Source organism: Notolepis coatsorum, assembly GCF_963971535.1.
Source record: "Notolepis coatsorum genome assembly, chromosome: 16".
Taxonomy (NCBI): Eukaryota; Metazoa; Chordata; class Actinopteri; order Aulopiformes; family Paralepididae; genus Notolepis; species Notolepis coatsorum.
In genome coordinates this window covers 21,517,924-21,590,012 of record NC_140180.1, presented here as the reverse complement: position 1 = coordinate 21,590,012, position 72,089 = coordinate 21,517,924, and the positions used below count along the sequence as shown (strand labels likewise).

The 72,089-nt window shown below is 43.4% G+C and overlaps 2 protein-coding genes and 1 pseudogene across 5 annotated transcripts; all 3 read right to left on the bottom strand.

Annotated features, from left to right (window-relative positions):
• Positions 1-25,732: 25,732 nt before the first annotated feature.
• LOC311243192 (transforming growth factor beta activator LRRC33-like) lies at positions 25,733-28,101 on the bottom strand. The gene is made up of 2 exons (XM_084332322.1): positions 27,975-28,101; positions 25,733-27,837 (listed from the first exon to the last, which is right to left on the bottom strand). The coding sequence occupies exons 1-2, from the start codon at positions 28,050-28,052 to the stop codon at positions 25,948-25,950; spliced, it is 1,968 nt and encodes a 655-aa protein (XP_084188448.1). The 5' UTR covers positions 28,053-28,101; the 3' UTR covers positions 25,733-25,947.
• Positions 28,102-30,260: 2,159 nt separating this feature from the next.
• Positions 30,261-33,079, bottom strand: LOC311242922 (annotated as a pseudogene). The gene is made up of 4 exons: positions 33,037-33,079; positions 31,030-31,137; positions 30,632-30,668; positions 30,261-30,546 (listed from the first exon to the last, which is right to left on the bottom strand). The product of its transcript is annotated as an uncharacterized misc_RNA (transcript).
• On the bottom strand, positions 32,570-59,861 carry eda (ectodysplasin A). 3 transcript variants are annotated; one of them, XM_084332324.1, is made up of 8 exons: positions 59,367-59,861; positions 39,112-39,199; positions 36,522-36,560; positions 36,037-36,213; positions 34,600-34,634; positions 34,435-34,486; positions 33,758-33,888; positions 32,570-33,348 (listed from the first exon to the last, which is right to left on the bottom strand). In XM_084332324.1, exons 1-8 carry the CDS (start codon positions 59,715-59,717, stop codon positions 33,088-33,090), a joined length of 1,134 nt encoding a protein of 377 aa, XP_084188450.1. In that variant the 5' UTR covers positions 59,718-59,861; the 3' UTR covers positions 32,570-33,087. The 3 variants fall into 3 exon arrangements, with proteins under 3 accessions (XP_084188450.1, XP_084188451.1, XP_084188452.1); XM_084332325.1 differs by having other exon boundaries at positions 33,764-33,888; XM_084332326.1 differs by having other exon boundaries at positions 59,391-59,861.
• Positions 59,862-72,089: the final 12,228 nt, after the last annotated feature.

Below are 72,089 nucleotides of genomic sequence, written 5' to 3'. Positions count from 1 at the left end.
AAGCCTCAATTTTTACAAATGTGGTATAGAGATGGTTTGCTTTTCCTTTTTGCTTGCTTCTTTTTGTTTTGTTTTTGCTTGCTTATGGTGTGGATGATGGCATAGAGATGAACTGGAGGACCCCCCCCCCTCCATTGTCCCAATGTGTGTTTTTGTAATGTAAGTAACTGTACGTGAAAAATCTATATAAAAAAAAATATATATATCAAAAAAGAACTAAATTAGTTCATTTTTGAAACCATGAACTTTAGTTCAAAATTTTGAATTATGAACTATGAACTGAACTAGTTCATTTTAAAAATTGTGAACTGTGAACTGAACTAGTTCATGTAGAAAGTGAACTTTCCCAACACTGTATACACAGATATATAATCTACACAGATGTAAAAAGGTAGGTAGATACGATTAGTGTAATGCCGTTGTAGACAGTGAAAGAAGTAGGCACGTATAAATTGAGTATAGGCAACAACATTCAAAGTTCATTTTCACCACCTTCTGCAGTGCAGAATCTGAGGAGAGAGGTGGGCTTTCCTCAGTCTCCTCAGGAAGAAGAAACGCTGGTGAGCCTTCTTGACCAGTGACGATGTGTCAGTGTTGTAGTACCCGAGTCCAATGCCTCGACTTGGTCTTGAGCACGCCACTGATGACTCTGACTCGAGCATTGACTGCATTGGGACTTGAGCATTGACTGCATTCGGACTCGGAAGGTGCAGACAAGGACTCGGACTTGTTCATTGATAGTTTTATTTATTTTTGTAATAGGCCCTAATAATTTGGCATAAGATATTGATGGCTAGTGCATTTGTTTGGCTATTGTGTCACAAAGTAAATAAACTAATTTTGAAATGGTGACCGCTGTGTCATTAGTTTAACACTTTGAGTGCCGACGACGTGTTATGTCGGTATTTCATGCCCCCCGTTGAGTGCCGACGACGCGAATTGTCGTTTTATTTTTTTATTAGCGACCTGAATTCATCAACAGTCTCCCGTTGGTACAGCAGCCCCTCTAGGAGCTCCGATGGGAAAATACCGCCCCCTATCGTCTATCCCTGTGTAACTGCAGGCCATTCGATTATACTGGTGGATGTGTGGTGAATGTGTGTGGGGGGAGCCTACTGGTTCCACTATGCTGGCGAGCCGTCTGATCAAGAGGGAAGTGATCGCGAGATGGAAATATATATGGAATATATATTTACAGCAGCCAATAATCAATCAATAAACGTGATGGATATTTGGAATGGCGATCAGGAATTGGAATAATCTTTTTGGAGAACATCTGATCTAAGGTAAGGAATCTATGTTACCAGTCTTGGGGTAATCGGAGCTGTTTTGACCTATATCTCGTATGTGTGTGTGTGCGTGTGTGTGTGTGATGTTGAGGAAATGAGGTAATCGATTTCTCAGCTCGCTTCTATAGCGTGCATAAGTACACATATACTATCGATAATCTAGCGTTTATTTGAAAACGATTCATAAATAGGCCGACAAATGACAACGTGTCTAGTGTATTCGAGAATATTCCAATAAATGCCGTTTATGAGGGAATCTTTCTATTTTCCGGAAAATTTCTAGAAAAGATAGCTTTTCGAAATGCTATAAAAAGGATATGAACCGATTAAAAAACAATCCGTTTCGACAATGTTGACTGCAAACAAGTCATTGATAAGCGACTGGCAGATTAGACACATAGCCATAATTTAAAACATAAGATTATGCGTTTTTAACGCTAACATTGAAGTGGGTGGCGGCATTCAAGGGGGTAAAAAGGAAAACACGGCCGGCATTGAAAGTATTAATGTAGACCTTTTTTTATTTATATGTCAGCTCTTTGACTGCCAGAGTGGAGTGGACTAGGGTTGCACGGTATACCGGTATTAGTATAGTACCGCGGTACTAGAGTGTAGAGCCATATGGAATCCGCGATCACGGAATCGCGGACGGAATCGCGGAATTGAGCAATAAAAATGGAATCCACTATAAAAAAAAAATTAAAATTTTTTTTTTACTCTTTTTTTTATGTTGTGGAACTTGTACAGCACTTTGTTCAACTTTGTCAGTGCTGTAAAGTTTAAACCTTTTAAAATCTTAGACAAACAAAACACTTTGCTTTCATGAAATATTGTAAGCCGTCATTTGAGGCTTTATAAAAGCAGCACAATGAACACAAATCTGTCAGTGCCGAGTCCGTCATCTTAAATAACAAACAGCATTGCTTGTTGTAGTTAACAAAGAGAGGCAGAGTTGATTTTGCAAAAATATATATAATTTTTTTTTTTTTTTTTTTTAAATAATCAAATTTTATTTTCATATTCGAATCCCATGCCCATCGAACGAAGCTTCGAAGCTTCAAAGTATTTAAGACGGCCCTATTAAATGGACTGTTATATCTTATTAAATTGTGGACATTTATTAATTCCCACTTATTAGACACTATTTCTGATGGTAACATGAGCGTACAAAGCAAAATACAGAATTCTGAAATATTAAAACGGAAAAAACGGAATTTGGAAAAAAATAAAATGGAATTTGGAAAAAAATAAAACGGATTTCATATGGCTCTACTAGAGTGTTCAAAATGATACTATACTGAGTTCGGATTTTTTATTTTTATTTTTTTTATTCATTTATGCACATATATTTATGTGCTATCGGAGCACAGCGCTGCTGTCAGTGGTGACGTTGCGCTAGTTTACCGGAAGGGAGAGCTCTGATGGAGAGAGATTGAGATTTCTATTCTTGCGAACAGCACCGCGGACACCCTCCGGTGCTCGCACAAGGAACCGTAGTCACGAGAGCTGGCATCAGTGTGACGCCAGCCACCACAACCATCGGCGGTCGCAGCGGGGATCCCTGTTGATTAACGCCAGCCAGCCGGCTTTAACTAGAATTATAGTACGCTAGCTATAAGCTAACGTTAGCCGAGTTTATTCTGTGCAAGATGTGCTGGCTGGCCAACGTCGGTGGGGATCCCCGCTGCAACTGCCGATGGCATGGCATGACAACTGACGTTGCGCCAGTGCTACAGTAGCTCCTATCAGTACTGTATTCATGCCATTGATACAAACATTCGTTGGATGAGCTATGCCGGCTCTCGTTCGGTTCCTTATTTGGCCCCCTTCGTGGCTGCGGTCCGACCCCCGGCCGAACGCGTGAATGCGTGTTCGACCGGGGGCCGCATCGCGGTCACGGGGGGGCAAGTTCCCCATACGAGCACCGGAAAAGGTCCACAACACCACCCGCAAGAACAGAAAATAAATTGAAAAGCCTAATAATAAGCTACCGGTATACACAGCCTAAACTGCCGTGCTGAAAGCTAGTAAACACAGCATCCCCTGCTGCCTAGGGATGGGTACCTTTCACATTTGAACCGATACCGGTACCTGTGAATCGATACCGGTACCCAACGGTACCTTTTTTCGGTACTTTAGTCTCAAGAAATTTAATTTACCTACCTCAGTCGTAAAAAAAAATCCAAACTTCAAATAACTACAATTTCGACAGTTTTCGGCTTGTCATTGCTCCGACTGCTTTGTTGTTGAATCAAGTCAAATCCTAGGTAAGCATATATTGTGCGTGTGAACGTTGACATGAAAAGAAAAAAGTAAAAAAAAAAAAATTATAATTTTTTTTCGGTTTCTCACTTGATTCGATACTCTGTAGTACCGACGTGTTTCGGTTCGGTACCTCAAAAGTACCGAATTCGGTACCCATCCCTACTGCTGCCTACCCACAACAGAAATGAATTGATGCACACTGCATCTCTATAGCTTAGTCACAAACGTGATTTATACAGAGACATTTGACAATTGCCCATTTAATGGTTCATACATACTGTATAAAGACAACGGAAATCCATTTTATTTTTGTTAAACAGCCTACAATATGACATAACGTAGTTCTAGATTATGATAGGCTATATATATAATCAGTCACTCATCAAAATGTTTTCTAGGTTATTACATCTCAAACTAATTAGGCCCTCTGCTATGACAAATGTATAATAATAATAATACAACCACACTTTTTCTACCCCATGAATTTTTTTTAACTACAGAAGTCTGCTACATTTGGCTCACAGAGTGACTCCCCCCACTCAGAAGCAACCTAACCTCCCAGCTTTTTTTGAGCAGCATATTAAGTACACAAATTAGTCCAAAGATGATAAAAGGCTCAACAGGGCAGTCGCAGAGTTCATCTGTGTGGACCAATATATATACAGTTGAGAAAGCTGGGTTCAGAAACCTTGTACAGGAACTGTTTTGAGAAAGTATCGAAATTAATATTGGTATAGTATCGAAACTAAAATGTTGGTATCGTGACAACCCTAGAGTGGACTCAACCTTGATGACTTGGACTAGGGTAATTTAATGGGGACTCGACTCAGGCTCTTCTTTGGTGACTCAGACTCGAAGACTGGGGACTCGCCCTTGAGATTTAGTGACTCGCCTACTCGTTTAAAGAAGACGTGTCCGGCCCATGGGGACATTAATCAAATCAATTTGATTAATTCTCTCAAACATTAAAATACATACCATATTATTTTAAGCTCGTCTGAACAGTTGACCTAAGTGAATTATTTAGGCAGCAACCTTTCGTTAGGCTATCTTTTCTGCCCAAAGAAACAGCAGCACTCATCATATTTTCCATGGAAACAAGTGACAACATGGCAGCATAGACCCCATGAAGTGAAATGTTTTACATGAGGGCAATCTTTATATCCCAGGCAGCACTTTGGGTTTTTCCTCAAACTGAGCTACAGTAGTACTAAGTGATTATTGTTGCAGGTGACTTGCCACGCCAAACGCCCAATTAAAAAACGAGGACAGTAATGTAAGACATTTATGTCATTCGTTTAAAATAAAGTTGCAGAAGTGGCCCTTAAAAACTACTGGGTGTACCTACTGCTAATGTGGTCAAAGTGACACTGTATAACCCTGGCTGCATGAATGAATGAATGAATAAATTAATAAACTTTATTTAACAGATTGCAGAATGGGTACAATACAGTACGGCTCAATACACACAATTGTTAAGGGGATGCAGACCAGAGAAAGATGTTTGTCTTGTTTACATCAGGGTCCCTCATTTTCAATTCATAGTGACGACATACACAACATATATGACATCATGACATTTATGGCATAGGGACATACATGACATGCAGGTATCTAGTACTGTTACATTTGTGACATACTACGATATGCAAATATACAGTACTGCATTGCATTGCATGTTAACCCTGGACACTTACCGTTTGTTAACAGAGCCACAAGTGTGTCCACCGCATGGCACTTGGCGTCCAAACCCCTCGTGACCTGGTCCCAGTCCAGGGGGCTGCTGCTCGGAAGAGACGAGCTCAGGAAGCCCTGGACCTCTTCATTGGCCTGGTGGTGACGTTTTCCACAACAACCATTATAGGCCCAACTGGTGCCGACTGTCGAGTCAACTGATAACCATTTCTGCCAGCTACATTTAGTATCATGTTTAGATGGATTTAACTGTTACCGTTTGGTTGTATTAATTTGACGTACCTTGGCGGTGATGTTGCGCAGTCCCCTTTCTAGGGTGTTCCTAGCATGTTCCAGGACGAAGAGTTTATAGGTCAACAGGCATTTCTTTCCAACGTTGGACACATCTTCTCGGTGGCGTTGTTGTAGCTGCTGGTCCATGGCGAGTTTTGACGAGGAAGCACGTGGAGAGAAGAGGTCTGGGGAGGAGGAGGAGGAAAACTGTATTAACAGGCAGAATGGGTACAGTACAGTACAGCTCAATACACACAATTGTTAAGGGGATATGCAGACCAGAGAAAGACTTTCGTCTTGTTTACATCAGGGTCCCTCGTTTTCAATTCATCATAACATATGACATACAGATACAGTACTGTTACATCTAGACATTTGACATACCAGATTTACAAATACAGTACTGTTTGTGATACAAAAAGAGAGATATACATTTGAGGGGGAAGAAACTGTACATTGGAGGTTTGGGTTGGGGACAAACTGCACACTGGATGAAGAGATGTCGGACTGCACTTTCCACTTGACCCGCTTGATATTAGAAGTGCATGACGTTAACGTTAGACCTTTGCAACGTTGTCAAACAGCATGCAGCATTTACCATTTGTATCACAATTCCTTTGAAAGTTCTTGCACAAAACGTATATTTTAGTCAAATATCTCCACCTTTCCACGATATTCTTTGAACGCGACGACACACAGGACCACGGACCGCATGGAAAGCTTCCGTTGATGCGCCAGGTGTTTGGCTAAAGCCCACGCTGCCCCTGGGTACGTCATCACGCCACGTTGTACAGTACTATTGTATCGTGCGGCAAACGTGTTATTTTACAAGGTGTACTTTATTAATACAAATAGCCAGGGGTGTAAAAGTTACCCAGAAATTATACTCAAGTGAAAGTATGGGTACCGTCTCAAAATCTTACTCAAGTAAAAGTATTTGGCACAAAAAAACACACACTTGAGTAAACGTCAAAAAGTGTCTACTTTTAAATGTACTAAAAAGTAAAAGTAAACACTTTTTATTTATTTCGGCGCAATGAAATGTTCCGTTTCGTCCTCTTCATCACTCGTACTATCGTGTGTGGCCATCTTCTGTAGCTTGTCACTCTGACCGTCTATTCTTCTGATAGCAGGTGTTTAATCAAAGATCCCCCAAGGACCAATCAGCATGGGTATGTGCGGGTTCATTTTCCATTGATGGTGATTTGATAGGGTGTTTTTAAATAAAGCGCGGTCGCACGATTAATAACGCTAACGTTAGTTAGGCGGCGGCCAGAGAAACAAATATACTAATTAAAATGGTTGGACCTGCGAGATTTGTACTTTGTACTTTGTATGTCTGCATTTTAAATGTAAGGAGTAAAAAGTATGTTTTTTTTCTCTCTGAAATGTAATCAAGTAAAAGTACAAGTATACAAACCTAATAATACTGTCTCAAGTATATAAACTATTTACGTTTTCTGCTACAGTACCATATAAATTAAATATCTCATGACAGCCCCCAAGTACACTATTTGTAATACATACACATTGTATATAAGACTTGGGCTGTCATGAGATATTAAATTTACTGCGGGAGCTGAAAACACAAGTAATTTACATTGTTTGAATATGTAATATATGTACCTATTTGTAATACATACACATTGTACATAAGACTTTTGCAGATACGATATGTACAACATAGTGTGATTCAAAATTAAACTGGACTTGAATAAGTCTTTATTCATAGTAGCACACATTGCAATGTAGTCATGCAGCGACACACACATGCGATGGGCGACACATAGAAACACACACATGATTTTTTTGGAGTCGCAGATTCAATTTATTCTCTGTGCTTGACCCATCCCATCGTCCTTCCCCCCCAAGGGCAGCCGGGAGCAGACATGGGCTGGCCATCAGTATAGTAACTACTAAGAGTAGGTACAGTAAGGGATATGTACAGATATTATATATATATATAGTATCTACAGATATGTAAAAAGATTTATATGCAGGTATGTACAGACAGATGATAATGGATATAATACAGTAAAAATAAATACATATGGTATATGCAGCCTTACATGTTATACAGACTTATATGGGTTATATGCAGGTGTATACGTAGGTATATAGAAGGATTGTATTCAGGTATATTGCAGGAATATACCTGCTGATATTTACTGCATATATATATATATATGCAGTAAATATAAGCACTATTGTACATGCTATCATACAGAGTTATATGGGTAGACTATAGTTTAAACTTTAAGGTAGGTAGTTATGATTATTATGATTACAGGGTAGGGCAGTTGTAGACAGTGAGGTCGGTATAAATTAAGTATAGGCAGCAGAGTTCAAAGTTTGTACAGTATGGGTAACAGAGTCTCTAGTCTAGGGTATAGGCAATGGAGTTCAGAGTTTATGGTATGGGGGGGGGGGATGCTGTCATCGTGGCAGACAGAGTTCAGGGAGATGACAGCTGTTCCTGAGTCTGCTTGACTTGGATCAGAGGTTACTGGAGCATCTCCCGGAGGGGAGGAGGACTCAATTGCAGGGATTGATATATCGCTGATGCGTTGGGCGGTTTTCATCCACCCTCTGCAGGGCTTTCCATGCAGTCTGAGGCAGTGCAGTTGCCGACGTACCAGACTGGGATGCAGTTGGTGAGTATATGCTTTCTATAAAAATGCACCAGAATCTGAGGTGAGAGGTGAGCTTGCCTCAGTCTCCTCAGGAAGAAGAGGTGCTGGTGAGCCTTTTTTTTTTTTATAAACAAAGTTTTTTATTCAAAGATTACATTTACATTCATATCTTGCATACAGATGTCATGTCCTTTGTTCTTTCCTTACTGAATATCCCTCCCTCCCGCCCCACCCAGAAAAATAAAAAAGACAGTACAAAAGTAAATAAATACATACAAAATAAAATAAGACAAATACAAAATATGACATTAGGATCCACTTTAACAGCAATATGGTACTCTTAAAGGATAAGTATATTTGCTATGGATATAATGAAACATAAGTGCAACTCCAGGTCCGATACACAAGCCAGGTCGTATGACCCTAAATACGTGAGGTGGGAGATTAAATAAATACACGCCTACTGTCCCCAACAACCCCAATCAACAGGTAAGCCCACTCAGTGAAAACTGTCCCCCCCCTACATGGCACTCGACATAACTTCAGTCAGGAGGAAATGGATCTATTCTATCTACATATGAGATTAGCGGTTGCCAATGTGTGTAGAATTTATCCGCTGATCCTCGAATTGTAAATTTAATTTTTTCCAGTTTTAGGAATGACATCACATCATTCAGCCATAATCTGGATGATGGGGGAGGTTCTGCTTTCCAATGCAAGAGTATCCTCCTGCGGGCAATCAGTGAGGCAAAGGACACTACATTGTATTGTTTTTTGGTCAAGATCACATCCTCCTCGGGGATCCCAAAGATAGCAATTTGGGGGCAGGGCACTATAGTAATCTCCAGTACCTCCGAGATGGTATCAAAAAAGAACTTCCAGAATGTTATCAGTTTCGAGCAGGACCAGAACATGTGGGTTAGATCCCCTCTGGTGAGCCTTCTTGACCAGTGATGAGGTGTCGAGGGTCCTCAGAGATGTGATGCTCCACCTCCGGGGACGTGTGCGCTGGCTCCAGTTTTCATGTAGTCCACGGTGAGCTGCTTGCTTGTCTTAGTGTTGAGGGCCAGGTTGTTGTCGGCGCACCACGCCGCCCGGTGCTGGACCTCCTCCCTGTAGGCCGATTCATGGTTGTGTCGTCTGCAAACTTGATAATGGTGTTTGAGTCAGGTATAGGAGTGCAGTCGTGGGTGAAGATGGCGTAGAGAAGGGAGCTCAGCACGCACCCTTGCAGGACACCGGTGTTCAGGAGGAGGTGAGGTTGTCTAATCCTAACAATCTGGGGTCTGTTAGTTAGGAAGTCGAGTATCCAGTTGCAGACAGAGGGGTTAATGTCGAGGTCCTTGGTTTTCACAAGGTCACCAAGTTTAGAGATGAGTTTGGAGGGGACGATGGTGTTGAATGCTGAGCTGAAGTCGATGAACAGGAATGTAGCGCTGCAGAGATGGTGTCCTCTGTGCTCCTGTTCTCGCGATAGGTGTATTGGTGTCAGTCCAGTCCAGTGAGGGTGAAAGGCCAGATTTGAGGTGAGCCAGAACCAGCCTCTCGAAGCACTTCATGATAATGGGGGTGCGTGCAACAGGGGGCGGAAGTCATTGATGCTCGTGGCAGGAGTGTTTCAGTGCTGGCACGATGGACGTGGTTTTAAAGCACGCAGGGACAACTGACTGGGCTAGTGACAGCTGCTCAGTGCAGTTCCTGAGCACACCGCCGGGGATGCCACCAGGGCCAGCTGCCTTACATGCATTAGTCCTGCTCAGTGCGGCACACACTTTGGTGGGGGAGAGAGTAAGGGGTTGGAGGTTAGCAGGGAGGGCATCCTTGGTGGGCACCTCTTGGTTGCCCCTGTCAAACCGGGCATGAAAGTTATTGAGCTCATCAGGGAGGGAGAGGTCAGTGTTGGTGGGTTTATAGTCTGTGATGGCCTGGATGCCCTTGGTTCCCCTATTCACGTTAGCCCTGGCTGAACAGTAGGCCTGTGTGTCACTGTCACCAGATCTAAAAGCGGTGTCACATGCCTTTAGTAGTGTTTTGATTGATTGATTGATTGATTGAAAACTTTATTAACAGATTTCAGAATGGGTACAATACAGTACGGCTCCCTCTCTGTTCATTCACGGCTTCTGATTGATAGTTTAAGGGTGGTGACACTGTCAATACTGGAGTTGATGTGGTCAACAACAGAGGAGGTGTACAGTAGGAGTCAATGTCTGTAATGGGAGTCCAGGGTGGCCTGGGTGGCAGACGTACTCCAGTCTGTGTGTTTGTGTGATTGTCCCGGGTGGGGGAGGGGAACAGCTTTGTATGCATCCATTATGTTGGAGTAAACATGGTCTAATGTTTTGTCTCCTCTTGTGGGGCATAATTTGTGAAAACTGGGGAGACGCAGAGCCTCATGTTGTGCATGTGCTGCCATCTTGGGTCATTTTAACGGAAGTTTTCATGTGATTGATGCTGTTGTTTTTGCCAGAAGTTGTGAAATACATTTGGTAAGCTGTAGGAAATGTGGGAAACATAGCAATTGAGCTGTAATTAACACAACACAAGGATTCACCGTCAGCGATGACATAATGCAAACTCATTTACTCTTAATAACCATCAAACTAAATGAACATGTGCAAAACTGTTTAGAGTTTTTGGGACGTGTGTGAGATTATGTGCAAAATAAATCAACATTGTTTTTTTTGGCAAAGTGCCCTTTTAAAAAACAATTTAGCATCTGCTTTGGATAACTTTTATTAGAATTTCTGAAATTGATCAAATTGGATTTTCTGACATCCAGGATAAAATGTGTTCATCCGGAATGACTTTGCAGTGGATGATAGAATATCATTGGCCTCTCTGATCAAGGAACCAGATTTTGCTCACGACATGACAATATTGGTATCGTCAGCGAACAGAACAGACCTCAGAAATTTGTGAATTATATCAATGCTCTTCCTTCAGCTTCTTAAGGATGTGCGCCAGAAAGTTTAGTGCACTGCGTCGTTTCCAAGTCTCCCACCATGCACGTACCACAGAAAATCCATGTTTCCAAACTCCTCGATGGCATGACTAAACTACGAGAGGTGTTCGCATGCATGCGCACGTTTAATATTATTTAACATTGTGGATGCCAAGTATTGCCTCAACTTTGGCATCTGACTTAAGACATGTACTATGATGATAAAAGTGGACACATACCTTCATACTGAAAAGAATCATATTAAAAAGGAAAGTGAGCTGTCCTGTCCATGTATGAAATTCACCTTGTGCTTCATAAACGTCAAGCAAACTGTAACAATAGTGGATTTCTTGCCTTTTAACTTTGACCCAAATAATAACCGATGCAGTCTTCCCAAGGATACATCGTCCTAATCACAATAAGACATTTCGTAAGTGTACACTTCCTGTGGGGCTCTGGAAGGAGAAAACTTAGCCGGCCTTGCATATTTCCTCTTGGAGGGGGGCCACAGGCCCTGCTTACCTAATTCTCTCCTTCAATTTATTCACCTCCGCCAGGAGAGCCTTTGCCATGTTTGTGAGGGTTTCCGCCTTTGAACCTGCAGGCTCGAGAAGAGAGAGAAGGGGAGCGTGGCTGGGAGAGTATGCTAATGCCTGCCATGCGGGCTGCTGGAGGAGAGGCTCTCCGGACAAGGCAGTGCCAGGCTCTCTCCAGGCATCTGGAGGGCATCTATTTCAGGCAAGGGTGGTTGAGGCCTTTGCTGAGGTTAAGGGTATGTTTCTTAAACGAGATATACTTTTAGATGAAAATGACGATGTGGTCCATCCTTGCAGCTTGGCCAACAAGTGACAACGTGTGTGTCGATCCTGACTTGTGAGCCCTTTGACTCCCCCACCCCTTCGTCGGGTAGCAGGCGGAAATGCAGAAGGATGGAGGAAAACAATCCTACAAATGTTAGTTCCCCCATTGACTCTAACTTAATGGAGGCCTGTCACAGAAGGTTTAGAATGCCCATTTGTCCACCATGTTGGAAGAAACAACGGTTGCTATGGTTGTTGATATAATTAAAAATGTTACATTTTGTCATTTAGCTGACGCTTTTATCCAAAGCGACTTACAAGTTCAAGACAGCAGGAAGGGTACAACTCTTATCAGCTGAGTAACAATGTTCATCAAGGTGTTGAGACCTTGATATATGAGAAATATATACAAGACTGTATAGTCATTTGGTGTCTTAGCCTGTTACTGGATCTTGTAAACATGTCACAGTGAAACAATAATATCATGTTTTTCCATCTCAATTTGGCATTTTCTTTCAAAAGTGGTTACGGAGGGTTACAGGCAGCCATGTTGGAAGAAAGAACTACATAAACATTCCGTGCAAGGCCTCTATTATCAAAAAAAAGAAAATTGTGCATCCAGCCAACACCAGATTATAGCTCATATCCACAAGTCCCAGAAGACAAATCACAGAGCCATACTTTTTGTTTAGGTCAGTATAATTAATCACTGCTGTGGGCACAGTAGTTTTCCCTAAAATTACTGTATTACGTGACAGCGATAACCTCCAGACTGCCTGAACCGGATCATAGGCTATGTATCGCAGCTTACATTGAATTACTTGATATTTAATGTTTTATGACGTGTTTAATTGCAAGATGCTTTTTCTTCCAGTTGATATGGTGCCTTCAAATGGGGTAGTGTTTAGTGTTCACTAAAAGAGTCCATATGAACAACCCGCTGTTGTGATATTAACGACTTGGAGGTAAACATTTTCTCATAGATCAGACTTGTCACATGATAATGACTGTGATTTATAGACTCATACGAACATAATCCCTCTCAATCATCACTTAAGACCAACCACAAGTGTGGAGGTGTGTTTATATGCAGAGGCTCCTCCCTCTGCCTGTACTTTCTGCTGTGCTCTGGACTTTCTGGGCCTCCCCTTTCTGACAACATTTTTAGGGGTAAGTTTGATACGATATTGCTGGATCTTGAGTCATATTCAATCAGCAATGCCTAGTTTGACAGGCTGTTCAATCAGAACTATGTTTGATGGTAGATGTTTCTTATAAACACCACGTTGTTTTGGTGGTGCTTTAGTGACATCTAGTGGCTGAAACTACTCAAAGAATTGCTAGCCAAAACAATAGTTATTCCATAACTCTAGTTATATGATTGCTGGCAAAGTATCTTGCTTTGCCTATTGGGTTGCTCCTCGCGCCAACTGAAATAATTTTACTCAATGCGTCTATCATTGACCAGGGCGCACAGTACACCCACCTGCAACAAATAAGCAGATGCTTTGGTTCCTAGCTTCTTTCACATAAAAAGATAACTAGGGCCAACAGGGTGAAAAAAGCAAGATGCTTTGCTAGTGTGACTGATCGTATGTGACTCCTCTGCATTGTGTTAAGTTCCGAACCCGGGTCGGCCGCACCACGGGCGACCTCACAGACCGCTATACCAAGAGGTGAATTCACTGCTTGGTAACGTGTCTATGTGTCTAAGTTAGCCTGTTAAGCTGTAGCCCTATTTTCAGAAATTTTGCCTAAAGGTACATGCCTAAGTAAATGGAAGATTGCTCCACTTCTACAAGGTCAATTTGCATGTTCTTGGTATCTAGTAGGAACATCTAGGGACCTGGGGGTATGTATTCCCAGTGTCAGAAATATTGTGTCTGTTACTAGGCTTGAGTAAATTGCAATAAAAAAAAAGGAGAATATAAATTATGATTTTATTTTGCATCTGTGCCGGTGAATAACACCATGAAAACATTGAGGTTCTTTTGATTGCACTCCATCAGCTCATTCAGCACCTTCTTAATCTAAGCAAAGGAATAAAGGGAAGATGATTAAACAGAAGGATTTGTAGATACAGTAATAAATTATAATCCATTTTAATTATAAATTCATATTTAACCTTGCACTTGACCTTGACCTTATTATGGCCAAATCATACATCTATGGATAGGGAAAAGGCTCCTCTTTCCAATGGCAGTGTTAAATATGGATTTAGTAATTTCCTCTCGGTTTTACGATAAAAGAGATATAATTAGAATTTTTTCGATCAATTCTTATTTTCGGTAAATCGTATAAAACATTGGTAACATTTTTTATATACACTTTGACTGCTGTTTTGATAGGGTTAAGGTCTTTACTCTTGGATACATTTAAAAAGAAAAAAAAACATTAATAATCCTGAGTGCCACGCCCCTTCCGGGAAGTGACCACTTCCGTGCCGCCCATTAAACCCATGTAAAGTGTAAACGTAGTTGATTCATTTCCTGATGATGTATGATGGTGACCCCTCCTCATCCCAACTAGACTGTGTTGTTGTGACCTGTGTTCACGTGTGACTTTCAAATTATTGTAAACAAAACATAGTACTGTGATATTCTGATATATATCACATTCTGATATATATATTTAGTGTAAAATAAGTTTATTTTTTTAAATAAGCGGAGGTTCGAACCCATTAATTAAGATTTGAATGCCACCGTAACGAACGAAAGTCCGCACTGTTAACAGAATTGGCTATGGGGCGACAATAATATGTACAAGAGGCATGGTTTCTATCTTTGGCCTTGCTCTGCTGGCAGCGGTTTATTCATTCACATTGACTCATAACACAGCAGCTAATGTGATCTCCTCTCCGGGAGAGGCATGTGTGGGAAGAAGAAAGAGAAGGAGGGAACCAAGGCTTATATACTCCCAACCTGGCGTAGACAGTAGAAGCTCCGCCTATAGCGCCCTACAGTGGACACAGACATACATGCAGTCATGGGAGCAGTAGAGGACAGTTACAGTTAGTTACAACCATACATACAACCTCTAGATTCAACACGCACGTTCGAACGTTTGGGCTCAGCCCCAATACCCCCACACAGCCAGTGTGACAGTCACTGCTTAGACAGAGCCCCTTTAGCTGAGTCCCTGTGACACGGAAGTAGCTGTTGAGTGGACCTGAAACATTTTGTGTGTCCAAATAAATTGGCAGTGCCTCTGTCTCATCAGAGTGAGGAGGAGTGAGGATAAAAAACCTTAAGAACAATATCCCTGGATTGGAAACGGCTCCTAATGTGTTTGTGATTGAAGGCTGGATTAGGTCTCAGAATAGCACTGCTACCATTTCTATTGATAGTCGGGCAGTCTGGTTGAACCAATAAGGCACACAGCTAATTGTCAAAAATAATGGGTATGTTTCAAATGGCACATACATAATAAATTCACCGTAATCTTTACTCCATTTTTTTAAAAAGAACATTTTTATCCATTTATTTTTCAGTGCCGCAAAAAGTCGATCACAAAAGCCACGTGCCCACAGCTGACCTGTGCTTTTCACTCGTAAACAGATGTCATCAGTATCTGGTCCTAATCTAAATCAGACAGCTCCATCTATATGAACCTGAGTTGCAACATTTCTCCATGGTTTGGCTTGATGTGCCAGGGCCTGCTATTTGTGTTTGGATTTCAGCTAGTTATTTGGTAGACAATCCAGATAAAACAGGCTAGCAATGTTCAAAGTGGTTTCTAACGACAGCAACATACAGTACGTTTATAAACTGGATGCACATCAAGTATCCTGCGAGTATTGTGCTTTATTGTGCATTAGGAGGGAGGTGGAAGATGTGGAAATAATGCAAGCAGGGTGGACAAGTGTTAGAAGGAGGAGCATGAAGAGTGCTTACATTATGGGCTAATCAGAATCATAGCGCAGGGAGGGACAGTGTCCAAGAGGGATTAAGAAGGAAGAAGTTGCTGAAGTGAGCAGAGAAGAGTGTTATGCTAAAGCTTAACACATAAACCACTTGTAGAGAGGACCAACATTGACTATTAAACAAAATTGCTTGAAATAAAATTAACTATGGAAGGCAAGAGAAAGTCTGAGAGGACAGATATTTAAGATTTTGTGTTTTGTATAATAGTGGACTGCATGAACAAAATGGCAACTTTAGTTTAAAGGCAAAATAAAGCAAGATGCAAGTCATATCATCACAGAGGCATCATGCTTTTATGACAGTAGCTAACACTACATTCACTCGGTATTGTCGGAAACCCAGTTGCTTGCACTGGATTTCAATTCATCGTCAATTTCATTGCTGTGTTTCCTTTCTGTCTGGTGCTGCTGGGACGAAAACGCTCGCTTTGGTCACAGCTTTCATTACACAGTGGCGGGAGTTGGTTGGGCTTGATGTGACGAGACAGCTTATACACAACCCGAAACCTGTCTGGCCTCACGTGGTATGAGGCTGCAATCCATTACCTGGAAGACAATAGGTCAGGGGAGGGGACTAACAAACCAACTCCAAAACACCAGAAGCCAGAAATGGTGGAAGGTTGGGCTTGGGGGTCAGCGACCCCATCCTGTAAAACCCCATTGCTACAAAAACGTCAACAAAGAAAAACCAAGAATCTTCAGCCCTGAGAGAGGATGGACCTCAGGTAGGAAGTATGACCCAGTGTGGTGAAAGCCGGAAACATCCGGAAGCTACCCTGACGACCACCATTCTCTCAAGCAGGGCTATCACCACCATCGGAACATGGAATGTAAGGACCATGTATGAAGCCGGAAAGACTGTGCAGGTGGCTGCCGAGATGAGGAATTACAATCTGATGAATTGAAAATGGGGAACAAGACGAAAGTCTTTCTCTGGTCTGCATTCCCTTAACAATTGTGTGTATTGAGCTGTACTGTATTGTACCCATTCTGCAATCTGTTAATACAATTTTCAATCAATCAATCTTGCCATACATACATAATCACTGAATCAAGGTGGATTGGATCCGGCCAGAAGAGGCTCGCCACAGGTGAGATGACACTGTACTCAGGCCATGAAGAGGGCGATGCACACCATACCCAGGGAGTGGCCTTGATGCTGTCCAAGGCTGCCCAGAGAGCACTCATTGGATGGGAGGCACATGATCCTAGGATCATTGCAGCTTCCTTTAGAACTATGAAGGCAAAAATCAACATGAACATTACCCAGTGCTATGCCCCTACAAATGACAGCAATGAAGGGAGAAAAGAAGAATACTACAGCAGACTACAGGACATCATTCAGAAATACCCAGGAAGAGACATCAACATTGTAATGGGAGACTTCAACGCCAAGATAGGAAGTGACAACAGCGGCTACGAGGAGACAATGGGAAAGCAAGGTATAGGAGAGATGAATGACAACAGGGAGAGATTCACAAACCTATGCACGACTAACAACCTGGTCATCGGCGGAAGCATTTTCCCCCACAAAAGGATACACAAAGCTACTTGGGTCTCACCGGACCTCAACACCGAAAACCAGATAGACCATGTGTGCATTACGAAGAAGTTCAGGAGGTCCCTTCAAGATGTATGCGTTAGGAGAGGAGCTGATGTTGCCTCAGACCACCACCTCCTGGTTGCCCGGGTGAAGCTGAAATTAAAGAAAAACTGGACAGGGGAGAAGAATCGGAGACAAACATTCAACACAGCACTTCTGAGAGACCCAACCAAGCTAGAATAATACAAACTCACACTTAGGAACAAGTTTCAAGCCCTGCACGAGTTGATGGAAGAAGAGGAGGAAAACATCGACAAGAAGTGGAAGTCTGTGAAGGAAGCAGTAAGTACAACGTCCAAAGAAGTACTGGGCCCGAAGAAACACAACCATAAGGAGTGGATATCAGCAGAGTCATTGAGGAAGATAGAGGAGAGTAAGGCACTAATCAACAAGAGTCGCACAAGAGCAGAGAAACTCAAAGCACAAAACCAGTACACAGAAGCCACAAAAAGGGTTAAGAAAAGCATCAAGGCAGACAAGGACTATATAGAGAGTCTTGCGGCAGAGGCAGAAGAAGCAGCTAGACATGGACATTTGAAAGACTTATATAACACCACCAAGAAGCTGTCAGGAAAGTTTAGTAAACCAGAAAGACCAGTTAAGGACAAAGATGGACAGCCAATCATCGGAGAGGAAAGACAAAAGGAAAGATGGGTAGAACATTTAGAGGAACTGCTAAACAGACCAGCACCACAGGACCCACCAGACATCCAGCAAGCTGACAGGGATCTGCTGATAGACTGCAGCGTCCCAACAAAGGAAGAGATCCGCGAAGCCATCAAGAAGCTGAGGAACGGCAAGACTGCAGGACCCAACGGTATACCGGCAGAAGCACTGAAGGCCGATATAGAGACGATGGAAGAGATGCTCCATCCTCACTTCAAGAAGATATGGGAAGAAGAACACACCCCATCAGAATGGAAGGAGGGCTACCTCATCAAAATACCAAATAAAGGAGATATGAGCCAATGTGCAAACTATAGTCGACCCACAGCTACGAGACCACCAGGCGGGCTTCCGCGAAAACAGATCCTGCACAGACCAGATTGCAACACTGCGGATAATACTGGAGCAGTCATTAGAGTGGAATTCACCCCTATTCATTCATTTCATTGACTACGAAAAGGCTTTCGACAGCATGAATAGAGAGACCTCTTTATTTACAATTGTCCAGCACTGGCCTATATTTGATTTCATAGTTATATTATATTGTGCTTAACTTAGTTCATATTTCATTTTATTTTACTCCACCTCTTTATTGTATTATCTGTCTGTTAATGTCTGTCTGCTAATGTCGCACCGAAAACGACCAAAGCAAATTCCTTGTATGTGAAAACGACTTGGCAGCGGCGGCCGGGTGGCGCAGCGGTCTAAGCGTCTGCCCACCACCACAGAGACAGTGGGATCGAATCCAGCTGTGATGCTTCCGGGTTGGCCGACCGGCCATACTAACACAATTGGCAGTGTTAGAGGGAGGGAAAACCCGGCGAGGGTGGGTCCTGGTAAAACAGCGACTCCTACAGATCGGTCGGGGCGCCTGCACAGCGAGGTCGGATCCTGGGGGAGGTAGTGTCCTCCACACGTTACACTCCCCCAGTGAGAGTCCGTGCTGCCAGGTGAAAAGAAGTGGGGATTGGCTACACATGTGTCGGAGGAAGCATGTGATAGTCTCCGCCCTCCCAGACCGACGGTAGGGGGCAGAGCATGCAACGACCAGGTAGGGGATTGGGAATTGGCATAATGACTAACATTGGAATGGGAGGGGGGAAAAAACGGACAAAAGAAAGGGGGAAAAAGAGAAAGTAAAAAAAATATTAAAAAAAATTAAAAGAAACTTGGCAATAAAGACCTTTCTGATTCTGATAAATTTCTCCATCACCACAAATCTGCCCCTCAATTAATATCGCCGGAGGGGGGGGGGGGGGGCATAATCCCACAGGACAATGTATTGGGAACTTGTGTCCCACGAGGAGACCACCTTGTAGTGACGGATTAAGTCCATTCACTTTAGCAAATATGCAAGACAAATATGCTAGCCTTGTTATCCAGTCGGGATCGGAAAGGTGGGCAGCGAGCTGGGACGCATTCTCCGTCAGAAACAAGTGCGCCTCATCCTGCAGCTCAAACAGGTGTTGCACACGCCGTAGCTATGATGTGCATTATGTAGGAAATCCATAGGCTGAATATGATTTATCAGCATTTTAGGTCTATTATTTTACATTTCAAAAACATTTCTTTTACCAATTTAATGTATTTTAATTGTTTTTAATTATAGGCCTATTTCACACATTCTATGAAATCAATACATTCTTAAATCATCTCGCAACCCTCCCGCGGCTGCTCGTCGCGACCCCCACTTTGGGAACCACTGCTCTAGTGGACCGGAGGTGGTGGTACAGGACTAAGGGGAACGTGCTAATCCTAATAGCTCCACTGGTCACTACGTCTAACGCCTAGATGACGGGGTTGTCTTCTTAATATGCCACAATGGGCCACTCTGGTACACAACAAACAAACGCTCACAAGAACTAAGCTAATGCTACGTCAGCAAGTCAGGCCTGCACAGATACTCTAGTCTGCGATTCTTACTGTACAACATGCAGAGAAAGATGACACTTGCTCAGTGGACCGCCTAGGATAGGGGAAACACCCCCACTGCAGAGGACATCCCCTTAATCCACACTATTGGATAGCCTTGGGCGTCCACACTACAGGGTGGACAAGGGGAAACACAAGAGGGGAAGCTAATATTTCCTCCTTGGCAGTACAACCTAATGTCAGAAACAACAATGGGAATGGGGAAGGTACAAACAGGGGAGATGGATCTAAAATGGGGAAAGGGGAATAGAGTTTTAAAACACAGGCTTCGCTAACCTTGGTCAGTAAAACACAGCCTGAAGGCTTAGCCACAGCTAGCCCAACATACTGGCTGCTGGCTTACTACCATACTGTCATTATACCTGTATCACTGTACATATTATATTACAATTCTGTACATTTATCATGTATGTGTAGTACTAATTTATATATTTAATACCCAGTTTAACTCATTGACTGCCACGCTCTTTTCCCATCTTTACTCAATGGCGCCAGCGGTATCGACCATTTTAGCGATGTTTGCAGACCCATCGTGTGTTCTGTATTATAGTATGGCTCATTTGACAGGCATTGTTCATAGTCCATCACTGACTAACCAGTTAATTTCTACATACTGTAGTTTGTGCACTATTACACGCGAAACATCGCCCCTTTCCAAAATAAGTATTTTTTCATAGATTGCAAGATATGATGCGTTATATCTTATGCAATATGCCCAAATCGTTTGGGTCCGGTAAAATACGACACTCTGATCGATACAAAAACATGTTTCAGGTTTGGTAAAATAGACATAGAATAGACCTTACCTTAGCCAGAAGGTACTCCAAAAAGAATAATCCCCAGTGATCCCATTGCCATCGCGATTACTTGTGTATACGGGAAATAGGTTTGAGGCGATAAAATCTCTAAGCGATCGCTCTGTCTATCTGTCCTCTGAGGGGGAGGAGTTCTTGCAGACAAAAAGAAATGTGTCCCACACTAAATTATCCCAGTTCAAAAGGTAGGCGCTACTGGGCGGTCAGGTGGCCTAGCGGAGATTGCGCTCGTCACCAATGCAAGAGGCTGCGGTCTCGACTCCCGGAGTCAGCATTGCCTTGGCTTGGGCTGATCGCTATACTAACTCGTTTGGCTGGGTTAGGGGGAGGGAAGCCGTGGGTGGGAAACTGCCGTTGTGGACAGCGACGCTTACAGGTCAGGTCTGGGCGCTTGCTCAGCGGAGGCAGGACTTGAGGAAGGCAGCGTGACCTCCCACGCATTACACTTCACCAATGAGAGCCCTCAGGGTTCCCTTGTACTGACCAGTAGGAGAACACATGCGCACAACAACCAGGTAGGGGGGGGGGGGGGGGGGGGAATTGGCACAACGACTAAATTTGGACGGGGAGAAAACAGAGAAAAATCAGAGAAAGAGAGATACAAAAAATAAATAAAAAAAATGTAGGCGCTACTGCCACCTGGCAGGATTCGATCGTCATTGCAATTGTAACGTAGGCAGATGTGCCAGGGAGACACAGGGAGCTCCGGCCGAGTGTCTAGAACAGAATATAGTCGGGTTTGGCGCTCAACCATTGGCAACGAAACACAACTATAGTCGGGTTTGGCTCAGAAAGAGTTAATCACCTGTGCATTGTATATTACTATTGCACTTTACTGTTACATTTGCACTCTGGTTGGATGCCAAACTTATTTTCATTGTACTGTACTTGTGCTGTATAATGACAATACATTTGAAATTAACTTAAACTAATAGCGGGCTTATTGGCTGTGTATTATTGGGTGTATTATTTTGTGCCTGCCCGTCTTCCATCCTTCTGCTACCTCTCTAAATGCTCCTACAGGAGGATGGTGACATCACCAGCTTCAGCCTTGGGAATAAAACCAGGGAGGAGATAGTGAATGGCAGAATGGTTCCTGTGGGAGGTCTTGTCTCTACACATCACCTGCATCGGTCTTGAAAGCTTCTACAACGCCAATCCAGCCTTCTCCAACCCTACCACCACCCAGCAGAACCAGCTAAATGGCTTGAACCCTCTCCACTTCATCACGCCCAAGTTAAGTAATGTTCTTTCTGCTCGAAAATTGGATGTTGGATATTGAACTGTGAACAAATGTGCCGCAAAGTTCTCCTTTGACAGGTGGACTGAATCTTTGTTGTAAACAAGGCGAGAGAGCTGATTCCCTGATGCTCTGAGAAGTTAACCTTTGTAGTATCGCCCCCTTGTGTTCAAAATGTGTAACTTTATACTGAATATACATTTGAATGGACAATGATGTAATTTCATTCAAATAAAATGCTTGTTGTTGATCGATTTGAGAAATATTCCAGGTTCACGTCCCTGGCCTACTGTCAGTCTGCTGTGACAAGTTTCATTCCCCACCGCCTTGTAGATGGCGAGATTAGCTCTGAAACAGAAAAACACACACGCAACCAAACACATAATCCACCCCAGGCCTGGTGGAGATAACAAATCAAATGATACATCTGAAGCTGAAAAAGATTTACTGCTGACATTAACAGGACAATTAGGATTTTTGGACATTAGGTTGTATGAAATACTTGCTAGTAATGTAGTGGACCTTTATAAACAGCTGTCTGAAACGCATCTTTGGAATCCAGTGGCCAAACAAAATCAAGAATGAGGAACTATGGCTGAAAGGAAGACAGGAACCAGTGGAGAAGCAGATCCTGAGACGAAAGTGGGGATGGATAGGCCACACTTTGAGGAAACCGGCTACCAGTACTACACGGCAGGGCAGGCCCTGACTTGGAATCCCCAGGGGAAGCGGAAGAGAGGGCGGCCTAAGAACACCTTGAGGCGGGACACTGAGGCGGAGCTCAAGAGACAAGGAACCAGCTGGGGGGAGGCAGAAAGGACAGCCCAAAGCCATGTTGGATGGAGAAAAGTCGTAGATGGCCTATGCTCCATTGGGAGCGATGGGCCTAAGTAAGTAAGTAAGTAAGTAATGTAGTTGAAGCAAAGCTATTGGCTTACTTACTGAGTCCCATGGTCGGAGTTCTGGTCGGGAAGCAAATGGGGTCCCAAAACCAAAAGGTTTTAATTAGAGATGTCCGATATTATCGGCCTACCGATATTGCATAATGTATGCATAATGTTGTGTTAATTCCACAACAAGAGATATGTAATGTTAATTACCTGAAATTATTACGTTTTTTGGGGGGGGGGGGGGGGGGGCCCTGCATATATCGGTATCGGAAATTAGGAGTTGGACAATATCGGTATATCGGATATCGGTAAAAAAGCCAATATCGAACATCCATAGTTTTAATCCACACCACATGCAGGCAAAGGGGTTTCCTATTTATAACACAAAATCATCATCCCCCACTACGGATTTCTTGGAAAAAGCGAGTGTATTACTGTTTCACTGGTAAAGTGGCCTATCCGCTGTTTCAAAATGCTAGAGGAACGTGTTTTTGTTTTGGAGGTGGCTACCACTCTGCCAGCACGTTTGCTGTTTGCTGCCCATCTAAATAAGCTTCCCAGCTCACTCAGAACCCGGCCAGAACTCCGACCACAGGACTCTGTAAGTACGTTAATAGCTTTGTATCCACTACACCAGGGGTTCCCAAACTTTTCAGGCCGCGACCCCCAAATAACGGTGTCAGAGAGCCGCAACCTCCACTATTATAGGAGGTAAAAATAAAAATAAATAATAATAATTTTTCTTTTTTTTTACATGGAAATGTATGGTTGAAACATGCAAACGTTCAAATGCACACACACTAATAAGCATTGGAGGCTTTTAACCAGGGCCGGACTGGGGAAATCATTCAGGCCAGGAAATATAGTGCAAAATATAGCCCCAGTCAGGCCACTTTTTAAGTAGGGGGTCTGGGGGTCCCCCACCAGGACATTCTTTGTTACAAAGACTTAATTTCCTGCATTCTGGTGCAGGAATTCTTTTATTTGTACCCTTTAAATGCCAGTGTTTGTGATGGCATCACAAATTATTGTTAAAAAACAGGCTAGCATATGTATGATTAGCAACAACACAGCTTTTTATGGATTTTCAGTTTTTTTGTAATTGATAAAAAATACAATCTTATTCAACTTCAGCCAGATGATAACACCACATGTTCATTTTATAATTCTAACCCTTTAAATGCCAGTGTGTGTGATGGCATATATTTGCAATATATCAAATGCAAAGTAGATTTTTCTGGGGGGGATTATTACAGGCTAGCATGTGTCAATGATTAGCAGTTTTTTGTAAGGGTCCCGCCTCCACCAATCACATGCGGCTCCCTTGTGTGTGTGTGAGAGCAAGAGAGAGAGAGAGAGATAGTTCTCCAACTTGTGTGAGTTGCAGTGATCTCCTGGTTGTTCCCCACATAGGTTATCTAACTATTGCGCTGGTGCAACTAGAAGACTGCATACAAAAAAAATAATAAAGAATTAGGATTATTATTTATTTATTTTAAATCATCTTTCTAACTGAATTAACATCATCGTACTGGCTCTTTAACCCTTTCACTGCCACACGACAAAGGGTTAACCGTCTGTAGTGTGGTAGTGAAAGGTTAACCTTCTGTAGTGTGGAACAGTAGATGGCCTCTGGCCCTAAGCGTCTAGAGTGCTGTATTAGATTTGTTTGGAGGGGTAGGAATGGGGTGTAGCCTGAATCAGAAGTACAAACCTAGAAGGACTATAACATGAGATGGGATATTCAGCTGTATAATTTACAAGTTTTGAATACCTACTGCAATTTGGTAAGAATCCAGCAGCTGGCGGTAATGCAGCATCATGGATGTCAACCGTCATAAAACAGCAAGAAGAAGAATGAATGCAATTTTCTACAATGCATTCCTATGGTGTTACAGCTAATTCTAGCCGCACGGTGCCCTTTTCTTTCAATGCTCTTTGCTTGAACATGTCAAGCTGCTACTTGATCCAGTAAGGTGGGGCAAGAATGAGATTCCCTCCAGTATTCCTACAGGAATAGGTGCCAGATTGATGAGCCTCGTCCCACTTCTTTTGACACAAATAATGGGGCCACTGGCCTGAACCATGGCACTGCCCAAGTGGATAAACAGCGGGCAGTGGGAATACGCCAGAAGAATCTCAAAGTAGTGCCTCGTGTCATCTTAGAGGAGGAGGAGGACGTGCCAAGCGAAGGAGTTAGTTCCACTGCCTGTCATTCAATCCTGTGTGAGCAATGCACATTGTGCAGAATGTCCATTGAGGGAGTTGCTCGACAGGATATCCTCACGTAATATCAAATTCTGTTATATTACCATCTTTAGACTCCTGCTGGTGGTGGACTCGGATACTAGAACGTTCTCCTTGTATAGTTAGATTTGCTAAAAGACCAGAGTTTTCAAAAACCATAGACCCACATACGATAAGATATTTCTTTATTGATCCCCTTGGAAGAAGATAAGAAATGATACTTAACTCTACTATATTGCCAACAATAATACAAGCTTGTAGAACCTTGTTTTAATATCCCAGCATACAGAACAATCACATTTGACATCATTTGCACTAGCATTCTCCATTAATCTAACACGAGTACAGGTGTGGGGTGGGTCAGCACCATGAGGCATATTACATGCTTAGTGAGTTTGGGTCCAGCTTGCCCCCCCCCCCCCCCCCCCATTTGTAATTTTCTCCACTAGAGTATACTGTCCATTTAAGTAGAAATACAAAAAAGAATGCAAAATGTTCTGGTGTTTTTATTGGTGAAATATGTACAGTAGGTGCAACATGCATCATAGTATAAGCTAGTTCAGGAGGTCATATTCAGTCCAGATTCTCTGAATATAGTGCATAAGCACCACACTCATTAACACACACATTAACAATCAAACGGAAGCATTCCCACGTGTCTGGTCATTAGTACCAGTGCACACCTTAAATAATAGCAATACTTATATTGACACAAAATGTGTATTGATACACCTCACACTACAAAGGATTCTTGTTGACAACACACTTTCTTAATGAATATGATTAATATTGTTGATATTATAGTTGAAAATAACATAATTATAACTACTTGTCCAAAGGTAACCTCTGGGGTCACTGTATGAAACAAGCAATAAATTGAGGGTCTTTTCAAATAGTCTGTGAAAAGAACGATATTGTCACTTGTTGTAACACATTCAGATCGACCAATGTCTGGCATTTTAACCTCTGCCTCATTTAAGATCGTCCACCATTTTGCGTTACAGCAGTTGAAACTATTCCCGCTAATATACATGGCATCGAGGTGTACTGATAAATCACTAATCAAAGAATGATTTAAGGACACAAATATATTGTTGCTTATGTCGAGTTCTCTCAAGGGGGAACAACTTAAACTGCCGGGTATGACATCGAGAAGGTTGTGGGAGATATTCAGATGAGTCAATGCAGGCATGCAGGGCAGAGACAGGTCAGAGCTGGTCATGTTGATTTCACTGATACTCAGGGACTGGAGACTTGTCTGCAGATCCTCTAGGGCACCCGCTCGCATGACCATATCTGAATTCCGTGCGAGGTCAAGTGAAACCAGTGGCGATTTGTCAAACGTGTTTGGGTGGAGCGTCTTTATGCCGTTATCTTTAAGGTTGAGGTGTCTTAGAGTCCCGATTTGTCCAAAGTCAACACACGACGCATCACTTTTTACGGTTTCCCGCTCTGAGGCAGGCCGTTCCAGCTGGTCCGAGGGGACACAAGGTTTCACAGAATTCTCTTCTAGGTTTAACGTTTCGAGTTGTGTAAGGCCTCTGAGAAAGGGGGAGGAAATGTGTACCAGTCCGTTGCTTTGCAGGTCAAAGTACCTCAGGGATGGGAAGGAAGGCAGTCGATGACATGCTGATGTATTGTTCTTTGTAATGCTACAGCTGATGTTTCGCAGGCAATTATAACCGAAATCCAGGGTTTCCAAAGATGTGAGAAGGCTCAGAGTTTCCTGTGGGAAAGACTTGAAGTGGTTGTGGCTCAGATCCATATAGACCAATGGCATCAGCCTCCAGTTTGAATAGATGTTATCACGTTCGGTTGCATTGTCTTCCCCACTCGTGACCTCTTCATAAAGCAAGTTGGCCTCCGATATTGAGGTTTCCTCTGCATTCATACTACCAACCATATTATTCTGCAAATAAAGATATCTTAAACCATTGATCTTTGGAATAATTGGAAAATAAAGGAGTTTGTTGTAACTTAGATCTAGGATTTCCAGCTTGTACAACTTCTCGTCCTCGTGCGTAATGAAGAACTCTATTGAATTCCTACTGAGATTCAAATATTTCACTTGATGCAATTTAAAATCACAGATATGGACTAAATTATTTTTGGCCAGGCTTAGGCTCTCCAGTCTCATCAGTGCTTCAAACGTCCCTTGCTCTATATCTGTTATTAGATTATTGTCAATACAAATGGTTCCTAAGCCTCTGCTCCCTTTGAACAAGTTGGACGTCAGTTTTGTTAACCTGTTGCCTGTGAGTTTAAGTTGATCAAGCGATGGCTTGTTTTGAAGGTAGCGTTCCACGGTATCATCGTTCAACCCGTTCATTGATATGTCCAGCCTCCTAAGTCCACTGACGGATCGGAGGGCTTTGCCGTTACTGCCAATGTTGTTGTTCAGCGCGTTCCTGGCCAAATTCAACTCTTCAAGTTGAGCCAGGTTTTCGAAAGCCCTCTCGGAGATGAGATCCAGCTGGTTGCTACTCAGGTCCAGCCACTGCAGGTGTGGCAGACCAAGTGTGTGCAACTGTCTGATGAAGTTATTGGACAGATCCAGCCTTCTGAGCCTCGTGTCCAAGTCCAAAGGAATAGAGGAGAGGTTCTGGTCGTGCCAGGACTGCTCCTTCAAATGGAAAATAAAATGAACGATGCGTCAAACGGAGAACGTTTAATTTAATACATTTGTTATGATGGCAGGACATTTATTTGTGTGCAAATTTCACAATCGTTGATGTTGAGTTTTTTCCCAAGAGGTCCTACCTTAGGATCATAATACGGCACTCCAGTGGCATGGAGATCGAGACTGAATAGCCAAATGATTAAGAGATGAGGGAGCATTCTCCTGCTGCTGCTGTTGTTGTTCTACCGTTGCCTGCTACTACTATTGTCACAGCCCACATGCACACCACACCGCACACCCATTTATAGTTGTGCTTCATAAAAAAAAAAAAGGGACAAACAGCTATGAACACCAGATAGGCTTTGTTGACACTATATTTACACATTCTATAATGACAAGCACTTTCCCTGTAGAGGTTTTAGCAAGTACCCACTATCTTCTGTTTATTCAGTTTTTTTCTCTCTCATGTTACTCTAAGTATTGATCGTTGATAATTGTAATCGACAGACCATCTATTTCTATTTCTATGTTTTTAGTAAGAGGCAGGCTACTTTTTGGTCATGGAATATGCACATTGAGATGTGCTTTTATCGTCTTTTATGGAACTGTGCATTATTACCATGAGCGGAACAAAGACATGAATGAATGATTCAACCATCACAAAATAGTCAAATATAATCACAATTCAGTTAAGCCACTGATATACAAGCTAAATGTTGGTTATTCAAGAAAAGTCAAGTTTGGGAAATGTCTGGCTTCGTGACATGACCGATTGTGAGGTTATTTAAAAGTAACAACTTGGATTTTATCGTTATATCTTGCGGCATTTATCGAGTACAGCCCTATTATATCAGCCGGAAAGCACCTCATGTATGCAATGTAAATGTATCCCTTTGTGTTTGTCCACACTATAGTCTTGGGAAAATGGAAACCTTTCCAAAATAGAAAGGAGGAACAAATAAAGGAGGTGGAACGTGTAAACAGACATGCAGGAGTAGGACGTGATGAAAGAAGGTGACTGAGCATACAAAGGTAGGAAGGCAAGGTTCCTAGTTTGTGAAAACCTAGGTGATGAGAGATTCTTCCTAACAGCGATTTTTCAAGCACTCTTTGTTTTTGTGGAGCATCTACAGTACGTTAAAGGCTCAACCCGTGATTCAAACATAAACAAATGGGTATAGGCGCACCAACGATAATAAGAAATGGGGATGGAGACATTTTCATTCTCTAGATGATTGACCGAGCTCTTAATACTGGGACAGACAGATAATAAATATTTGATATATATTCATTTTAAACTGTATTTGTTGTATTTTGAAGCTGTAATAGGTTTGCTTACATTGGTAATGTTTGTAAACATTGGAGTAAAACAACCATATTCTATGACGGGGTATAAAGAAAAGAAATTGCATATTTTTCACCTACAAATCAAAGTCTTTCAGAATAAATGTGAAGATAAATAAATAAAAATCATAGTGGGCCTTTAAAGAAACGCATACTGCTTTTAAAAGTAGCACAGCTGTCTTTCAGAAAATTGACGGACAGTTCCGTCTCCGTCACACTGCCTCCTTGGACTGGGTGACTGTCGCTGTAGTGTTGAGGCCTCCTGCTGCCACTTGTCCCTCTGTGTCCACAGAACCGTCCATCTGTCAGGGTCCAGATAGCCGTCTCCTCTATCAGTGTCCACATAACCGTCAATCTGTCAGGGTCCACATAGCCGTCTCCTCTATCAGGGTCCACATAGCCGTCTCCTCTATCAGTGTCCACATAACCATCCATCTGTCAGGGTCCACAATAGCCGTCCCTCTATCAGTGTCCACATAACCGTCCATCTGTCAGGGTCCACATAGCCGTCTCCTCTATCAATGTCCACATAACCGTCCATCTGTCAGGGTCCACATAGCCGTCTCTCTATCAGTATCCACACAGCTCCCCACATCCTGAAGCAGAGAACTGCAGTCGTATTTTTAGATGACTGGTGGTGTCTGTCTGTCTGTCTGTTTGGAATGATCAGTTCTAGCTCCTGGTCCAGCTAGACTATGCTGCCTTTGACGGAGAATAGAAGATGATTTTACTTTTGATTTGATACACTATGATTTACTGTCAATTTACATATAACGACATAACAATAGTGTCCTTCCGAATATCCCTCTGTTACACCTACACTGTCCCCCACCATACATGCATTTCTTCAGAGAGGGCAGGGTCGCACAGTGTTTGGGGGATTGCTCAAGGCACCCTCCATTTGTTAGTTTGCAACTGGACTCCACCTTCCTCCGTTGGTACCGGTATCAAACCAGTGACCTTTTTGAGAGGCAAATATGTACTAGAGCCAATATAGCCTTATACTGACCTGCAGTGTAGCAGGTATTGGCATGGTTAGCTTGGCAGCATTACTTGCGGGCAGCGTGGAAGCTCTGTCGATCTCACCCAGACATGCTGGAACCCTGACTTTGAACTACATGGCCCATAATTGTGCCTGGGCTTCAGAACGAAACCTGGGAATCAAGCAGAACATTGGCAGCGTAGAGTCTGAACAAACCTTATCTAATAATAAATATGTCTTAGTTATGCCGTGGTTCTACAGACATGCATTACTTGTCCAAACACCATGTAATAACCCATCGTCTTGGACGACCATTTTGTTTTCCTTCTGTGAAATGGTCTGTCCACGCTGTGCAGTAACGGTCCAAGGAATGACGCTTACATTTCCTGGGGGACAAGGTCAAATGGATTTAGCCATATTAATGACATGAAGTTCTATCAAAAGCCCCCTACGAGTTGTAATTAGTTTTACCGCTTACGTACGGGCGTTTCGCAACATTGGCCGACAACTGCAGAAACGACCGCAGAGCTGGATAAGAAAAATAAACATGTGATTATATTCATAACGCCGCATGACGCATCCTTATTCCCCCCATTAGATTTTAACTAAACGCACTCGGAATCTCGAATGACAGGGGCGGAACCGGCGTCGGCGGCCAACCTGTTCCCGTCCTAACGCTCCTCAAGGATATTAAGAGCATAGCTTTCGAGTTTCTTGGAAAGCACTTGACCTTATTCCCTAAGAGAAAACAGAGTAGTCTGGAGGAAAATAATTTATTTTTGCAACGTTATCAGAGTACTCGTTAATGGTGCAAATCTCAAGTGGTGCGACGTCCAAGATGACTCCATCCAGCGTAATCATTGACATACCTCCCATGTCTTCCACACGTTGGCTATTCTCCCATCGCTGGGTCCCTCACTACGTGGCTGATTTAGCCGTGGATTTACATCCCCTTGGGACTTTTCTGAAATCATCCGCTCAAATGGCAACTTTGTACACCAGGAAAAGGCCAAGACGTAACACAAATGCCGCCACCGATAATAAAAGCATTCGTCAAGGGTTTTCCCTCAAGACTCGGGGAGGAGACCTATAAATGTCCTTGGGTTTACCGGGAAACAGAGGGCGAGGTCGCCGATCGGTTCACCCCGGAAACGCAATATTAGAAAAATAAATAAATAAAAAACTAGGAACTTGTCTCTCTCCCTGCCCCTCTCAAGATGGAACGCATTTAGATTGCACAAAGATTACGGGCCACATTTGCAATACATTGTGAAACTCCCAAAAGTAAAATTTTAAATAATAAGTCACATTTTAATATAGACAAGGGCGTCATTCAAAGACCAACATTTGTTCTCGTCAGTTCTTGTGCCAGTGGACTCCAATATGAAAGAGGGGTTCTGACCTTTTAACCCTTTCACTACCACACTACAGAAGGTTAAACTTTCACTACTGTAGTGTGGTAGTGAAAGGGTTAACCCTTTGTCGTGTGGCAGTGAAAGGGTTATCCTGTAGTGCCGCAGTGAAAGGGTTAACCATTGGTAGTGTGGCAGTGAAAGGGTTAAATCAATACCACCCAAAAAGAAAAAGAAACGAAAGACAAATGCTTTTAGACAGAAAATTAAACATTTTAATCCATCAATCAAATCCATTTACAAAAGTATATCCCATTTTATATACAATATGTACAATGACATATAAACATAACTATCATTTTCCAACACGGTATTCATTCATACGGTAACTAAAAACAATAGCATTGTAACAAAACATATCACTCTTGATATTCTGCAGGGATGCTTGTAGTGCAAATGTGCGCAAATACATAGTGCTGTACTAGCATGAAAACATTGTAACTCCCGTGGTTTTTATTTATTTGAATTGGAAGTTTACAGTTTTGTATCTGCTCTGTAACTCGTATGACCAAGGAGGCCCGTGGAACCCATTCCAATCCCCCTGGGATATTGTTTAAAAAAAAATGCAGTCTACAATGTGTTTTTCTTAAATTTCCTTTTTTGGGAGATACAAGATTTTCATTGGACAGCACGGAAAGTACGTAAATATAAAGTATCTGTCAGCGCAGTGTCCTTCTTTGATATAAACAGATGTTGTCTACGTGTAGAAACAAGATGATGGCTGTAGATAAGAACTTTCATATGATGAGGAAAGGACGTGTTGGCTCATCAAGGCTTGTTGTTTTGCACAGAATGTCTGTCACGGGAAGCGGTACCATCTCTATAATATCATCCGTGTCACGAAGACGGAGCGGTGAGGGAGGGGGGGGGGGTATTAACCACCAAAGGCATTCCTCAAACCTATTCAGAATCAGTATAAACCTACAGTATCTTCTTGACCCGGTCCAAAAGAACTAGGGCTGCCCCCCCCCCCCCCCCCCCCCCCCCCTTAGTCAAATCATCGGACGGTTTAGTCTCAGTCAAGACTTTGTTAGCCGATTAGTCTTATTTTTTTTACTCTTTAAAAAAAAAGGCTGAATGAGTCATTTCCTGAAAAAAAAGAGAGAAAAGATAAGCACATGTTTGGTAAGCACTACATTTAAAAGAGGTACTTGTACAAAACTGCATGTGGGAAATGCAATCTTCCAGATTTGTCTATTAAATCAACTAATCGACGAGTCGATAAAGTCCTACGACTATTTGTCGACTGAGAATTCCCTTAGTGGAGGAGGACAGCCCCAGAGGGAGGAACATCACATGGCTCCATCCTGGCTTTAACGGGAATTTGGTTTAAAAAAATAAAAATAAAAATAAAACAAGATCTAAATCGACCCATTGTCAAACCTTTGCGAAAACTACTGGGTGAGGATGGATGCATGGATGGGTGGATGGGTGGGGGAGAAAAACAATAAAAACCAGTCTCACGACGGGGGTGTGTTCTGATCACGGCCGTCACGGTGGTTTTCATTGCAGTCGTCAGTGGTGTCCAGCAGATGGCGCCTCTCCAAGTCTGACGCTCCCCAGGAACGTGGTGTGGTTGGTCATGCTGATGAGCGTGTCCTCGTACACCATGCGGATGGAGATCCTCTGGCCGGCGCGCAGCAGGCTCACGCCGGCCGTGTAGCAGGTGTTGAACTTGCGCTGACCCGTCTCGATGCTGCAGGTGCAGCGGAGGAACGGCGTGGAGTCCACCATCACCTCGTAGCTGGCGATGTCGGTGAAGTTGAGGTAGTACACCTGGTTCGAGAGAGAGAGAGGGGAGGGGAGACGGAGACGGGGGGGGAATTAAAACGGAGAATAAGAAAAGAAGACAGAGAAGGATAAGTAGTAGACGAGATCACACGGGGGGGGGGTTGGTTTGAAGAAAGGGTTTTGGGTGGAATAGTTTGAACAGGGAAGGGCCGGGTTCTATAGAACGTCAACCATTCAGATAGGACTACGGTGAATGGTAGTTATCGACGGTGAATGGTAGTTAGCGAGGGTGAATGGTAGTTAGCGAGGGTGAATGGTAGTTGAGCAACGAGCAACAAGTCCTCTATTGTTATTATCAGGGGTTTAGGGCAAATCAAATGCAGCGTTTCTCCGAGTAGCTAGTAGATGTAGAGGACTGTAAACGGAGAAGAGTTAGGTCGAGGACCGTACTCACTTCTACCTGGCTATATATGAAGTAGACGCCGTCCAACAGCACCTCCAGCTCCCCAGAGCGAGAGTGCATCTTGAAGACGCGGTGGTGAATGGACACCATCTTCCAGTTCCTGAGGACGCCTTCAGACAGATCTGAGCCAGACAAGAAAGGAAAGGAGAGGCAGTCGGTCAACAAAAAACTGTTTTGTGTGTGCATGCGTGTTTGTGTCCATGTGTGTTTGTGTCCATGTTGTGTGTGTGTGTCCATGTGTGTTTGTGTCCATGTGTGTTTGTGTCCATGTTGTGTGTGTGTGTGTGTCCATGTGTGTTTGTGTGCCTGTGTGTGTTTGTGTATATATCAGTGTTTCCCCGCTGGCTGTAGCTGTTTCGCATCAGCGGTGGTTAGGGGGGAAACTTTGGTTTTGATTCAGCATCTGTCGTCTGGCGGTGGTGGTGGTGGCGGGTTTGGGCTAAATCATTTTTTATTATCAGTTTCTCTAGCTGTGGTGGCCCACTACCACTTCTGAATGAGCACGGGGGCGGGGGGGGGACACTGGCGTGCATGGTTTTGGAGTCTGGAGAGCGACGGCGGTTATAGCCGGTCAAAAGCAGAAGACAAACATGCAACGAGAGAAGCGTGTAATCTCTATCTAATGGCCTTCTCGTCGCCGGGGTGAGTTAAGTTCAGAGGATCCTTACCTTCCCTCACTTGGATGGTTGTTTCTTGCCCTTGCAAATGAACAACCGCTGGCTGCGAGGAGAAAAGAAAAAAAGAAGAGTTTGTGAAATCCATGGTGACTCATTTGGATGAAATGAATGAATGAACATTTATTAAATTTTTTTTTTTAAGATGACACACTGTACCTGGAATTCCCTTGGTTTGCTCTTATCCGCAACCCCTAAAAGACGAAAGAGACAAAAGGATCAAGCCCTGGCCAATAGCACAGCAGAGGAACAAAGGACGGATGGTAGTCAAAACAAACAGTGACATAGTTTAAAGATGCATCACTGCTACCCCACACTGCTATCCCACACTGTGTTTGACATCCTGCACCAAAATCGCCTCGCGTCAAAGACAATGAGTTCATCGATTTTGACAACTTAATCTCTCCCGCAGTGTGGGAAAACTCTCGCAGTGTAAGATGTGCCGTTTTAGACGGGCTGCCAAAACCACGTTCCTACGTTTCTCTCGGCCAACCAGGGAACAAAATTAACTTTTTGACTTACCAGCCATTTGGCTGGTAGATTTTAAAAACGACCAGCCAGGCAGATTTTTTACCAGCCAAAAATTATAAATAGCTTTTTAGTATATCGCCATGTGTTATTATTACTATATAATACTCTCATATGCTATTTTCAATTAATATCATAAACAATATAAGGAATATTAGCATAATTTTGAGTGGACTGAAGGAATGAGTCAGCGTTAATAGTTTTAAATGCAAATAATTTATTGAAACATAGAAGTGGGGTCGGGAGGGACACACACACACACTGTTTCAACGCACCACCCCCGCATCATATTGTAGTCTAGTCTGTCTTCAAACTTCCACTCCTCTCGAAACTTTTTTATATTTGAATATCAACATTATCTGTCAATCCTCAGTAATCCTCAGTTTACTATAATATACTCCTGTCCTGAGTCCTGACTAGTGACTTCATCGTCTTTCCAAACGCACGCACACACACAGAGAAAGGGAGAGTGCCCCCCCCCCCCCATTTCCCTTTCCCCAGTCCACACTGTCTGCTGTTCTCCATGGCTCTGCCTCTGATCAGAATTAGCTTGTTAGCTTACGCTAACGTAACGTTCATTTCGGGCGATGTGGGCATAAAGGAATGGCGACGATGCAACGTATGTTAGATGCATTTGACCTGTTGTGAGAAGAAAAAAAACACCACAGACTTATTTCGGCTCGCAAAACAGGCGCACTGCTGCTGTGTAGCGCTGCTCGGCTTTAATGCAAGCAGAAGCACGGACTGGGGCGGATATGACTCTTCGAGTTGCCACGGGTTTTTTCAAAATAAGAGTATCATATGAACCGAACGTTGCTAGCTGACGGAGCCATAGATATTATGACTGGAGCTGCGCTTGGGGCGGAAATGAGACCCGCACAGGACTTTCAAAATAAGAGTATCAATATGAACTACACGCCAGGTGGCGGGCAGACCTCTCATTGTTAGTCGCCAAACCTTAAATCTGCCCGCCATTGGCGGTTGGCGGGTACTTATTTTGTTCCCTGCGGCCAACCGATGCCCCCGGCGGGGGCCACATGTAATACAGTATGAGCAAAGATTATATACCTGCTGGACCTTGAAGGCCTGGAGGCCCCTGGGGGCCGGGGGGTCCAGGTGGTCCCACTGGCCCCACGGCATTGCTCCCAGGGATGCCGGGGATCCCCGGGATGCCTGGTGGCCCCTGAGGGCCCGGAGGACCAGGGGGGCCGGGGGGCCCCTGTGCCCCTGGAGACCTTTTCCTCCCTGCCATTCAAAACGGGAGACAAAGAAGACGGTTGGTACTCAAAGCGTGCGCAAACACTCAGGGCAATCCTTCTGATAAAGGGGGAAAGTGGGGGGGGGGTTCTGCGGGTAAAGAAACATTCTTCGGTTTTCTTGGGAGGCTAGAATGGAGGACACCGAATACTTATCATTCCCTTTGAGCCAAGATGTTCATTAGATTGCACTATCGAATAACGCCTTAAGCGCACCGCCAGAGAACGGGGGTAGAATTGGTAGGCCCTAATCAATGAACAATAAAGCGGAGATTTAGGGGTTGCAGGTCACGTTACCTTTCTTCTTCTCTTTCCTTCTTTCCTTCCCCGTCGATTCTGAAAGAAGAGGGAGAAGCAACAACAGTGTGATTAAGCTTGAAATGGTCTTCTGAACAATTATCATCTCGGATGTCGCGCGGCGGCCAAGCCGTGCCGTGTAGGTGCACCGAAGAGGGCGAAATAATAGATTCAGATGTGCTGCAATGAGCAGCGGAGTGGAGGTATGTCAGTCTGCGGTATCTTCCAGTGTAGTAATTTGTAAGTGTGGTTTCACCTACTCTGTATGAACAAGTGCCTTAAGCATTCACAGGCAGTGGAACTGGAGAAGATCATTAGAGAGATACTTTATCCTGCCAAAATCCTTTTCTTTGAATTAGGCCCAGATGGGGAATGCAGATGAAAGTGTGCGTGTGCATGTTCGTGTAGCCTGTACAACCATGTGTGTGTGTGTGTGCGTGCGTGTTAAGTTATACTTTTATTGTCCTCATTGGGGGAAATTTGTCCTCTGCATTTTGACCCATCCTAACTATTTAGGAGCAGTGGGGCAGCGCGCCACACAGTGCGGCGCCCGGGGACCAGCTCCAGTTGTAACGCCAGTGCCTTGGTCAAGGGCAGGATATATACCTAGCATGCAGAGGAAACCCATGCAAACACGGGGGGGGGGGGAGAACATGCAAACTCCACACATGCAAACTCGAACCCGGGACCTTCTCGCTGTGAGGCAACGAGCGCTAACCGCTGCGCCACCGTGCCGCGGCGGAGGCATCTGTGGGCTTTTGAAAAGACAAATGCACTTGTGTACATCTGTGCGTGTGGAGGCTATGTGCGCAGCTGAGGAATCCCTTTCAAAAAAACAGCCGTCTCGCTGTTCTTGTGTTTACCATGTCATTACAACTACAAAGGCCATTTAACCTTAAAACCTCACAGTTTGAGTCCCTGCAACATATGGCCAGGGCTTCTCCTCTGGCTAAATGACTGGATGCATCCGCATGGATTTCTCTTAACGAGGAGCCCTATCTGGAATCTGGTGCCCGTTAGGAGTGCCGAGAACATACACACACACACACACACGTGTGCCCGTGCCCACACACACGTACACACATGCACGTACCGTACACACATGCACGCACACACACACAGATCTAAGGCTGAGATTACAAAAGCCTTTGTCTGTGCGCTGAGAGCAAGGGAGAGACCTGGGAATGATTAGTGTTTAGAGGCTCAGGACTTTACTGATTTATGTAGAAAGTCTCAAAGGTGAGTTTTTTCTTCTAATTTAAACACAATCACTAAACTTCCCCCCAAGTCTTCGGTGTCACGCCACAGACGTCGGAATGCCTTGTGATCACGCTGCACTTGTTGCACTCAGACACGGGACTTCAAAGGCTCGCTCTTTTTTTATTTGCATAGCTCACATTCTAAACAAAAACTACAAAAGCAAATTCGGGGCATATTGACCATATGGTTCTCCATTTGAGCTATTGATTGTGATAAATCAAAATCAATGAAATTAATGAAAGCCATCATCAAAGTCTCAAAAAAAGTTGATAACCTTTTAAAAAACAGCCACCTGGTTTCCTGAGAAATGTCTTTTATTATTCTTCTTTTGATGGCTTTGGCCTAAGTGATAACACAGCTAGGCCTAGGCCCGAGTTCAAACGTCTATATCTGCTCAGTTAACACCGATACAAAAGATGTTTCAGGGAACTGATATTATTTTGAGAGGTGGGGGGGGGGGGGGGGGGGGGTCAAGACGGGCTTCGCTGTCTGTTTCAAATTGGTGAAACCCTCCCAAACTCAGTTTTTCCTTGTTTGCTATCCAAGTAATAATCAATTCCATTCCGTCAGATCCCTTGTTCTATAAACTCAGCAACATTATGAGGTGGAGCAGCAGTAAGCACTGAGCAGTAAAAAAAAATCAATGCCACAAAAAGTGAGAAGCCATTAACAAAACATTTCTTTCTTTCTAAATTTAAAAAGAGCCCCAATTGTGCCATAACGCTGGTATTCATACTGTATCTAATCCTTCCAAATTGACAGGTTGAACGGTTACTATAGGAACAAGCCATTGTTAAATTCCGCCCTACGACATTGATAACAGGTGCACCAGAGAGACCAATAAACTATTTCGGCTGGGTTTTCAGTTTCGCCTCTCACTCGCTGGGCGCAGAGTCTACTCCCTACTAGTGGTGGTAACCTACTCGAGATTCAAAACCAACCGATGGGACACATTGGGCCGGTAGATTATAAAAAGAACAATGACCCGACACGCGCATACCAGTTCCGACCGGCTCATACCGGTCGTGCCCATTGGAGCTCGGGAGTTCAAATGTGTATGTTTACACCAAATTGACCTCTCAAACCCTGCCCCGTTTTCTTGATCCTCCCAATTGCAACGGTCGCTTTCCTTGGACAGCAACGGTTTGCGGTTGGAGGAAAAAAAGAGGGCGGGCGGAGCAATTCGTAGCAGATGTCTCGTCACAGCGAGCTCTCGCCACCTACGACGCATTATCGACGGTGAATGGTAGTTAGCGAGGGTGTATGGTAGTTAGCGAGGGTGAATGGTAGTTAGCGAGGGTGAATGGTAGTTGAGCAACGAAGCCCATACCTGCTTGCTTCCTTGAGCTCCTTTTTGCCCGCTGCGTGATGCCCCTACTGTCTTCTGTGCCGTCACTGTGTCTGTGTAGTAACTTCTCCTGGCGAAAGACAAAAGGAAAACATTAGTTGTTAGGGCTATTCTGAGAATTGACATTGGCAAAAATCACACGGAATCCACCAGGGATCCTGGTTAGCATTGTTCAGACTCAGAGAGAGAAACATTTGGATATTCCCAGCCGTCCAGACCAATTCATGGCAGTCTAGACCAAATAAAGTGAGAAAGCAAAACGAAATAGAATTTTATTTTTTTTATTTTTTTTTTTAAATGTGGAGTGTGTGACCCGTGTTGGAGGTGATCCCTCTCCTCTTGTGTACGTTCACACAAAGACAGCAGAGGCCGCGAACACGGACGAGACGCTGCCAGCCAGCCGGCGCACACATCCGAGGCCAACGCCAGGCATTGTCTGTCCCGTCGGTGCTGTAACCCATCCTGTAACCCAAGTCACTTTTGTCTGTGTTTCTGCCGTTTGAGACAGTCACCTGGGCACGACTTGCTCTGAAATTCACCTTTTCATACAAAAGGAAGTACATGAATTGTTGTTGTTAATCTGAGAGCAATACCCCCCATTCATGTGGCACCTGGTTCCAGCCCTATTCAGAAGTGGCATGAATAAGCTAATAAATGGGTCTCCGAGGAAAGGAATCCGATGTGGCAGGTCTGAGCTCACCCCTGGAAAACAGGAAAGGCTATAGCTACATCAGTCAGGATGGTCCCAGGGGTGAGTGAGCGTGGGGACAAACCGCATGCCTGTGTACTTATGTGACTGGCTCGGGTCGACCTATATTCCCATGAACTCTAGGGGACGCCCTGACCCGACTGTAACCGCCCGATGCTTCAAATCAAACGCGACGGTTTTAGTTTTTTTTAACGGGTGAATCGCTCCCTTCGAGGACGCAGGAGTTCCTCTACACGCAGGGTTCTATTGTTCCGCTCGCGTTGTCAAAGAGAGAGCCAGTTTTTCTGATCACATCTTTGGAGGATTCCCAGAACTCAGACGAGACAAAGAAACTCTTGCGATGGTACACAACAAGACCACCCAAAGCCTTCCGTCTTGAGCCTTTTTTGCGCTCTTAAGAGATCATTCCCGGTCACACTTTGGAGTGTCAGGATGAATGATGGCAAGACTTACGGACATAAAAAGCTGTCGATGGTTAAGGACAAACGGCCTCTATAACAGTTATTACACTGGACATCTGCAAAGAGTTTGTATGACTGACATCTCCCGAGCAATGACAAATGTAGCACCTTTGCATGAATCAAATAACGATAGGCCTAAATGATGATGTATAAGATAATCATATTGCTGGGAATTAAATCATAGGACGACATTTAAACTAGCTGGGGTAGGCATTTTTGTCTCCCGATTTCCTCACCAAATCTAGCAGGGGAAAAAAAGGCATATCCCACAGACAAGCATATTATCTCCATCTGTGACACTCAAATAAACATAGTAGTTTGACCCCCCCTGGCAACCAAAAACAGATCGTTCTACTAAATGCAACATGAACTCTCCATGGCTCTTTGTGTGGTTTCAGCCCGAGAGTCACTGAGAGACCGTAGGAAGGCAGGCAGACAGGAAAAGTTTGGATTTTGGGGTCTCTTTTCTATACCTCGACTCAAGATGTGGAACCCCCGCAGAGAGATGAGCCGTATCATGTCAAACACCCACCCTTGGCCGTGTCGGGGCAAGCTGAAAGCAGTTAAGAGCCTCGGACCAGCCGGCAGCCATGTCTGACCCTATAAGCACGGGAATTCCAGCTTGATGGGAGAACTATGTGTTGGAATGGTTTTATCAGCACACACACAGGGCTCCAGATGTTCCTCCGAGCAGCGACGCTCGCTGTTCATTTGGTGCGCAGGTGTCTCCACATCTCCACTCCAGCTGTTGGCATATAGGGGGCTTTCACCCCTCAAAGGATTCTGGGTGTATGTTCAGGCATATGGCATTACACTTTCGTCTGTTCTGACAGCCAAACACGATTCCAACGGCCAATTTTGGGGGCCCGGGAGAATGCTCCCATCAAAATGGCAAAAAACAAACAATCCTGCTAAGACTACTACCAAAATGGTATGTTTGACGTTTTTAAACATATTATACTTCGGCTATAAACAGACACGGACAAGTTGGAGACTACGTTTTCCCCCATGGTATGGTTACTTACGAGAAAGACGGTTGTTTGTCCTTGTTCGCCCTAATTTACTTTATTATAGTATTTACGGCCTTCATGGCCTTCAAAGGCGAGCCGAGTTACTGTAAATCAGGATGACAACGTGTTGGTATGTTTGCCATGGAGTGCCAACTATTGAGTAAACCTTTCATTTTCAGCACAAGGGAAAAATGCTATTAATTAGTGAGCCTTTAAATCTTCAAAGCACGAGGGGTGCTGCTGCAGCGCACGGGGGATGTGTGAGACGCACTTCCCCGTCGCTGTGCGAGGATATGACTTACACTTCAGTCACTCTCGGGACGGGATCTTGTGAATTTCGCAATCCTGAGATTTTATTTATTATTATTTTTTATTTTTATAATTTTCTTTTAGTAATTGGTGGTTTTATTATTATTATTCAGCTTCCTGAATATGTACCTCAACACATGCGTTGCTTTTTATGCAATTTGGCTGACAGCAAAGGTTAGGATGATGACACAAAAAAGTGGAATGAACAGACCTCATGGGGGCGCTATAACAACAAGCGTTGAAATGCTGACGCAAGCAGGTCAAACAGCCGTATCTCATGAACCATGTACAGTAGAGATGTGAAACTTGCTACACTTGTGTATTTCCTCATAATTAACTATTTTGCTTCAAGGACCTATAAAGTCCTCTATATTGGATTTCCTCCTAATTTCCTTAATTTTTCTTTCCCACGTTCTTTTTTGGTTCTGCACCAATTTGAACCAAACTTGGAGCACATCTTTGGGGAACAGAGGTATGCAATCTTTGGGGAACAGAGGTACGCAATCTTTGTCCAACCCAGCCGAATCAGTTGAAAAGCATGGGTGATGTGACCCAAAAAGTATTGTGGAAAATAGTGCAAAATACATGACCACATTGGCCCTCAAAAGTTGCTCACATGACTTAGTGTCCAATGCGGAAGTTGTTCAGCAATGTCTGTCGATTACAATGAGCCCAAAAGTCTGCAGACCGGTTAAGAAATGCCAGAGATACAGCCATTAATTGCCCATAGAATCCCATTCATATAAAAGGGTAAATTCTTAATTCGATTTTGATGGGGTTTGGCATGATGGAAGACAATGCCAAGCCATACCACCACCAAAAAACATTGACACAAACAAACAATCCTCATGGGGGGCAGGGGGGCACTAGAACAAGCGTTGAAAATCACAATTTCCAATGGTTGTATCATGAACTATGTACAGTAGACTGGTTACACTAATGTAGTTCCTCGTGATCTACAATGTAGCCTCAAGGACCAATAAAGTCAGCCATATTGGATTTCCTGCCATTAAAACTCCCCCCTAGCTTTTTTATTCCTGCACCAATTTGAACCAAACTTGCAGTATATCTTTAGGGAACATAGTTATTAAGTATAGTTATATGAATGCAGGCAAAGCATCTTGCTTTGCCTGTTGGACTTATCTGCGTGCCAGCTGACAGAAATTTAACAATGCACCTATCACAGATCAGGACTATTATACCCCCCAGCTAGTAAGAGGTAGTAGTGTATAATCTCCTTTCTGAAAAGGAAAGAAGAACTTTGATTTGCCAGCATTCATATAACTAAAGTTATATTTCATAACTATCGTTATATATCTGCATCTTGCTTCGCCCATTGGACTAATAACGAATTCAGCCGATTGAGTGATGAGGTCTAGAATAGGTCTCACACCCCCGCTTTTCTTGAGAGTAGAGTCCCTCCATCACATGCGGTTGAAAAGGACTTGTTTGGATAGCAGTGTCTGAATCTCGGGAGAGAGGGATGACATTTCCGGCGTCTTGTCTCTTGGTTTGATTCACACCCGAGAAAGGAGGGTGGGGGACTGAATTGCAAGGGGTGCCTCAGTCTCTGCGTTCCGTCAAGCCATTCTTACAAAGTGGCACTTTTCCTCGCCATGCTGTGTAGAATTCGGTTGGTGGACGAGCCTCTAATTGAGGCAGGCCGGCTATGAACTCATAGTAAGACGTGTGGGTCCCTACCGCCGTGAGCAGATTGTGAGCCGGCCTCAAGCATTGGGAGATCTGGATGGAAAGGGGGAGTAGGCTAGTGAGGAATGGGTTCTCGCCTCTTCCGCCACATGAAAAGATGACACTACCCTGTGAAACCGGACTCTGAAGAGGCCATCGTCAGCGATGGGGGCAAGGAGGAGGCAGGCTTTCTTGGGCAAAGAGAGAGTGGTCCGAGACGGCCAGATATGATGCTGGGTCAGGGTGGAGAAAGACATCGCCCCACCGGCAGTGACAACCAGAGGAGAATGGTGCCAGAGAGGCCTTAGCCAGATTCTCCATGCCCTCACTGTTTGAGTGTCTCAGTGGTGAGCTCCGAGACGCACAAGCAAAGGACTCGTCAGCCAGGTCAGCAAGCTGTTGGCGAAGCCGCTGTTTTGGTTCTCTCTGGGTGCCAAATAGCATTCGGTCAGAGAAGTGAGACCAAAGTGCTCTCAAACCGCGGGATGCCTGCAGTTTGTTGAGGAGTGCAGCTCTTGACGCGCGTGAAAATGCTTTGACATAATTGGTGGACGAGAACCTGGGACACAGGAACGGCTGCCAAGTGGAAGGTAATTTTTTTTTCTTCAAATAAATATGTCAAATCATCAATTCTTTTTTTTTCATAATAGCAAACACCATGAGCAGGTGGTAGCAAGGCCATTCATTCTGAGGTGGTATAAGTTGGCCAATTTAACAATGGTTTCCTGCACAGAAAACCATTTTCTGGCCAAAATTAAAGAGTGGTAAAAACTGTTGCCCATCAGCAACCTTTAACCCTTTCACGACCAAACGGTTAACCCTTTCACTGTCACACGACAAAGTGTTAACCCTTTCACTACCACACCACAGCAGGTTAACCCTTTACTATCACAACCTGATAGTAAAGGGTTAACCTTCTGTAGTGTGGTAGTGAAAGGGTTAACTACATTATACTGTAGCAACGTCCTGCCTATTGCTCCAACACCGCTGCCGTGGTGCTTAGCTCGTATACATGTAAGCAACCCGATAATAGTATAGCAATGTGGTTATTAGCCATTTGAATAGTTAATCCATGTTACACCAAATCATTTCTGATGACTAGAAGGATATGGACATGGACTATTGGTACAACACCACTGTCATTGTTGCTACTGTAGTAATCAGTTAGCTCACATAGGCAAATGGTTAATAGTATAGCCATGTGCTTGTAAGCCGTCAATTAATGCTCTCACATTTTCTGCTAAATTGATATACTAAAATGCAAAGCTTTTTATTAAGACTGTCATCGTTGGCCTTTTTAACCCATCTATCTTTTTCTAATCACATCTTTGTCCAGATTGACATTTTGGGAAATAGGCTCTTTTCATCTCTCTTTTCATCTGTTCATCTGTGCATACAAGGCTCTTGTTTTCCAACCACATCATTCTGTTTGAGGATGATCCGAAAACATAATTTACAATGTGCTGTTTTAACGATCCTTAACAGTTACATCTATACGGTTACATAGACAACTGTCACCCTAAGCTGGAATTCAAGAGCATGAGTTTTACTTGAGCATAGTCTGGAAATGTACCCGTTCCCCAGTAAAAACCACTGTGGGTGCAGTCATAGTGTCCCACGAATTCTGTTGTCCACCGCCTATGGAGCAGCTCTAGGATTGACCTCTTGGTGTCATCATCACTGGGTCTCTTAACCCTTTCACTACCAAATGGTTAACCCTTTCACTGCGACAATACAGAAGGTTAACCCTTGCACTGCCACACGACAAATGGTCAACCCTTTCACAACCACACTACAGTAGGGTAACCCTTTCACTACCACACCACAGATGGTTAACCGTAGTGTAAAGGGTTAAAGTATTCAGCTTAAAAAGGAGACGACTTGTTCATATTCACAAATTGAAACTAAACTACAGAAATAACATACGTGAATTATATTTTCAGGTGGATTATCCCCTTTAACCCTTTCACTGCCGCACTACCAAAACGGTTAACCCTTTCACTGCGACAATACACAGAGGGTTAACCCGTTCACTGCCGGCGACCGTCGGTTCAGTGCGATAGTAAAGGGTTAACCTTCTGTCGTGTGGCAGTGAAAGGGTTAAGACATTGATGGGGTTGACAGCGTCCCCGAATGTACGCGTGCTGCCGAGGACTTGTGTGTCCCATCAAATTCACTTTACATTTTTTTTTCTTTCTTTTTTTATAGCTGTTAACTAGACTCCAGATGTTTCAACATCTGTTCTTTGGAAGACTTTGAAGGCGTACATCAGAGAAGAGATTATTTCATAATACTGGTTATGAGAGGAAAAAAACTCAGTCCTAAGTAAAAGAAACTGTCCGGGCCGACACTAATAATTACTGTGCTTAACGTTTTATATATATTTTCTTCTTTTTTTTTCTTCTATTTATAGAGCGAAGGGTTGACCAAGCACGTGCGCGCTCTATTTCAGCGATGTCCAGCTTCATGTTCCATCCACTCACACACTCTCACAAGACGAAGGCTGTGCAACCTCTTGAGCCACGACTCTCAAGAGCTCCACGGGAACTGTTGCGAGCTTAATGGGGCTTTGCTCAAGGGCATACCGGCTGCATTTCTTGAGGGGGGAGGAGGAGGGTGCCGCTCATTCACTTTCCTTGCCCAGATTCTCTGGGGATTCAAGCCCGCGACATTCTGGTCACCGGTTCAGGGTCTTGTTTCTCTAATCTCTCCGCACTCTCAACACAACGGGGTCCAACAACAATAGAACCAAAGCAAATTAGCGAGCAGTTTTGAGGAGTATTAGGTTTCCCTGTACTTCTGAGCAAGCCTCTAATTCCTCTGGATTTGACAGCCATTTCCCTACAGCAGTTATAAGCTAATAATTTCAAGATTTCCATTCGGTTTTTTTCTTTCTTTTTAATAATTGTAAATTGTTATTTCAATGAGTGTATAGTGCTGTCAGTTTAGAGGAGAGTGGCCAGTCCACTCCCCAGACTGTTTTTCTTTATTGAGACAGTTGGAAAGCTGAGAGGGAGACGAGAGCAGGGGACACACAGGAGAGATTTGATCCAAAAGGCCTCCAGGGCTACTTGTGGTTCCAGGGGTGGGGGTTCTTAACCACTACACCATGTCTGGGCAACACGTTTTGTTTTAACATTTTATTTGGTTTCAGTCAACATTTATCAAGGGTCAGACATGTTAGGAAAATCTTGGAGCAACATGTTTTGAATACGTGGACCGTGAGATTATTATACGGGTGTAGTTGGGGATGTACGGATATCGGGGGCTGATACCGCGCTAAAACACATCAGGATTTCCCCGATGACAACAATCCGATACCAAGAGCCATGTAAGCGATTAATTAAAGATATATTATTTAAGCATGTTTTATATCATTCGTTCTTGTCCAATGACCCCAAGTGAATGGTCTGAGGCAGATACTGTTCAGTGGTGGAAGAAGTACACGGTTCCTTTAAAGTAAAAGTAGAAATACCCAGATAAATCAGTACTCTGGTAAAGGTAAAAGTCCTCCATTCAAATTCTACTTAAGTACATTCAATAGCAAATACTTCTACTTGAGTATCTAAAGTAAAAGTATGCATTCTACATGACGTTTGTCACGTCCAGTGCTGGGAGTGTTCAATCCTCGATCCATTGACCTCTAAAGTTTTATTTTTTTTTGGTCCACTTTTTCTCCTTATTTTTCTATTTTCCTCCCATCCCAATTTCGCCTCGCCAATTCTCCCTTCAATTCTCCCCTCCCCTGTCTCGAACGTTGCTAGACTATGCCTCCCACTGGTCGGCTGCAGTGAGGACCAAGCCTTGCATCACGTGTCCCCTCCGGTACACGAGGAGGCAGCTGTCGCATCTTTTCACCTGAACAGCGTGATCTCTCAGTGGAGAGGAGTAACGCGTGGGAGGCTCACGCTGCCCCCGATACTTCCTGATTCTGCTGTACAGGCGCACCAACCGACCTGTAGGAGTCGCTGTCCACAACGTCCAATCCCCACCCACCGGCTTTCCCACCCCTAACACTGCCAATTGTGTTAGTATGAACGATCAGCCAAGCCGGTAGCAACGCCGAGAGCTGGGCTCGAACCCAGCATCTCCTGCGTTAGTGGCGAGCGCCTTGCCCACTGCACCACTTAGCCGCCCCTCTAAGTGGTATGTGGTCCAGTTATTCTGATCTGATTAAAGGTTATGTTAAAGTGGTATGTGGTCCAGTTATTGTGCTCTGATTAAAGGTTATGTTAAAGTGGTGTATGGTCCAGTTATGTTGCTCTGATTACATCCTCTTGAAGTTGACAGGCTTCAAATGTGAAAGTATATAATCTTCATATATTTTTGCCATGTTTTCTATGCAAAGTATTTTTCTTCAAAGTAACTAGTAACTGATGGGTTCAGATAAAATAGAGTAAAAGGTACCATATTTCCTTTGAAATGTAGTGGAGTAAAAGTATAAAATTCCCTCAAATAATACTCACGTAAAGTACAAGTAGCTCAAAATCCTACTCAAGTACAGTACTCGAGTAAAAATACTTGTTACTTTCCACCACAATACTGTTCCATCAAAAGTAACGGATTGGAACTCTGCATCAGCTGATACTTGTTTCAATGTTTAGGAATCAGTATCTGCAGTGAAGAAGGTATCTAGAGCTGCACGATTTTGGGAAATAATCGAATTGCGATTTCTCTGACAGATATTGTGATTGCGATTAAATTTGCGATTATAATAAAAAAATAAATTTAAGCAGCCCCACAGAGGTTTATTGTAAAATGCGGCTTGCATCTGGCCTACGCGGTGGGTCTTTTCGGGACACCGAGCCTGAAAATGTTTCTTCTTACCTGGGAATCGATACCGGTACCCAACGGTACCTTTTTTTCTGTACTTTACTCTCCCTCTCTGAAGTCTAAACTTCACAACACAAAATCTAAAACCCCTTACCTCCCTCTCCCAAACCAATCTTGTATCTCAATGAGACTTTCTGGCTAAATAAATAAGAAATAAAAAAATTGCGATTTTTTTTTTGTGATTTGATAATTGCATCATTTCAAATCGCGATTTCGATTTAAAATCGATTAATCGTTCAGCCCTAAAATCCATGCTAATTAACACGTATAACTTTCGCCATAGCCGCTCTCACACACCCTGATGCTGATATTCCTCAGCCATATCGCTCACCCGTATACTGGTTCATCCCTAGGTGTAGTGGGCCTCTCTCATCAAGTGTACTGGCCTCAATCATTACCTAAAAGGAGTGGAGATTCTCTCTTTAGGACCTGGCCACAACGGATCGATCCTGTCACAGTTTGTTTCTTAATTACTTTTCAATGAGGTGTTCCATCTCCGCCAATTTTGTATCCGTTTTGGCAGGACAGTAAAGTTCGTAGGGGGTGAACTTTTTGGAACCCACGGATACGTCCCCCCGCCCGTAGCAAAACTGTCGTTTCTATAAAGTCACGATAAAACCTCAGCTAGGTTCTAATTAAAAACAAACCTAACGGACAGCAATACCTTCCGTCTGTTTCACGAGGGATCAGTGTGATCGCTTCCTTACACTCGTGAGGAGGGAAAAAAAGAAACTGATCTCTTGTTGACTTTCGTTTAATCTCAAGTTAGTTTTGGAAGCACGTATGAAAGTTTCAGATTCTACACTTGGCATTTCACTTGGGTCTCTCTCGTAACATAGCTACGTGTTGATTCTAAAGCGAGACATAAATTTGGCAGGCCGCAGGACATAAGGATCCTAACCCTTACTTCTCTTTAGAGGGTTGCACAACACATATTCACATATCTGGGAGATTAGGCCAGGTCACTGACACAGCACCGTTTTGGTGCGAAAGCCTCATACCTCAGAAAAAGGGAGAAAAACAACCTTGCCTTTGGATTGGCACCCATGTGTTTTTAAAGTCATACAGTAGAATCTCGTTTAATCTGAAACCCTCTGGGGACGGGGAGAAACATGCATGGAAAAACACATGGGACCACTTCTGAAGTAGGTTTTATTTCAATAAAGTAGGCTACATTAAACGGCTGTTTCTTGGCACAATATTTGGCAGAACCCAGTGCGTTTATAGGTGATATAGGCTAATGTGTAGATATGCAACAACCAGGTGAAGGGGCAGTTCACCCAAAATAGAAAGAATACAAATTTTAAAACACAATTTCCCCCATACCGAGAGTGCTATCTATCCGCCCTGATTGTGTGCACTTTTGCCAGGTTTCTGAGATATTTGCCGCCACTCAACAAAATACATTTGGAAAAACTCAAAAGCAATGTCTCTCTCCGGAAATCATGACCTGGTTACCACAGAAATTGTTCACATAGGAACGATTTTCTACTAAAGGGGGTTGTAGTTCGGTAGAAAATAGTTGTACTGCCCCTTAAAAAAATGCATAGTATCTGGCCAATTCAATGAAGTGGTCAGTTTGGAGTAGTTGGGATAAATGAGATACTATATAGTCTTAGAAAAGGAACCCTCACCTCAGTACAGTATATTTCTTCATTCAGACAATAAGCTGAGAGGGAGATGGAGGAGAGACACAGGAGAGAGGGAGATGGAGGGGAGACACAGGAGAGAGGGAGATGGAGGGGAGACACAGGAGAGAGGGAGATGGAGGGGAGACACAGGAGAGAGGGAGATGGAGGGGAGACACAGGAGAGAGGGAGATGGAGGGGAGACACAGGAGAGAAGGAGATGGAGGGGAGACACAAGGAGAGAAGGCTCTGGCGGGATTTGATCACAGACCAGCAGGGGCACTAGTGGTTCCAGAAGTGGGGGTAAGATAAGATGATCCTTTATTAATCCCCTTGGGGAAATTCAGGTGTCAAAGCAGCATGGGGGGGGGGATACATAGCTCCACAGTCCTATACAGTCCAGTATCTATACACTATAGATACACTATAAAATAAATACAAATACAATATAATATAAAAAGTGTCTAGTTCTCAATCCCGAGTTCTGACAGTGATAGTTCTGGCAGCAGAGCCGGCCGTCCGAGCCCTTTGTTGTAGAGCCTGATGGCTGCCGGTATAAAGGACCGGCCCAGGCGGTTTGTGGTGTGTCGTCTGGGCACATTGTTTTTCCAATGACTCTCTTGGTCTTTAGGGTCATGCAACGTGGACCAGGACTGTCACTTTCTCTCTACATAGCACTATGGCATGGTGCTCTCTCTCTACATAGCCCTATGATGTGGTGCTCTCTCTACATAGCACTATGGCATGGTATTCTCTCTCTACATAGCACTATGGCATGGTATTCTCTCTCTACATAGCACTATGGCATAGTGTTGTCACGATACTGGAATTTCAAACTACGATACGATACCATTTTCGATACCACATGGAACTCTTCCATTTTTCTTAAAATGTAAAAAAAAGAAGAAAAGAGATAAATATATATATATATATTTTTTTAATACACTTTGCTTTTGTTGCTGGTTGATTCTCCTCAGCTTCTCTCTGGTACTATAAGAGAAGATAAATATAACACTTTTAAAACCCTTTGTTTATCTTTAGATCACACATATAAAAATAACTAAATGATATAATCTTAGAAATTAAGTAAAGTTAATAGTACTGCGTGTTAAGCATAACAGATTGATTGATTGCAAATTGTATCAGATTGCAGAATGGGTACAATACAGTACAGCTCAACACACAATTGTTAAGGGGATGCAGACCAGAGAAAGACTTGTCTTGTTTACATCAGGGTCCCCCATTTTTTATTCATCATAACATATATGACATTTTCTTTAATAAAGTTTAATTTATTACCCTTTTTCAACTGCAAAGTAAAACTTTGTCAACATGTTTTATCTAATAAAATAAAGTTCAGTCTGTTCATCTCACTTCAATAATTTTTATTGCAGAACATGGTATTTTCTCAAGAAGACAGATGTAAACACTGTAATCTGTGTTGCATGTACCTGACAAATTGAACTGTTTGTATTACAGTCATATTCCAACTTAACTGAATGCACATGTGTGTGTGTGTGGACTACTGTACTATTACAGGTATTAAAATGAACAATGCAACTTCCTTATACAAAAAATAAAAGTTTTATGAATAATTAAATATCGATATTGCGGGAAATGAGTATTGAAACCGTTTAAAATATTCAGAATCTATATTTATCGGAAAATCGATATTTTTGACAACACTATGGCATGGTGCTCTCTCTCTACATAGCCCTATGGCGTGGTGCTCTCTCTCTCTCTACATAGCCCTATGGCAGACCTGGGCAATTACGGCCCGCGGGCCACTTCCGGCCCTTTGGGCGTCCGTGTCCGGCCCGCGTCCATTTTTACAATGGGAGATAATGAATATTGAGCAGAATTAAGTTCAAGTTATCATTGGTTCGGCCCTCCAACACAGTTCAGGTTTCTCATGTGGCCCCTTGTAAAAGTTAATTGCCCACCCCTGCTCTATGGCATGGTGCTCTCTCTCTCTCTACATAGCCCTATAGCATGGTGCTCTCTCTCTCTCTCTCTCCATACTGTAGCCCTATGGCATGCAATAGCTCCAACATGTGCAGTTTAGCAGCCAGGCAGTGTAAGACGCCATATGTTGGAATACACACTACAGCAGATTACTAAATTGTTAGCGGGACAAGTGTCATCTGCACTGCAGTTAGGGCTGGGCGATATAGCCTCTAAATGATATCGCGATATTTTTTGGCCATATCACGATACACGACATATATCGCGATATTTTGACATTTCCTCTAAAGCACTTAAAAATGCTTGATTTAACCCTTTGATGCATACAGTCACGCCAATATGATGATTATAATAAGTCCCTGCAAAATATGTTTATTGAGCTGTACTGTACCCATTCTGCAATCTGTTAATAAAGTTTTCAATCAATCAATCAATCATATCATCAACTATCCAGTTAGTATTTATACTGTAACGTTTGGCTACTTTAAATCATTGAATGGAGAGAGAGAGAGAGAGAGAGAGGGAGAGGGAGAGAGAGAGAATGCGTAATTGCGTTTTGAGCGTATAAGCTGCCGTAGGCGATGATGTCACACTCGAATGTAAACACAGGAAGTTGAACACACGGAGATTGAAACTGGATGCAAGAAACGAATAACCGATGAATATGAAGTTATCTTTAAACCTCTGTTGTTAAGCGTCGTCAATATAACCCACCCCCTTTTCTCACGAATGGTACTAGTGACGTGGAGTCCGCTTTAAGCGCTTCCAGGGTTAGCAGCTAAGAGCTAACGCTAGTTAGCTTAGCCTATTTATGGTTTAACTTAGCAGCTAACGTTAGCCCATTGCTCGCGTTGAAGGTCCGTGCTGGTCTGTGTAATGAAATTACAATTGCATGTCATTTAAGGTCCGCGCTGGTCTGTCTATAATGAAATGAGAGGAACGCTCTGCACTAAAGCAAGTCTCATATCAGCCGCGACGTGACAACATATACTTGATGTTCACGATAGTCATTTACTACATCTCACGTAGAACAAGCCGCGATACATCGAGTATACTCTATATATCGCCCAGCCCTAACTGCAGTGCTCCAATTTTGACGTCGATCACATCATTACAGTTCAACTTCAAACTTTTAATATTTCACCAGGTGAAAAGTGACACAGCCCTAACGTGGACACCGGTAAACTTTCAATTAAAGTAAGAATGAAAATCACCAAAATTGGAGATACAAGTTTTTACCCGACAGCAGCGGTATGGGGTTTAATTTAGCCTCTCTTCTAGGCAGACTTTTTTTTTAGCACTGGTCCCATCTCTCCAGCTGCATAGATCAACTTGAGTTAAGAAGAATATCCTGGCAAAATGTTCCTAGATTTCCCAGTGCATTAGCGTTTATCTGCCCCAGATGACTCTCTAATGCAGACAGTCTAATAGTCTAATTTATTTAGACTGTACTGTAGGTCCCAAGACTCTGCAAGGTGTCATCACACAGACCCCAATGACTTGGGAGGCATGGCTTATCAAACATTCAATTATTGGGCTGCCCATCTCAGCACAATGGACCGATTACACGACTCTCCCCCTGCATGGCTGAATACGGAGGCTTTATTCCTAGTCCGTTTCATTGTCAGTCCTGTAGGCTAACACTTTGTGATTAAATGTCCCTCCTCCCATTACACTGAAAAATGTTATCGTTAGGATGAGGTTGATGGATATGGAAAGAGTTCAAAATCCAGTTTGGACTACTGAAGTTTTTTCCTCTTCAGCCATACAAGCCCAAAATGAGAGCGAGAGATTAAAGAAAGTACATTATTCTCGGATTCTCTCAAGTCTTCCTCACAGCCCTCATCGTGCGATATGCATAGTTACACGCTTGTCTCGCATGCACAGATATACAGATATCCTGAGAACGACTTGGGTTATTGCTGTTAATAGGCCTATGCTCTTGGCTGGACATTTTATGCCTACTCAAGATTTATTAGCTGTGAACCAAGCAGCTAGTATAAGTAAGTCTGTCTTTCGGTTCGGTCCACTCCCCAAAAAATAAAAATAATGTATCGTTTGCCATGACAGACATGCAATTTGCCAAAATGCTCGATATTGGTGTGCCGATGCATTACAACAAATATCACACCAATTGGCCTGATGGTGGCGCTATGATAAAAAAAATCAAAACAATGTGCCTAAAGCTAGATTATGACATAATCTATACTGGATGTGTGGCATATTCTACACAAAGTCAAACATGGGTATTAAAACGTTCAGAATCCTAGGCCTCTATAGACGGTTCCAACTTGACAACATAAACATCCTAAATGAGCCCACATTTATTTCCCGTTGCAGTGTTTGCTAATCAAAGCCGACAGGAAATAAACTGGGGTTCAAACTGTTCCTAAGCAACACAACTGGATTGCTAGGGGAACATGATGGACCCAAGTTTCCCTCCCTGTCAGCTTTGATATCACCAAACACTGCAACGGGGAATGAACTTAATACTCCCATTTAGAATGTTTATGTTGCAAAGTTGAAACGGTCTATATAGGCCTATTGAAAACACAATCAGCAGCACTCGCACAGTTCTCCCCGCCGGGCCAAGGTTTCTTTTCTCCTCAGGTATACAGAATCACATTTCTCTCCATGGTGTAAATTCGTAGTTCCCCCAATCACTCCGAGACTACACCTATTGGGCTTCCTCCAGGCATTTACCCGTCACTTGTGAACAAATCCACTCAGTGCATCATCACATCTCGCCAAAAGTACCGGAGAGGAGAACGTATGGAGAGGACCCATTTTGCATTGCTAGACATTACCTACCTAAACCCCAGTACGAAAGTGAACATTCTTTACAGTCACCCTATCAGGGCTAGAAACTGCATCCCGACACCCAAGCTGGGATGGTACAAGGGATGCTCTGATGATAAATAACACTACAGTACAACCACATTTTGGGGATTTGGGATGGTTCTTCAGTTTGGCATGAATAAAAAGGTTTGTGGAAGTAGTACCACCACCAGTGTTGCTCTCGCCTGTTGTCACGTCAGGTACTGGACTGAGTTCTATACCGTGTCAGTGCTGCTAGTTGAGATGGCTCCCATTGCAGCAATGGTGCGATTCGTGGTCCAAAAAGAAGCTGGAATTAGGAAGACAAGAGACACGGTTCCCTCACTTCAAGCTGTTTATACTCTTTTTTTTGAGGGTCTAAAGCCACGAGCAGTCACAGATGTGTGAATTTGTTTAATCACACACTCGTCCAATATCACTGGGAAAATTGCATGCGGTTCTGGAATAGAAAGAGCCTTTCCTCCACACAGCAGAAGGGACAGACGCACAGAACTGAAATGGTGTGAAATGACCAATCACAGAAAAGAGGCAGCATTGTGTTTGGGGCTTACAATACACAACCTTTGCAGCACATGTCCCAAACTAGTTGTATTCGGCCCAAACTGAAGAAGAACTGTCCCAAATCCAAAATGTGTAATTAATTCAGCCTTTTCTTCTTTTTCTGATATCAATAGCCTATATCTAGGGATGCACCGAACCGATGCTGATATCGGTAAGATACCGACTCAAATAGCCGGATCGGGTATCGGCTACACTACAGATCCGATCCATGACCGATCCATTACAAACATGTCCTGCTTCACTAACAGCACAGCAGTGCTGAGAAGAGGAACATTTTGACCAGCTTCCCTGAATGGATTCAGCTTGATGAGATGTTGGCCAAAAGTAAAATTTATATTGCATAATTTAGCCTATATAGCAATTAAGCAATAACTATGAGCAGAGTTATAGCGACAACTCTCCCCCTCCCACATCTCAGCTGAGCTGCTCCGTCTCTTCAGTCACTAAAAACATTAGCTTGTTAGCTAGCTAACTATCTAACAAAGCTAACTGTTTATACAGTAGCTACAATGACGTGTTTCTTTTAGATTGCAAGGCAACATAGAACTACCATTGTGGCTCTACTTCAACTAAAACTTAGAGCTACTAGCAGCTACTATATTTTGCCTTTATTAGTCCAGTTACAGTAAACACTGCATGCAAGAAGAGTCTCTACTCTCTAGGCAATTCTCCCCTCCCCTGTCTTGAACGTTGCTAGACTATGCCTCCCACTGGTCGGCTGTAGTGAGGATAGAAGCCTTGCATCACGTGTCCCCTCCGGTACACGAGAAGGCAGCCTGTCGCATCTTTTCACCAGACAGCTCGAACTCTCAGTGGCGAGCGAGGAGTAGCACGTGGGAGGCTCACGCTTCCCCCGATACTTCCCGTTTCTGCTGTACAGGCACACCAACCGACCTGTAGGAGTCGCTGTCCACAACGTCAAATCCCCACCCACCGGCTTTCCCACCCTCTAACACTGCCAATTGTGTTAGTATAAAAGGCACCACAGATAAACTTGATATTGGCCATTACGTTTATATGTATATATTGAAAATTTATGAAAATATCTTGGTTGGGTTGCTTTTATTGATTTTAAATTGATCATAATGATGCATGTAGTAAAGATTTTACATTATGCAAATGTGTTTTATTAAATAACAATATTAGATCAGTATCGGTATCAGCAGATACTCAAAGCCCAGGTATGAACTGAAAAAGTTGTATCGGTGCATCCCTAGTACCATATCATGATTGCTCTTCATCACATTGAACTGCATTACAGTGCAAGATCAAACCAAAACTCTTATTTCAAACATATAATTCAGAAAAAAAGTGTTTAATGAAAAGTGAATATGGCTGTTATCATTAATTCAGGTGACAGAATTATGTGCCACAAATATCACATCATATTATTGACCCTACATGGTACTGCGCCCCCAATAACCCTGCATTTTAGTGCACAAATCGGGAATTATGAGCCCCAGAAATTAAGCCAAAGGTCTTCAGTGCTTCTTAGCCTTACTCCCTAAAGACTAAAGATATTTTTTACAAAAAGAAAAAAATAGAAAACATTAAGGGGAGCCTCTGCCAAATTAAATTAGAAACGAGACACCCTCCTTGGTATGGCGAGAAGCTATTTTCAGAATAAACCTCTGGCTGTAGCCCTATGGTGAACTAATTCCCACGTTTTCCTATTTCAGTTCAAATGACGACATCTACCAATACTATATAATATGATATAGACATGTCTCCGTTTCCTGGGATTGTGAATCGTGACAAAGCTTGGCGTGACATGTATGCGTGTTTGTCCGTTTGTTTGTCTGCTCTTTTATTTGTTTTTCTACATGCACTTTTTTGTATTCAGTTACTCGTGCTTGTATACCTGAATATCACATCAAATCTCATTGATGCTTCTGAGGTGCCTTTTATGTTGACTTGTGTGAAAAATCCAATAAACAATGTTTAGGCCCATAAAAAAAACTCTTCAAAGTAAATGTGTCTCATAAGCCAACAAGTGCGGCCGCTACATCCAAATGCCACATGCTCCTGTCCTGTTTCTCCAAGTATGTAAACTGTGGGATGTGTAATCAGAGTTGTTTAATGCAGACATCTGGCTAGGACAGCATCACAGCACTGTGTTAAATATTTGCAGCTGGGCCACAGTCTTTCACCGCATGAAGCATCACCATCTGTGCTGAATACCAGGCCTGTCTCACCCCGGTTTAACCGGGTAAACCACTGCACCATCTAAAATAAGGACATAATGAAATACAAATGAATAGCCTAGGTCTGGTTTACCTCTTCTGACTGACAAGAAAATTTAGCTGTACTCGGGGTCAGTAGTACTTGAGAACACTTGTGAGAAATCGATCCAGATCTCTAGAATCATAAATAGGCCATATAAAATATATAGCCTAGCCTGTATTTACGAGAAAGCATCATGTTCAAATTATCCAGTCTATGTCCCAAATAGATTAGGATTTCCTTAGAAGCTTGAACAACACAAGTCTTGTTGAGGCAACCAAGCAGGCAATACTAAAGTGTACATGCTTTGTCCCTTTTAGTATTAATTAACTTAGTGGATAACAGTTACCAAAGCCAGCATAATGAAAATTCAATCAGGTAAATCTGGCTTGGCTCCAAGTACCAACTTGCCCCATCCAGTCCAGATGAATTTACATCAGCCCTCAGGCTTTGCACCTGTTGGTAATCAAGCTAATTTTCTCTCCACCTGCTCCGGCACGCTCACTGACCCCTCTGTGAATGGAGCTGGGCACTGAGCCCGAGTTTTTGTGTGCCATCCAGCCCAGGTTTCTAGGATTGGCAACAATAGCAACAAGACAAGCGAGACATAATGGGTTTGTTAACCCCAACATAAACTTGTGTAAGGGGGGGAAGAAAATGTCCACAGTTCCTTCAATTAGTAGTAGGCTAGTTAGTACTCATCTGTGATATATAATATATATATAGTACTTCTGATCGAATTTATTTTGCACTTTTACTGTCTTATTGTTGTCTCACTGTTCTGTCCTGTTTTGCACTTATTTATTATTATGTTATTCCTATTTGTGAAAAAAATCATGCACTGTAATGTCAAATCACGTTCCATTTGTATATACAATATGGTGAATAAAGTCATCTGAATCTGAACTAATGTCATCTAAATGTATTGTTTATATTGTACATATCTTGCAGTCCTGTATATTATGCATTTGTATATTGTCTTACATTTAATGTCTATATATTTGTATACACCATGGCAATGAGGGAAACGTAATTTATACTTTTCTGTATATCTTGCACAATAGAAAATGTACAATAAAAGGTGACTTTATTTTGACTTTATTTATATAAATAGGACCAAGCTGTATGGTTTGCAATAAGCACAAACGTTGCACATGTAACGTTAGTAGGAAGCTTTGGCCAGGTGATATAGACCTAGCATCTGCATGTGTGCATTTTTGGCTCATAGATTAACTAGATTATGAGCCAAGTATTCACAAAATGCTGCACAGACGTGACTGGCTACTGAGAGGAGCTGTAGCGTTAACATTACCTCTACGATGTGAAGAAGAATCACTATTTGGACAAGCTACTGTGAAATAACTTGCCCCCAAAACATGCCAAAACAGAACAGCAGAAACAGAATCCGATACCGCGTGGAATACGAGAAGTGAGAGAAGAGGTGAATGAACACGAACAGCCACCGTGTTAGGAATGGAAAAAATTCTGCCTTTTGGCCTTGGATTTAAGGAAACGTCTAACAGACTGCTGATGATACCTGAGGCTTTGAGGTTTTGTTTACCTCAATCAATACCTCCTCCAATGTAGTTTCTTCGTCAAATGTATATACTCTCTTTTTTAGACTCTTTTTGTATCACAAACAGTACTGTATTTGTAGATCTGGTATGTCATAAATGTCTAGATGCAGTACATCTGCTTACATCAGGGGACCCTGATGTAAACAAGACGAAAGTCTTTCTCTGGTCTGCAATTGTGTGTATTGAGCTGTACTGTATTGTACCCATTCTGCAATCCGTTAATAAAATCAATCAATCAATCAATCAATACTGTCTATCTGTATACATACATATGTCATAAATGTCATGATGAATTGAAAATGAGGGACCCTGATGTAAACAAGACGAAAGTCTTTCTCTGGTCTGCATCCCCTTAACAATTGTGTGTATTGAGCTGTCTGTTAATACAATCAATCAATCAATCAATCAATCAATCAATCAATCCCTGCTGATACCTGAGGCTGTGATGGTTTGTTTACCTCCTGACCCCCCTCCTCATGGCTGCTGGAGTCCGGCCGCTGGTGACCGGGTGAGAACGCCGGCTCGGCCAGATCAGTTCCACCCAGTGTCAACATCGAGTCCCTTTTCTGGTGGAATATTTCCCTCTTCACTTCAGACCGGAGATCCAGATAACAGACGAGCGTGATAACGTGCAAAGACAGCGACAGCATGAATAATCCCAAGAAGACAATGTTACTGCTGCTGCTCCTGTTCTTGCACTTTTTGTTGCACGTGCACGGAGGTGGTCGGGGCAGCATCACTTTGTCGTCCGGGAAATCTTCACTGGAAGAACCATCGCATGCCATTATCGGATAGAAAGCAAGGTAGATGCTTTTTATCTCGGCATAATCAGCAGGTCGTTTGCCTCGTTTGTTCCACGGCTATTCATTAACCTAGATCTGTGAGCCAACATAGAAGAAAGTCATAGGTGCAGCAGGTCGGTGCAGACTTCCCCGTGTATCTGTAGTAACAATGGGGAAACGCCTACGACGACAGTGATTGGTTCAGGCCAATTATGACCCAGACAAACCAGGGCATAGGTTGGCTGTGTTAGGTGCAGTGTTTTAGCGACACCTACTGGACAGATCGTTTTTTTTTTGTGCAAAGCTTCTGGCTGATATTATACTATCACCACACCCCTGTTTCTCTCTAGCCCTAAATGTTTGCTATATTATATTTGCATCATCCATTTATTGTATTCTATTCATTACTCCCCACGGTGTGGAATAGACGTATACGTTCCATTTCATGGAGCTTATTATGCATTGTTTGTTTTCTTGACATGTTGTTATGTGGGTTTGTGCAGGGAGGGGTGTTTGTGTTATTGTATGGATGTATTTAGCTTGCTTCTCATTTTATGTGGGTGGGGGTGTGTGGGCCATGCTATTCGTCATTGGTGTATTTTGTTTCGGTCTGCTATTTAGTTGTGAGGGTGCAGAGGGTTGTGTGTGGGTTGGGGTGGAGTGCGGTGGTGGTGGCGGGGGTCTTGTTTGCAATATATTTAAGGTTGGGCTTTGAATGCTGAAAATGTAGAAACCACAATGTCACAATCAATCTAGTTAGGTTGTTGTCCTCGGCTGCCCTCGTGCCAAAATGGTATATATCGGTATCAGAAAATGGAGAATAGTGAACATGTCAATTAATATTGTAAATTCTTCTACAGCATTGTTCTTAACTCATTCCCAGCCAACAATGTTTATAAAGAAATAAAGAAAAGTATACGTTATTGGGCGCCATCCTTTGAACGCCAATCACGTATATATATGTTATTTGATAGTTTTTCCTTTTTTTCGATATTCATTATTCATCCGGGGACCTCGGTGTTACCATAGGGAATGAGTCTGAGATCGCCAAAGTGCAATACCGGCCACATCCAGGTAGACGGCGGTATCGAGCACCCTTTGAAACCTTGTATCTTGGCCTGTGCAACGGTCAAATGTCACAGGCTCACTTTTCTTTGTCGGGCGAATGGAGCGGTTATAACAATCGGATTGAGATGCGTGAAATGCTCCAGATGCATGATGTGTGGTGGATTATGTTGGCGACACGATCGACACAAATACTGGGACTCGCGATCAGATAATTGGAATATTCTTTTTGGGGTACATCCTAGTGAAGGTAAGGGCTATATGATATCAAACCTGCGTTGATCCAACCATGTCTTCACCCCGATTGCAACATATGTGTGTAACGTTACTCCACAACGTATGCCGTTGGTGACAATCAAAGCATAAAAAAACGCCCCCCCCCCCCCCCCCCCCCCCTTTCATGCATTCATGATGAAACATAATACCTATGATATAGATTTGATTTTGGAATAATAGCGTGTACAGGCAAGAAACGGCAACGTTTATAGTAGAATTGACGTATAAGCCTATTACTCAGCCTTTCGGGAATTACCCCAGACCACGCTATAACGATACTTATATTCAGATTCAGATTCAGACAACTTTATTGATCCCGCGTGGGGCAATTCATATTTGCAGCTTCGCCAACAAGCAACAAAGACAAACAAACAACAAAACATCTCAACGAGAAACACTCCATGTGATACACAATCCAGCAGTAAAAGTAAAAGACAGACAACCAAGTGCAAAAGGCTACTTAAAATGACTACCGTCTGTGTTTAAAAGTCTGATAGCCGAGGGGACAAAAGATTTGCCGTAGCGGTTGGTCCTACTTGGTGGGACGTCATAACGGCGGCCAGAAGGCAACAGTGAAAACCGCTGAGACAGAGCATGGAGGGGTTGATTAATGATGCTCGTCCCCTTCTTATTCACCGCGGTATAACACTGGAACGTATGGATGGAAAAATGTATTCTTTTTCACATATTGAACGATAGATAGGTGATGTCAAATGGGCCATAGTATTGTATCCATAGCTATAACATAGAATATAGTTATAGCTCTACAAACAAGGTGGTGCACTCCATATCTTTTAAAGCATGGCAGTGCTAGAACGGGGCCCGTCTAATCCCCGGCGGTCAATGAGTTAAAGGGGCACTTTAAAATCTGATTTAGTTTGCACATAATCTCACATCCCAAAACTCTGAAACAGTTTTGCACACATCAATTTAGTTTCAGTTATTTACTGTAAATTTGTTTGAATATGGCCAACAGGGATGTCATCAGGGATATTGAATCCTTGTGTTGTGCCGATTATAGCTCAATGAAATTATTGGGTAGCAATCCTATAAAACAAGGAAGGTATTGCTATTTTTCATCTGCATCATTTTATTGAGCTGTAATTAACACAACACAAGGATCCAATGTCCCCGATGACATCAATGGTGGTCATATTCAAACGCATGTATAGTCTCGATTACTGTCAAACTACGTGAATGTGTGCAAAACCGTTTAGAGTTTTTGGATGTGTGTGAGATTGTGTGCAAAATAAGTGGCATTGTTTTTTGGGGGCGAAGTGCCCCTTTAATGTCTACAAACAGGAGAAAACAACTCCAGATGATACCTTCGTAATGTATTTACTGTATAGGCCTGCATCATTATATCTAATCACATCTGGACTGTGTCAACTCAACAGTGTGCTAACGGGCAGGGTGTGGGGGGGTAGGGGGGGGGGGTAAGTAATAGTCCCATTCAATGCAGCATCATTCACTCTGTGTACTATAACAATATCACATTATGTAAACACGTGTCAGTCACTTGGACTTGAGAACTAGCTTGACATTCTGTTGCCACCACATGGGGCAGCCGAGGACAGCGTCCTGCCTGGATTGAGTATGACGTTGCGGTCTCTCCATTTTCAGCATTTTCAAAGCCAAACTTAGTTGTGTTCCTTTTCAGACATAGACACTTTGATCTTTGAAGCAAGGAACCAGAGATAGCCTGTGGATTGGTTTGTCCTTGAACCACAGATGATGAAACCCGTGCACTAAGCGGAACTGAAACTCGGGCCTTGATGGATCACGGACTTCGTTTAGTTTTTAGACAGCTGCCACAAAACATCTGTCTTAATTTCTTTTGCTGACATTGGTGTGCACTTGACCCGAAAGAGAGAAAAAAAAGAAGGCACACACACGCCCTCTCATCACACGGATTTAGACTGACGGACGGTGAGTAATTGTTATAGGTTTCACTTGAAGTCATTCCGAGAACGGTGAGGAAGAGTGACTTTCGGAGATCACGCCACAAAGATATTACATTCATATGGCTCTTTGCTAGACACTCAAAGTGCAGCAATCGCCTCCTCCGCCACCACTGTGTCACAGCCAACCTTGGGCTATGTGGGCTCAACGGCTGAGGGACACACTGGCACCAGAACACACATGTAGCGTGTTCATGTTCTCCGTAAGCTATATGTGGTTAGTTGTTATGGTGGGTGTTGCCTGGGTTCTGTACACAACACCACTGCATCACAGGCCATGGGTGCAGGTATAGTGGAATCCCCATTTTCCTCCCACTGAACTGCGGTATTAAGTTATTCCGCTCGGCTGCCACTAAAGGGCAGCATTGTCAAGCCATAAATCAATAGCCAAACTATACTGCATTCCAGTGTCTTGTCCAAGCTGGAACTATGATTGATGTGTGGCGGGGGTTGATGGATGACATCTGAATGACTCATTGCTTGCATTCTGTACATTCTGCATTTTGTAGTAAACGCTAGTCTGCGTATTGACTGCAAATTAAGCATTCTATTGGTGTGATGTTTCCAAATATTTCCTGTGCGGACGCCAGAAGGGGCTACTACACATTCCAGTTCACCGCTCTCCTCCCGGGAAGCTGTCACTCTGTAGTTAGACGTGGAATAGAAATACAGAGGGGAAGACATTCAAAGTTAACCCTCACAGGGCCCGCTGTTGTGACTCACGTGTTTGTGCCACTGTCTTCATCCAAGCAGCAAACACAATGACTCTCGAGAAGCAGATTATAATGCAGGCAATAGTCAGTCAGCCACATATATTTTCTCTAATTTGGTCCATTTCTTTTATTTATTTAGTTGGTATACAATGGGAGGGGGAGCATGGCTCCTGGCTATTATTTACCTTTATTTATCCATCTATTTAATTCAGTAGCTAAATGATGTGTCGCCGTGTGTTCATGTTTGTGGAAGGAAGGGGTCAGATAGCCCTGAGATAAAGACCACTGTCAGTCACCTCAATCTCCCACCTCGCTCCAGGCGCACAAACAAGATCAGCTTTAGAAATCAGCGGCGGCATTATTGTCGTGATTATTTTTTGGCATTGAAAGGGCCCCAGGAATAATTCCTATAACGTCCCCCTGGCTCTAATGCACCGTTCATAAATGCTGTGCCACTCTATCCTCTCTGAGCTTATAACAAGATTTAGAGGCTTTTTCCTGCCAGATGATGGAGCTTGCAGAAGGAATGAGCCCCTATGGTTTACCCATAGCGAGGTGGAGCGCTATGCTACCATGCTACCGCTCATGGCTTCATCACACTATTAGGAAAAACATTACTTGCTTGGAAAGGGGTCTAGCCCACCCCCCGAAGTCTCAAGGGTCTACGTTCCTTCTATATCCTTGTCTCCTTTCCTCACTCGAATCCTTAAATCTCTACTGCCCACTGATGAAATGTCTTCAGACGTGATGAATGTAAACGTATTAATATTCAGTTGCTATTATAAGATGAAGAGGATGTGGGGGGGGGGAAATTATAGTACAATTACACGTCCTATCAAATTGTTCTAACCCCCCCCCCCCATCCTCTCTCCTCCCAGTAATGTATTACTTTATCAGCAGTCCATGTTTCTGCCTTTGACAGTACAATAGTGTAACCAGGGGACTGTCTGCTGTGCAATTGGCTTCTTTACCTAATAATGCCGCTGTAAATTAAAACATGTCCCCCCATTTCCCCCCGACAATGATTAATGATTTCGCCGCCATTGTTTTGAGTCTGTCGTAAGAGTTCTTATCAAGATTGAAGAGCCCGCTTTTTCTATTTCTGCATGTTGCCTTCACCTCCCCTCTCTCTTTCCCCCACCCCCTCTTTTTGATGTCTTGTTTGTGTGGTAAATGCGGTGCAGCAATGCTTTGAGGAGACTACAATGATGTTTTAACCAAGTCGTAAATTGCTTATTGTGTGGACTGTTAATGTCACAAGTATAATTTATTTCAGCTTCAGATGCATCGTTTGATTTGTTATTAGTGTTTTAGGTCACCCTCTCTGAGCACAGCCAGCTCTCAATAGGCTGAGGGGGCGTGGCCTTCTGTTCACTAGACACTAGGGGGGTGTAACGATTCGACCTCACAGCGATTCGATTTGATTACGATTCTTCAGGCAACGATTCAATGCATCATGAAATCTCTTCATTTGACCACGATTCGATTCGATTCGATACATTTTCGATACATTTTCTATCAGTTAATTCCAGAATTTTCTTTTAATACACAAATGTGGCTGGGGGAACTGATTCACTCAGCATGAATGGACTATAGGTCAATAAAAACAATACACACACAAGAAAAACATTAAAAATAAATATATATACATATATATTTATTTTTCAGATTAATTTCGATTATAATCGATTCTAACATATTCAAATCGATGCGTCGAATCGAACACATTAGAATGGATGCATTTCGATTAATCGATGCATCGTTACACCCCTACTAGACACTATACACTACAAAAAAAAAAAAAACTTCTTACTGTCTTCCTAAATATACTAACATACACTCAACACTGTAGCACTCAAGTCTGAACACTTTGATGAACATTGTTACTCAGCTGATAGAGTTGTACCCTTCCTACTGGCTTGTCGTACAAAACTTGTAAGTCGCTTTCGATAAAAGCGTCAGCTAAATTACAAAATGTAAACGTGAATGTATACACTGTAAAAATGGGATGTTCCTCGGGACTTCCTGTAAGATCCCCTGGGTTCCCTCAAGAACCAATGGGTGCCTCAACGCCCCAAACGGTGCCTGGACCTTTGGGAGCACCCTTTCCTCTACATGTGACTGATGGGCCAATCAGACATAGTGGAATTGACTGATGGGCCCATCAGTGCAGCTAGATGTGACTGATGGGCCAATCAGAGCAGCTAGATGTGACTGATGGGCCAATCAGAGTAATGTTGTGGAAAAAAAGTCTGCACACCGTCTATAGTGTTCCCAAGTTTTAATGTACTTGAACACAACGTTTCGGCCTGTGGCCTTTTTCAAGTGTCCAATCAGAGTAACCCATGTGTATTATGTGATATTTCAGAGGAAGCAGATTGGATATCTGAAATGGCTTGATTTTGTTGATATCCAGGCGGATAGTGATCTGTTTTTCCAACAACAGTTCTAACATTTTGGGTAATTCTACATCAACATACCTTCTGTTAAAAATGCAACAAGATTGAGAAACACACTTTTCATTGTACTGAATCTTAGATTAGATTAGAATATATTTTTTGGATCCATACAGAACTGGTTATATTTACTGATATTTTAACTTTCTAAAGAAAGAAAGAAAGAAAGAAAGAAAGAAAGAAAGAAAGAAAGAAAGAAAGAAAGAAAGAAAGAAAGAAAGAAAGAAAGAAAGAAAGAAAGAAAGAAAGAAGACAGACAGACAGCATGGACTATGCTTGCGCCAATGAGCGCTCACTGAAATAACTTTCAATCATGTACCCCATACCTATCACCGACCTGCTGCATTATAAGCGGGGGCCTTGGCCATACTCTCCCTTCCTCGCTCTTCCACGTGAACAGGACAGCTCATAAGCACCTCGCAGCCTACGAGAGCGACTCACCATTGAAGATGAGAAGAGGAGATACAATGGATAAGAAGCCATGCCCCAAACAGTCCTTTTCAGGCCTATCCCACTGAAAACGCTCCAGGGTTTCCCTCCACAGCGAATCCAAGGAGCAGCACACTCCAGCGGGCACCCGCCTTTCTCATGGAGACAGGTATAGCTCACATTGCTTGAGTCCCGTGCTCTGTGCCCTGAGTTCCCGGAGGGCGAGAGCACGGCGCAGTCTGTTGAAGTGGAGTATGAGTTGATGTACCGGTCAGGCACCGTAGTCCGGAGTGATGCGCTCCGATGCGCTCTTCTGGCTAAAACCCTTGGCTTCATCCATCTACACTTCTAGACTTAGGCGAGGGCTCATTCTCGCCTTTCTGCCGATTACGCCTCTTCTTTCCACGAGGAAGTGTAGATGGATGAAGCCAAGGGTTTTTGCCAGAAGAGCGCATTGGAGCGCATCACTGCGACCCCACTGGATGTCTCCCTGGAGGAAGAGAGGCAGTATAGGCTAAACGCCTCCTCCACATCTTCCCCAGGCTCATCAAGGTTGCGGTCACAGCCCTGTGGTGTTCCGCTCCCGAACCCTCCACTGAAAGCCGATGCTGTGGTGGGGGAGTATTTTAGGGAGCCAGCGCGCCAAGATCAGGAGTTGTTATGCCCTCGTTTTCCCACCTTTGACCTTTCCCACCTATATGTCTCTAAGCGACTTAAGAATGTATAAAGTGTGAAGAGACTTGCCAAGGCCTATCTCCCCTTTACACAGGTAGAGGGAAAAGAGTGTGCAAGAACAGAGGACCAGAGTGCCATGCTTGGTTAAGCCTATGGCATCGATCCTCTGCCCAAGGGAAATTTGGCACGAAAGCTGAGCAAGTTGTCTGACAAGGCATACTGAGCTGCATCTCAGAGTGTGGCCACTGGCCACGGTTATAATATTTCTCTGTTTCTGTCTAAGGTGGCGGCGGGCAAGGTGGTCTTGGATCCACAGGATACCGAGACTCTTGCCCTGGCCTCCGGCGCTATCCTGCACCTTACTCAGATGCAGGCTATAGCTGCTGGGAAGGTGATGGCACTCACCACCATGACGCACAGGCACATGTGGTTGGAGCAGTCATCCCTGGATGAGGTAATAAAATACCCTTACTCAGTCAGCCCTTCTCTCTAAGGATGGCCTTTGTGACTCATCTATGACAAATTAACGGTGGCTTGTAAGCAGTGTTAATTTTGTAAAAAAAAAAGATTACTATATATGGTCGTCAACGAAGCTTTTTCCCCTGACGGCAACGAGACAAGACGTCACGTTAATGGAGACCATGTGATACTAACATGACTAAATAATTAATGCAATGTCGCTGACTACAACTGACGACACAAAATGTAGTTTACAAAAACCATGACGAAATCTCTCTAAATTTATGTTGACTAAAACAAGATGAGACAAAATAATTATAACTTTTAAAATAATTCACGTTATTATTTCAGCATTTCCGTTTCCGGTGATAGCTAAGCTCTGCGCGGCTTATGGCCCACTAAAAGCCAAGCTACGCAAGGCTAAAAACTGCGTCCCAGGTCTCGACTACAGCTTATACCACCCAGCAAGATTTGCAATAACCATGGACGGAATCCGCTACTCTCTCAACACTCCTGCGGCAGCCGAAGAGTTCTACCAAAATAACATAGCATCTAAGACAACGGAGGCTAAAGAGGATGGCTAGGCTGCGGGAACAGCTAACTTATTAGCCTGCAACATATATCCCAGACGATGCGCGCACAGACTTGCTCACCCCCGTAAATAGTGTACACCCACTACTATCAACATTACACATGGATACAACAAGGACAAGACCACGTTCACTTAAAAAGGTAATGTTGGTATGAAAAGAAAAGAAACAGACGAGTACTAACACTGAGATGGACCCTACTATAAGTTGTTAATGAATCCCTTTAGCGCTTGAAGCGCACTGTGGTGGATTTTTGACGTCTCTAGGGATGGTTAAATGAAATACAGAGACAAGAGATTGGCCTTAAATCAGAGTGCAAACCACCAGGTTCTCCACGGACATCCAGCAGCCTAAAACAGTGTCACACTGCGAATTAGATATTCTGAAATAATAAAACAGGAGCAGAAAGAGACTCACGTTAAAGGAATACAATACAGGTTTATTGGAAAAGAAAATAATACAGTACGCCCATACGGACGGACTTTCAGTCTGTCAGAGTGTATATTCACAGGTCTGTCAGAGTGAAAGTGACAAAAAGCAAAAGTGTCATGTGTTTTAACACAGTGGAATAGAGACGCCTCCTTCGATGCATTCTTGGGAGGCTCCAAAAAGGGCTTCTAGCCGGCGCTGACCTTGACAAACTTATCAGGCCAGATGAATGGGTGCCCTGTCTTTAAACAGAAATCATGACTTCACAAAGAGAGAAGGGGGAGGAGGAGGTGGAGGGGGGGGAGGAGGAGGAGGAGGGGGTGGAGGAGGAGGAGGAGGTGGAGGATGAGGGGGTGGAGGAGGAGGAGGAGGATGAGGAGGAGGAGGAGGAGGAGGATGTGAAATTACCCTTCACATTCCCCACTTTGTGCCATTTTTGGCACATCCTGGTAATTTCAACCATCAATATCACTAAACCACAGTCTCAAGACACCATGCAGAACATCAAATCAATCAACATTAATACATCATAATGTCATACTTGGCTAAGTAGGACGATAATTCCAAGCAGGTAATTGCAAAATGTTGCATCCTTAGGTACAATAAATTTTTTTTTTTAAACATAATAAGGTAGAACAATAACTCTTGAGAAAGAAAGAAGAGGGGGAAAAAAGTTCAGGTGCAAATTGAAAAGGGGAAGAGTCCCAGGCCGGGGACAGATTGGTCGCTGGCGCCTTATAAAGCGCTTCTCAGTGACCCGAAGCGCCGACAGCAGTTAATAGGAAACAAAGAACAAATAAAATAAAATGGCAGTCTTAATATAAGTAGTATTTTCAAACTCTGAATATGTACCCATATCTAAATCAGAAATTTGACTTTTTAATATGCACACTGGCTTCCCTTGTTGTCATTCTCAGTAGCAGTCACAGTGGACTACAGTAGCAGTCAGGTGTCTTCCCCACTCCTTCACACACAGAACGATATATCTGTTGCAAGGAGGCTGGATGCCGTTGAGTAGAGTAGCAGTCAGGTGTCTTCCCACTCCTTCACACACAGAACGATATATCTGTTGTAAGGAGGCTGGATGCCGTTGAGTACAGTAGCAGTCAGGTGTCTTCCCACTCCTTCACACACAGAACGATATATCTGTTGTAAGGAGGCTGGATGCCGTTGAGTACAGTAGCAGTCAGGTGTCTTCCCACTCCTTCACACACAGAACGATATATCTGTTGTAAGGAGGCTGGATGCCGTTGAGTACAGTAGCAGTCATCTCCCCATAGTTGAATACAGCAGCACACCAGGTGCAGGGAGTAGGGAGTAGGGAGGTAGGATATTCGTTGTTTGTACAGGCCGGGGCCGTCGTTGGCGTGGTGGGGTAGGTCCTACTTATGCAAAAGGGCTTGTATTGCCGACTGGGGTGCGTGGTAGGGGTTCCTGTGGATCCCAGCAGCGGTGCGTTCTTATCTTCGTGGCAGGGCGGGGCTATCGCACAGGGAGCTTAGCTGGAGTTCCTGTCCCAGTTGCCCTCCCAGGGCCTCCACTGATCCCTGGGCCCCGCTTCCGTAGCACCGGCCCTGCTGTGGTGTTGCCATATCATGCGAGATGTTGAGCAGGCGGTTCCTGTTGGACTTGGGACTGAACCTGATTAGGTTGTCGTCGTCCTCCGCGGGTTCATATGGGTATGGTGGCTGGTGTGCCGGTGGAGATGGGGCCCCTAGGTGGTGTGGTTGCCCAGGGACAGCGTGGCCCTGCAGTGGGAAGTACGGCCCTGGTGCATATTCGTTATCTTCTTTCTCCTGCGCTGAGAGAAACGCACCATCCTCCCCCTCACATTCCATAGATCTGAGTTCCACAGCATTGACTAGTACTGCATCTTGGATGTCATGCGTTGCGTTAATGAGATTGCGCCGGCCAAAGGAAAAGAAATCAAACACAAAAAAAAAAAAAACAATTTCAAACATGGTCAGTGTGTTACATGTCTGGATATCCCTCATAGTTGTACTGGCTGGAAACAAAGAGAAAAAAAAACTGTTTACAGTTAGCTGTCGCCCAAGTTGAAACATGTGGAAATAGTGACCACCAGGGGTTACAAGTTGTAACATGCAATCTTATCTTAACACAGATAGTGACCAAAGCCCACATCAAAGTTGAGCTTCTCGCAGTGTCACGTATGTAGCTTATCTTATCTTAACACAGATAGTGACCAAAGCCCACATCAAAGTTGAGCTTCTCGCAGTGTCACGTATGTAGCAGATAGTGACCAAAGCCCACATCAAAGTTGAGCTTCTCGCAGTGTCACGTATGTAGCTTATCTTAACACAGATAGTGACCAAAGCCCACATCAAAGTTGAGCTTCTCGCAGTGTCACGTATGTAGCTTATCTTAACACAGATAGTGACCAAAGCCCACATCAAAGTTGAGCTTCTCGCAGTGTCACGTATGTAGCAAATAGTGACCAAAGCCCACATCAAAGTTGAGCTTCTCGCAGTGTCACGTATGTAGCTTATCTTAACACAGATAGTGACCAAAGCCCACATCAAAGTTGAGCTTCTCGCAGTGTCACGTATGTAGCTTATCTTATCTTAACACAGATAGTGACCAAAGCCCACATCAAAGTTGAGCTTCTCGCAGTGTCACGTACATAATCAATAACACAGATAGTGACCAAAGCCTAACCAGGGTTGACTTCTCGCAGTGTCACATACATAATCAATAACACAGATAGTGACCAAAGCCTAACCAGGGTTGACTTCTCGCAGTGTCACATACATATAGAGAAAAACACAGATAGTGACCAAAGTAACCAGGGTTGACTTCTCGCAGTGTCACATACATATAGAGATAAACACAGATAGTGACCAAAGTAACCAGGGTTGACTTCTCGCAGTGTCACATACATATAGAGATAAACACAGATAGTGACCAAAGTAACCAGGGTTGACTTCTCGCAGTGTCACATACATATAGAGATAAACACAGATAGTATTACATTCAGACGGCCCCCCCCCACTCCTGCTTACCTAACTCGCCGCGACGCTGCATGTAATGCCCGTGGAATGCCGTCCCGACCAGCCGATACAGACAGACAATTCCTCACTGTCCCAGACGTGGCTGTGTTGTAGAGCGATGAAGAGCCCGTCTGCACCGGCAGGATCGGTTGGCAACCCCGCTTCAGACACCAAGAATGTGGTGGATTTTTGACGTCTCTAGGGATGGTTAAATGAAATACAGAGACAAGAGATTGGCCTTAAATCAGAGTGCAAACCACCAGGTTCTCCACGGACATCCAGCAGCCTAAAACAGTGTCACACTGCGAATTAGA

Excerpts from the sequence above, each read along its gene's own strand:
- LOC311243192 (XM_084332322.1), bottom strand. The coding sequence starts at position 28,052 with ATGCTCCCTCATCTCTTAATCATTTGGCTATTCAGTCTCGATCTCCAT. Across the intron at positions 27,838-27,974 it reads TGCCGTATTATGATCCTAAG|GAGCAGTCCTGGCACGACCA; the intron begins GTAGGACCTCTT and ends TTCCATTTGAAG.
- eda (XM_084332324.1), bottom strand. The coding sequence starts at position 59,717 with ATGGCATGCGATGGTTCTTCCAGTGAAGATTTCCCGGACGACAAAGTG. Across the intron at positions 36,214-36,521 it reads AAGGAAAGAGAAGAAGAAAG|GGAGGAAAAGGTCTCCAGGG; the intron begins GTAACGTGACCT and ends TTTGAATGGCAG. Across the intron at positions 34,635-36,036 it reads AGGCCTTCAAGGTCCAGCAG|GGGTTGCGGATAAGAGCAAA; the intron begins GTATATAATCTT and ends TTCGTCTTTTAG.